Here is a 72,089-nt window from a genome sequence, read left to right as displayed (position 1 = left end):
CTGCAAAGCTTTAACTAAGATCATTCGTAGGTGCCGAGAAAGTTAGTTGAAGTCGAGCAAATTCTTAGTAGAAGTTGAGTAAAAGACATTTCTAGTGTGTGCCGAGTGATCTTCAAGTGCTGAGTAAAGATTAGGTGCCGAGTATTAGAAAATTTTCAATTGGTGCCAAGTGATCTTTAGGTGTTGAGCATCAAAAAAAACATAGTTGATGTCGAGTAACATAGTATGTGCCAAGCACTAGTATTTCACTATTTCCGAGTTGTTGTAGTATTTCAAATGATGAAGATACACTAAATCTAAACCAACATAGTGGTTGGATTGAATTTTGTGAACAAGTTGGAAGATAATGATGATAATTTGTTGGCATAGAATCTTATATAAACTATTTTTAGGTGAATTCTAAAGGATTATTCAAGAAGTTTCTAGAGGAAAAAGAATATGGGTTAGATACAGTGAATCCTACCTAATCCATGTGAATTGAAATTGAAAAATAGAAGAATCAAGTGGGAAAAGGAACTCCAAGACTTCTTTTTCAGAAGTCATAAACCAAGAAGTAAAGAGTTGATGATACTATTGTTGCTGAAGTGCCAAATCTATGAAGTGGTTGAAAGGGTGTCAAGAAGGAGACATCTAGGAGAAGGAAGAGCATAGAGGCTCTGCTTCTACGAATGGTAATGAAGAGATGATTGCATCGGTACATTGAGTATGGAGACTCAAGGAGACAAAGCTTGAAAGAAAAGGCAAGCTATTAAGAGTTGCAGAGATTGAAGGCCAAGCAAGGGTATGAGCTGAGAAGTGATCTGAGATCTGCAAGATAAGTTGTATGTTGTAGTTAGGTCAAGATTTTCTAATACTCTCTAGCAATTGTATTTGATCTAAAAATCCTATGGACTTCAGTTGGCCTAATAGCCAATTTTAAATCCTTTAATAGGGTGGCATTCCAAGTGAATGTTCTAAAGTCCTCTAACTAAGCCCACTTCTATCAGGGTGGTTAAATCCTCTAACAAGGTCACATTTAATAGTGTGTTGTAAGTCTTTAATAAGGTAGGCCTTTCACAAGGCATAACTTCAAGAAAATTAAGTAGCATGTTACTAGTGGTTTTTCCTAGATTGGGTTTCCACGTAAATCAATGTGTCATGTGTTGATTTATAGTAACTTGTTGATTAGATAAGTTAAAGCTTGGATGGATGAATGGTTGAATGATTTCACTATACTTAGGAAAAAGTTTGAATAGGACATTTGGACCTTGAATAACTGATTTGCCCCCCCATCCCCCCCCCCCCCCCCCAACCTCTCAATTACTCTAAAGAAATTCTAACAAGAAGATGTAATAAGTTGTAAAAGCAATGGGGGAAAAATATATGTATAGTAAGTATATGTTGTATATAGTAGGAAGATGTATAATATACTATATGAAAGAACCTTATCATGTATAGATATATATCTTACAAAACCAATTTTGAAAAATCTCAAAAATAGTAAACTCTATTGAGCTAGTATCACATGGTTATGGATAAAAGGTATTCAGGAAAAATTTTGAATTTAGTTTTCGATGATCAGTGTTTTTGTCACTAATGCCAAAGGGGGAGATTGTTGACATATCAATCAAGTTTTTTATTAGTGACACACACTGATTCAAATTATAAATAGCTACTAAGCTTATTGCATAGTGAACAATGTTTACCAAGCATTTCTATTGTCATTGAGTTCTATAGTTTCTATCGAGTCCTTTGCAAAAATTGTAGTGTTTAACAAGAAATAATAGTTACAGTGAAGATCAACAGTATAAACCATGCATCTCAGTGTATGCCAAGTTTACTAGTGCAAACTGAGCTATGCAATGTTTACCGAGTTCATAGTTTATGTGATGCAAGTCTAATGTTAACCAAGCTACTCAGTGATAACCAAGTGACTTGGTTTATACTGAGCTTGAGGTGATAGTGTTTACTAAGCTATGCTGAGGTAAACAAGTGATTCAATTTATATGATGAGTTTTGTAGTAGTCACCAAGTCACCAAGGCAGACTAACTTTAAGACTACTTGGAAGTGATCAGTATGGACCTAGCTTCTACGTCTATCAAGTGCATGATGATGTTGAGTATTGACAGTGGATGTTGAGTACTAGAACCTCATTGAGTCAATCATAAGAGCCCGAGTGTCTACATTTGAGTTGACTTGGTAATATTTGTGTAAACTTTTTTAGTGGCCAACTTTGTAATTTGTATAATTGGATTAGTATATATATAATATATTGTATCATATCCAATGTGTGTATGTGAATGAAATTTAATTGAATATAATTAGAGAAGAGCAAAAAAGAGTGACTTACAATGGCTACAATAGTATAAGGAGCAGCAAAGAAATATCTATCAAAGCAAAGTGATTAGTACATAAAGGAATCTCATTCAACAAATCATGTTGTAGATCATACATTGGCTACTATTTCATCCTAATAGGTGGATCAATCAAATCCTTTAACAAGGTAGACCTAACCATCTTTTGTAAATTCTCTTTACTGAGTGCATACTTCATTGTATGTTTGTAAATCCTTTCACAAGGTGAACCTAGCAGTCCTTATTGCTCCTAATAGACCAGATCATTAGACATGATTAATGTAAGCCTTAACAGGCCAATTTTATACTTTAGTACTAAAGCTTGTGGGTATCATCCCCACCCTAGTTTTAGTTTCTATTTGGAAGGTTTCTTGGTCACCAAATCTATGTGTCAAAGTGTTATGAATGCTTTCATATTTTTAGTTTCTTATGCATGTAATTAGATCAAAGTATATGAGAAGGATTAAATGCTAATTGGGTAATTGAAGTTAAAAGTTTTGTACGGTTACTGATTCAATCCTCCCCTCTTAGTAACCTAGAGTTTCTAAATATTTCCAACATGGGTATATTGAAGATGCTAACAAAGTATAAATGAGATTGATGAATCTTTTAGAGGTGGATGAAAAATAGACATCTACTTTGGAACATATGACAAAATATCAAGCTATTGTCAAGAGGTGGTTCAAAAATATTGCCACAATAAAGTCTTTTAGAATATTTGACCTTGTTCTACTCTTGGACAAGGTGAAGGAAAAGCTGAGTAACCACACTAAGTTTCAATGATTATGGATTGATCCTTATCGGATCATGAAAATTTTTGGAGAAAACACTTTTAGGCTAAGTTCCTTACAAGGGGAATAGGTTCCATTTGTAGTCAATGGGAAATTTCCAAAGCATTACTTTGAAGCCTAAAAGACAAAAAAAAAAAAAAAAAAAAAAAAAAAAACTTTCTTTTCTGCAACTGTGTTTCTTTTTGGTTGCGTGTTTTCTTTGTTTGTGTGTTTATGTTTAAAGTTGCATTAGTCCAGGGGGTAGGTGCACTCAAGATTTTATCTTAACGTATCTTACTAACCATTCTTTTGGTTCCAATTTTTGGGAAGAGGTATTTCTTTGTTAAAATTTTTTAATGATTTTGTTTCTTATACCAACTAAGAAATGGATGTTACTTGCGGTAATAGGGGACTTTCATTCTTGGATTCATAATTGTAGATTCACAAGTTCTCAACATTTTGAAAATTTAAAGATCAATTATCTTAAGTGTTTTTGAACCAAGTTGGAAGGTAGCAATGGATAGTCCAAACCACACTAGTTCAAATGGAAGGGTTTTCTTGAAGGAATTGCTAAGATCATTGTTTGGCGTGAGAGTTTCTAAGAAGTTGTTGACAGAGGAATGCAACGGATGTTCACAAAGGATAGAATCTAAGAAATGACACCAATGTCTTGGCCACACAATGTAAGAAAGGTCAGGATATAGAAAAAAAATAAAAAGAAAGAAAGGTGTTAAGAATGAAAGATTTTGTAAAGTTTGAGAAAGGTAATCTGACTATAGGGATATGCACTCTAAATAAGTTATCTAGTATTAGAAATATTTGATAAGTAGGAGATAATTTCCATACCAAGTCAAATTGTGATATTGCTATTAGGATTTAGCTATGTGATTTTGATTCAAACTCATTGATCCACTTTTCATGAGTAGTGATTCAACATTAATCCATCTCTCATGAGAATAAATGGAACACTTAGCACTCATTGGATCTAGGTGATGCTCATAGGGGTCAATGAATTTGACTCAAAATCACACAGTTAAATCCTGATAGCAATATCACAATTTGACTTGATGTGGAAATTATCTCCTACTTATCAATTGATGAACTTAAGGGACTTTCTAATGAATGGTTCATAAGGCACAACACTTGGTGAAGGTTTTACAAATGGAGTTGCTAGCTTTTGGTTTAACCATGGAGGAAACTCTATAGTTACTCACACTCAGGCTGGAGTAGTACAAGGATGGGTGACCTCCCAAGAAGTCTCAATGCTTAACCCCTGTGAGCATCACCTAGATCTAATAAGTGCTAAGTGTTCCATTTATTCTCATGAGAGATGGAACATGGGTTAACGAGTTTGACTCAAAATTACACAGTTAAATCCTGATAGCAATATCACAAATCAAAGCCATTGTTTCCATTAAGAATCAAATGGTGACATTATGATCTATGTAAAGCAAGTCTTCAGAAGATTTCCCAGGACTTCAAATGATAAAGTGATAACCTACTAAGAGCCCTTAGAACTAATTCTCTCACCTGGTTAGATGAAGGATTGATAAACAACTTTCATGAAGATTCCTAACGAATGGATTAGATGGGGTGGAAGATTGTTTCCAAATTATTTTAAATTTTTGATAGACTACATTTTGAAGATGTTGAAGAAAATGGATACACTAAATAGACATTGAACTTGGAGATTTGAGATTCTAATGTTTTGACTATAAAAGGAACTTGAAATACATCGAAAATGTTTAGGATTCAGTTAGTGTTTGATATATACAAAAGGAATGCTTGCTGATGAAGATATGCCTTTATCATTTCTTCCTTTTTTTGGGGGCTATTTGTTGTGGTTTCAAAATGCATGCCCCATTTTTCCTAGAAATCGGAACCCCTTACTTTATTTATTGGCTTTCTAGATCCCTAGTTTGGGGTCTAAGTTTTTCTAAGGGTTAAATCTAGTGTTTTGGGTCAAATCCAGGTCCTAATTCAGAAAACTAGATCCTAAAAATTATCATTGGAGAGATAATTTATTATTCCAAAGAAAAAATGGTGCACCAAAGAACCACTCTAGGTGTGCTAATGCACCAAAGCACATGGAGAAAGCATCACCACTTGGTGATGCACAACAGTTCAACTACATAGCACCAAGTGGTGCACTAGGTCCTTGAGTCTATAAAACTTAGGACCCCAACCTCTCTTCCCACTTGTTTTATTCAGTTTGAGCTTCAGTAGACTACAACATTGCACCTCCTAAGGTGCACCTTCTTTCCTTGTCCTCCACCTACACTCACAAATAATCACAAACTTTTTTTTAAACATAAAAAATTCAAAACTAAAAACTCATAAAATGCCTAAGTCTTGCTATTGTGCACCCTGTACTATCCATTCCTCACAAAAAAAAGGTATGCATTTAGTGCTCCCACACCCTATGAGGTGCACTAAATGTGCACCTTTTTGGCACTAAGTATATCATAGGGTGCACATCAACACACCCTATGGGGTGCACTGTTGCGCACCCAATCTTAAAATCTTGTGTAAAGCAAAAAAAGATGCACCAAGTACACCCTTTTTTCTTAAAAGGGTTACAATTAGCCTTTTTAGGTATCTTCAAGAAATTAGGGTTTATAGGTTTTTTTTGTGTCTATATTAGGGCTTAAATTAATCAATTTTTATTTGACCCTAGACTAATACACATTCTATTTATGCAGATTCAATGGCCTCTTTATCATCTTCCCTTGCTACAAAGATGGTTCTAAAACCTATGGTATTCAAGTTTTAGGGTGTTCTTATGAAGTTGCAATTTTAGGATGATTATTCAAAGATTTGGGACAACAAATTGGGTCACATAGACTTAAGTGTGTTCCTAGCACTATGCAACAAACTAATAGAAAGTTCTCCATTGATATCTACTTTGATTTTCTCACAACTTGTTAATGTAACATCCCATCTAGTTTTAGTGTAGTCCTTAGAATTAATCATGACACTAGTGGAAAAATATGTTCCTAAAGAAAGGGTTGTGAAGAGCATAACTAGAGAGGTCATCCTAGATCTTTGACCCAATAACATAGAGAAGGTATTCCATCTTCCAAGTGAAGATCACTTTATCTGATTAGCCTATCATCAAGCAAAAAGATGGTATAGGGAACATGCTTATTAAGCTTCCAAAATCATTTAGTCCTCAGGTACCTCATTAACAAGACTTCTCTGGGCTATAAAGTAGGAAAAGTTGACATGACAAGAGGATATATGAAGGAGGATATTGGATATTTGATCATAATCTTGAGTAGAGTCATGGGCTTGCTAGCATAGGGGCATCTGAACATATGGATGGTTCATTTCATTAAGACTATCAAGATGGTGAAGATGCTAATTGATTAGGCTTCCATTCTCAATAAGAAATTGGGTGAGTAGCTAGTGGCAATTAGGAATAACTAAGAATTTTACATGACATCATATTTGGTATACTTGTTAGCTACAAGTGAAACTGATTATCTAGGGCTTTATGAGAAGGGTAGCATACAAGATGCAAATGCATGGCCATGTATATTATATGCTTAGTCAATGAAGAAGAAGCTTCCAAAGCACAAAAAGGAATACAAAATAGTGAATGATGCATTTGTATTCACAAAAATCTAATTTAATGAAGAGGATTATAGGAAGAGGATGTTAGAGGAGGAAATAGCTAATATATCAGAGGTTGGATCCTATGACATCTAGTTTTGAACATTCACATATCTGAGGGTAGCGAGTACAACTATCAACCCTAAGAAGCTCCCTAGGTAGCTTAGTGATAGACTCTTTCTACTAGAGATCGCTCAACAACTCTTCTCTACATATGATAGAGTTAGGAAGCAACAAAAAATATGTTGGGTATGGCCTATTACTATGGGACCTTTTAATGTGGTTCAAAGACAAGACATTCCATCTTTCAAGCCTAAATTTTAAAAGTATCCCTTAGAAGAATATAATTCTCCTCAGCCCTATTTTGATAAAATCAGAAGAGTGTAATATCTAGTTGGCAAGACATTTCAACATGAAGATGCAATCAAAGATCATTGGATGAACACAATAGAAAACTATGATGTTTGTATAAGGGATTACTATAGGATGACCTTCTATCTGGAAGGAAATGATTTAAAGATAAAGATTACTTTGAAGGTAGTGTAACAAGATACAGAGGATCTTCTTGATCCATTATTAAATAGGGACAAGATTGGTGATAGACCTATCATGAATGTCAAGATTGATAAAGAAGAGAACTTAGACATTAATCACAAGGCCAAGCATGTCATAAAATTGACAAAGGATTGGATCATGAGACCTTTCAAACTTGATCCAATTCCTCAAGTAGTGGTCTTTCATACTTAAGCTTGCCTAGCTAAAGGTCAAGGAGCTAAGGTCATAGTGCCAAAATTTACAACTCAGTCACCAGTGAGACCAGAAATGGTGCACCAACTTGATATACCTATTCAGTATTATCATGCTCAAAAGGGTAAAGGTAAGAGGAAGAGAGCTTCTCCTCAACAAGTTGAGCTAGAAGAGGAAGGAACTCAGGTACCTCTATAGCAAGGAGAAGAAAATGTGCAAGGGTCAGAAGATGTGGAATCCACACAAGCCCAAGACAATCCTCGAGTGCTGCCAACTTAACAAGGCCAAGTAGAAGCTAAACTAGAAGTACAAGAGATGTCCCTACCTCAACAAGAGGTACAAGCTTCCCCTTCCACTCCTAAGAGAAGATAGATTAAGACTCTAGTCAGGAGGAGGCAAAAGATCATTAGGAGAGTGATTCCCTTCCAATTAGTCCTAGAAGCTATCCCAGAAGAATATGAAGAAAAGGATGTAATACCCCAAAATTGGCTTATTTCCATGATACCAATTCTGGTCTATTGTAATAGGGAATTCTCATTCTGCTATTCGCTACTTGACTTAATTGTTAGATGTAGAAGACCCTAATCTGCATTCATCACATTTCTTATTTAATTTCTATACTACGTACTCATGTTAGTCGCATTAAACCTATTGATTAATATTTAATTTAATTACTAAGTATTTATACTTTAATTAAATTAAATTATATCCTAAAGGCTAATGTACTATGGAATTAAATTTATTTAATTTAATAAATGTGCCTATTTTAATTAATTAAATGAAATTATTTAATTAAACGGAGAACTTACTTCTAATTAATTAAACAAAATTATTTAATTAAATGGGAAGCCATTCCTAATTAATTAAATGGAGTTATTTAATTAAATTAGAAAAGTGCCTCTAAATTAATTAAAAGATTATTTAATTAAATAGAAAAGGTAATTATGAGAGCATATCTCATTTTATTAAATTAAATATTTCACCAAAATCTCTCTTCAATTCAAAAAGGGAAATTTCCAGTTCACTATTGATAAAAAATAAATTAATTCAGTTAACTCCTTTTTCTACTCAAATTGAATCAGTTAACTCCTTATTTTACTCAAACCAAATCTGTTAACTCCCTTTAATTTGAGAATCTCCCTTTATGATTGAACTTCACCTTTAATCTTGACCGTTGATTGAAATCGATCTCAATTGTTGATGGATTCTAGGAAAGTCTATTTAAGAGACCCTCATCTCTTCATTTTGGAGGAGGTTGAATGAGAATTTGCATTGAATTGCTACTGGATTGTGCATTCATTTGAGCTCCCTACTTTCATACTCATTTTCTAGATTTGATATGTATACATTTAGTATAATTTCTTTTACATGTTCTTAGATTAAACTTGCATACTCCATTCTAGATTAATCTGCATTCTCATATAGATTAGTCACATTTTCTTTCAAATCCTTCATTCTTACAGGGTCTTCTTACTTAAACACCTCAAATTTGAGGATATCTGACAAGCAATTCCCTTTAGATAGAAGGCAACAGGTCGCTTTGCAGGCTGATTTTTGGATGAACAATCCAATGTTCATTCCAGGATGAATCTGCATATAATGATCATGTTGAAGTATATGTGTGTTAGCAAAGGCCACATATTCACGCATACATTTTTTTCGCCCACTGTTGGGCTCGAAAATCAATTTTTTTGGCCTCTTTTCGTATTTTTTAATCATTTTTTTGTTCTCTGTCCGTACTGTTTCATACAGATTCGAGAATCTTCACGCGAGACTATTCATTTTTGTGTAAGGATCTTGAATCTTCGCGTGAAGATTCTTTCTGCATCGCACGAGAAAGTTCCTTGGCACGCAAAACTTTGCATGGAACCTATTTCTTCATGCGAGCAGAGTATAATTTTGTGTGAGCCGTAAAACTTCTTTGCGCGAGCCATAAAACTTCTTCTCGCAGACTGCCAAGAATTTCACGCGAAAGTTTGCTGACAGAGGCAATTTTTTGTATTGATTTTTTGTGTTTTCTGGTTTTTCGGCTGACTATTCACGGTTTCTAGTTTTTCTATGTTTTCTAATTTTTTTGGAACAACATAATAGCGGTTTGTGGGACAATTGGAAAAACATGATAAAGTTGCTAAAAATAGGTAAAATCTACTGAGCACATTGCAAGGATCACCAGGTAACCTTCCTCAACTAATAACACTTCATTTGGATCTAAAACAAACATCTCTCATGTCAAGCTTGTGTGTGTTTCCTTCCATATTTTCATTTTACAACACATGCATAATTTGATACTAGGGTGTGATCTCCGTTAGTATTCATTTAGTAGGCTTAGGTACTAGTGATAGATTTAGATAGCTATTTTGGGTTATTAGACTCGCTAATCTGTCGGCCCCTTGTTCCACCCTATGGTTGCAAGATCAGCACCACGTTAAAGGGGAGGGGTCTACAGGACAGAAGCGTTAAAGGCTCCACTAGGCAACCCTTTTGTACTTTCTAGAACTCACTAGTTTTTGAGTTGTGGACTCATGTTAGCTTGTATGAGGGGTTAAATGTTCCACATCTTTGGACTCACCTCACATTAGTTAAATCATTAAGTGTACCACCTTGTGCTTTTTTGATTGCTTTTGGATAGATTTGCTTTCAAAAATTGACATCTGTACACACATAGTAATTAAGCCCCCATAAACACTATTCGTGGATCTTGAGGGAGTGGGTTCCTAGTGAAACTCCTCTCTAAGACGGATTCCTTGTAGGTCGGGAGGATACTTTGAGCATCTCGCAAATAGATGAATCTTCAACTTGTTGATTAAGGCATCCTTTCTCCAGAGAGGTTGATAGATCACTGGGAGATGATATCATAGATCTTTAAGAGATAATCTTAGTTTAGCATGTCAAATTAATCTGTCTGCTTTGATTGGGCTAAAGTTGAAAAGGTGTCAAAACCTTGAATCTGGAAGCTAAGTCCCTTTGTGGTATACTATTGTGAGTCGGTCACCTTTAGAGAGGGTTAATCATAGTAGACAATCCCTTTATAGGGAAAACTGTGATGACAGAACCTCAAGCGGTAATAGCCATTTTCGCCATGGTAGTGACAACCACTATATAAATGTCCTTGTGGAAGAAATCTCCACAAGTGTGGTTCATTATGGGTTGTCAGATCTCCCTAGTAGGTCTTGAAGATTAAGTTCTCAGACTATGTCAAAACCTCAATGCACCGGGAGTGGAGGTCACTCCTGTGAGTCATAAAAGTTGCAGAGTCAAGCCATTACTAAAAACCTTAGAGAGGCCAACTTTATTTTCTAGGGATGTATGTGTGATTGCAAAAAAACTTTTGAAAACATACACAAATAGCTCTCCTAGGGATTAGCACAAAACTAAGTCACTTGATTGTTCATGCGCAAGGTTGCTTTTTCCCTTGGTCATTGTTTTTAGACGTGCTTGAAATCACTTGCTTGCTGTTCTATGTGCCTGTTTATCTACCTGGTTACTAAAACAATCAAAAAATTTGTCAAAATCAGTCACTGTTGTAAAACTAGTCTGCCTTTTCACGCGAAATCATTTTGGTCTCACATGAAATTATATGCTCCTCACGCGAAATCAATTTCTTCTTGCATGAAATTAAATTGCTATTGTGCATCTTCAGACGATCCTAAAAATTGCTTCGTGTGAAATTAAACTATTGTCACTGACCTTTGCGTGAGACAAAAACTTCTTCGTGCAAGCCATAAAACTTCTTCACATGACCCGTAAAGGTTTTTTGCATGAGACTTTGTATCAGCATTACCAATTTGGATTTGTTTTAGCTATCTGTGGCCTACACAATGTCCTTTTTTGCATCTGTTTATCGCTCTCTATTTGCAAACAGTCCTAAAATAGTGACACTTCGCTTAGCTAAAGGCTTGTGTCTTACACCTTGACTAGTCTCATCTCATTAGTATTTTTTTGGTCTTTGTCTTAATGCTTGTCCTACTTTTTGTGACAGTGGTCATAATCTCTAGCTGTTCTATAGCCTTTAAATCAAACCATTTGTGCCTTAGTGAACAACATTCTTGCTATTATCTTGTCCTTTTTGAGACTCGGTCTTAGTGTAGTCCTTGTCCAGGTTCTAGCTTCTTGTCCTTTCCTATGACTATCACAACCAGAAGCGGCAATGTGTTTTATCCTGATAACCTTAGACGTGGTCATGCTAGGGGTCATAATCGTGGCAGAGGTCACTTACCTTTCGTTATGCAATCTGTATCCAGTTTGGCTAGTGAGGCATCTTCACGATCTTCCTCACCTGCCAGAACATCTCAAATTCAATTAACATTTTCCAATTTGTAACAAATTAGGAATCCTTTTTACCAAGAGGATACTGAGACAAGTAGAGGCCCTACATTCCCAAATACTATGTATGATCCTTTCTCCATAGACCCTTTTGAAACACAACATACAAAAACTGAACATGTTCCTATAATGACTAATCGTGAACCTAAACAGGGTAGTCATAGTCGATATCAAGAACCACCTAGGGATGACAAAGAGAGAGAGAAAAAATATGACACCGATGAGGAATAGGAAGAGGTGGAAATCCTTCCTGAACACATAGAAAAATGTCGAAGAGACAAAAACTTTTAGAAGGTCATGGGAATCCTACTCAATGAAGAGAAAGAAAAGTACTTTCTCAAACTTGCCCAAGAGGGAGCTAAACTGCCCACACATTTCAATGTGGAGACCATTATCACACATGAAGAAGAAATTGAGACTACCAAACTCCAAAAACAACTAAAAATTATGCAAGACCAATTGGCTCAGATGATGCATGAGAAGGAGAAACCCACAAAGACATACACATTGGACGCTCTTTGTTCATTCCCATTTGACAAAAATATAAACATGCCACCTTTCCCATGAGGTGTAGAACTACCCAAATATGACAAGTACCTTGGTACTACTGATCCCCAAGATCACTTGCAAGAATTTGGTGCTTTTTTTATGGAGTTTATACACAATCAAACACACCTCATGCATTTATTCCCTAGAAGCCTAGGTGGTCAAGCTTTGGAGTGGTTCTCACATTTACCTCCTGGTATCAAGATGTTTGACGAAATTGCTAATTCATTTGTTTAGCAATATTCTCATAACATTCAACATCCTGTAAATATTCGAGATCTATGTAACCTTAAACAGAAGGTTGGTGAGCCTTTTCTCACTTTCCTCCAATGGTGGAGACAACTATACACTAAGTATTCTTGTAAAATCCCAGAAACGAAGAAGCTCGACATTTTCACTAATAACCTCTTCCTTGATTTCAGGTATAGAGTCTAACTACAAGGTCCACGTACCTTTGAAGACATGATTACACATGCTATCTGTATCAAAGAATTTATGGTCAAGAAAGGTGGGGTCACTCTTCAGAGAGACACAAAACAAGGTTCCACTTCCAACAAGGATAAAACCAAACATGTCAACAAGAACTGAGAAATTGTACATGATGGGGTTGTTGACAATGTCACACCCAAACCTGCTAAAGCAAAATTTAATCTCACAAACTACCTCAAAGTGGCCAAAAATGTTGAGAAGCCTCCTCCTAACAATAAGATGTCTAGAAACAAACCGATAAACTCATGGGCAACATGACCCAAGCAAGAGTATACGCATTTGGGAGAACCTTTGGATGTGGTTTACAGAACATTGCTACAACACAAGCTTATCTCACTAATGGATAACCCTTGTCCCTATGATCCACAACCACGTCCACCATGGTGGAATGAGACCTCATTTGTGAGTATTACCAAGACAAGGGACACAAAACCAGTAACTATATAAACTTGTGTCATAAAGCCCAGGACATGATTGATACTGGTGAACTTTTGGTAGATGGATATAACAAAAACTCAGACCACGAGGCATTCAAAGAGCCTTTCCCAGCTTATGAAAAAGGAGAGACTTCGAAACCAAAACCCTACAATAAGGTCAACTATATATATTCCAATGATGACAATGTCATTCACATGGTTGAACCTATAGATTTTGAATACTACAACATTATTACCATAAAGGGGAAGCAAGATAACAACAAACCCAAGACACCATTTGTCTTGAGAGGCCCTACTTCCAATAACATGGATAATGCATCTTCGCAACATTGTGCTAACATTGTTACTCGCTCTCACATGAAGTTGGTGCTCAAAGGCCCTACACCTCCTATTTCAAATCTTGAACAATACAAGGAAAAAGCCCTTACTGGTCCATCCGATAAAGGTGCAAAACACATGATGAACTTGATTGCAGCCAATTATAGTGTTCTAGATTAGCTGAAATGAACTAATGCTCACATTTCCATATTTGAGCTGCTTAAAATCTCGCCTGCTCACAGGCAAATTTTGGACAAAGCCCTCACTGAGGCAAACATTCCTTAAGATCTTGATCTTGAGTGATTTCAATCCATGGTAGGTCACCTGACCTCACCTCATCTTATGAACTTCTCCGAGGATGATGACAACTCACTGAATCACCCACACAATCAACCTCTACACATTGAGGTTATGATCCACTAGACACATGTTCGTCGGGTACTCATTGACAATGGTGTTGGCTTAAATATTGTTTTTGCTGCTTTGCTTAGACAATTGGATTGTTCTAAGGACTCTATTGATCCTCAACAAAAGATCACTATTAAAGCATACGATGAAGTAGAATGAAAGTCACTAGGTCTTGTGACTTTACCAATTCGCGTTTGTCTTGTCGAAAGGGATGTCACCTATCAGGTGCTTTACATTCCTTTAGCCTACAAAATTCTGTTGGGATGGCCATGGATACATGAGATGTGTGCTGTGCCATCCACATACCACCAATGCATTAAATTCCCATTTCATGGCTCCAAAGTTACTATTCCTGCCACTACTAGCTACACCTACAATACGCTCAAAGCTGTTGATTCTTTCATCCCTGCTAACCATGAATCTATTGATTGTCATGACAATAAGCTGAAACAAATTGAGAAGTCATTTAAACTGAAAGAAATTGGTGTGGGAGAGTACCACATGGAACTAGTGTTATCATTAACATCTATTCCAGAGTACCCTCAACATTATGGGAGGCCCTCAAAAGCAAAGAAGCCATTTGTGCTGACACCTCAGACCAAGTTTAATGGCTCTTTTGTCAAGGCTATAGTTCCCTTAGAAGACAAAAGTGAAAATAGAGCCATTGCTACATGGCTTTACAAAGAAGAAGCTCTAGTGGACCTAACAGAACAAGCTTGAGAAATCAATCCTAAGAAATATGGACCTGGTCTTAAGCTTATGAAGAATTTTGGTTACAAGGGAACTGCCCCTATTGGGTGTAATAACAATGGTCTAATAGATCCTATTAAAGCAACAACTTGAAGCAACAATGACACGATTGGCCTAGGGTTTAAGAAGGTCCCTTTCCATTTGGGATCCAATAAATTCATACCCGTAACTAAAAGTTCATCTAAAAATGAGTCACAATCTGAGTCAGGTACTTGAGAAGAAGAATCTGATGATGAGGATTCCTACCCTCATCCTATTCCTTATGATCTTGCTAAATTCTTTGCTGAGCCAGATGACTTTGTGCCATCTGTTAGCACTATGGATGATATTAGTGATTCTTCTAAGGACAATATTGAGCATCTCAAATATCATTCAGAAAATGGAGAATCTAGTCAGTCATGCCATATTGAGTATTTGTGTAAGAATCTAGAGGCTGAAGGAGATTATGTTGTTATCATTGTTGGGGAGTTCTATAGTCTCTCACCATGTAGCACCGATTCTCATGAATATGAGTTTGACAATCTTTCAGAAGTGACTACTGATAAAGACATTGACCAAGTGCATGTCTATGAAAATCAAATCAAAGTGGGTGAAATGTCTAGGGTTAGGTCATAGGTTCTAATCCAACTAGTGTCCTAGAGTTGTTAATTACTAATGTTGGTACTTCAACGCATTTGAATACACCTATGGATGAAGTCACCATAGGTCTCAAATTTTTGGTCCATGCACTTAATGACTATAATGTGAACACCATTGAACCAGCCACTACTCTCTCACTCACACATCCTAAGCTTATAGACTGGAACCCCAATGCATCTAATGAAGTCCCCACATTCCAGAATGACTATGCTCTTGCTTGTTACCTAAACGCTATTGAACCTATAACATCTTCCACCAATGAGCAGAGTATCAACATGACTAAGGTTGACATCAAATATCTTAGTCACATAATTAAAAGAAAAAAATACAAGAGGTCTGATGGTGAAAACCACATTGTGGCAGTGTCAGATCCCAAAAAAGTAAAAACAAAAGATGTATCCAAGGGTGAAAACCTCTTTGAGGTGCCGACAGATGAGATATTTGATGTCCTTCCCAGTCACTTTCAGGAGATATCTTCAGTGTTAATAGAGCTGATGTAGCCAATTAACCTGGGCACAGAAGAACATCCTCATGTGGTACATCTTTCTCAGTAATTGTCAACTGAAGAGAAGGAACAATTCATTTCCTATTTCAAGGAAAAGAAAATAAATTTTTCCTAGACATATTCTGACATGCCAGGATTGGATCCTGATATTATCATGCATCACTTGTCCATAGCACCAGGCATCAAACCAGTTAAATAGAAGCTTCAAAAAATGCATCCTCATGTTGCATTGCTAGTCAAAGTAGAATTGGAGAAACTTCTAAAGGCTAGTTTCATCTGTGCAATTGATTAAGATGAATGGATATCCAATATTGTTCCTATTTCCAAGCACAATAAATCTATCAGAGTTTGTACAGACTTCCGTGATCTTAACTTGGCATGTCCTAGAGATGACTTTTCGCTCCCTAATATACATATGATCATGGACATGATGACTGGCTATGAGGTGTACTCACTTATGGATGGTTTTTCTCAATACAATCAGATAAAAATTGCACCAAAAGATCAAGAGAAAATGGCTTTCACATGTGCATGGGGAACCTTTTGCTGGAATGTGATGCCATTTGGTTTAAAGAATGTTTGAGCTACATATCAGTGGGTTGTTACTACAATTTTCCATGACATGATGCATAGAACCATGGAGGACTACGTTGATGATACCTTGGTCAAAAGAACCAAATGCAATACTCATCTACAAGATTTGGGTCCCATCCTAGATCGTATGGAAAAATTCAATCTTCAGCTCAATCCTAAGACATGTGCATTTGGTGTCACATCAGGAAAATTGTTAGGATATATTGTTTCTGCAAAGGGAATTGAAGTAGATCCAAAAAAAGTACAAGCACTAATAGACATCCCACCACCTTCGAACATCAGTCAGATGAGAGAACTATAGGGAAGGCTTCAATCTATTCATTGGTTTATTTCACAATATGCAGATAAATCACAACCCTTCACAAAGACCTTACATAAGGGTGTGAAATTCAATTGGAGCAAGGATTGTGAGCAAAGCTTAACAAAGATCAAATAATATCTTGTCAATCCACCAATCTTGATGCCTCATATGCATGGAAAGCCTTTTCTTTTATACATTTCAGCCACTGAAACATCTTTGGGAATCCTGTTGGCTTAGGAAGACAATGACAACAAAGAAAGAGCTATTTATTACTTGAGCTAAATATTGGTCTCTTATGAGAAAAACTATAGCATTATTGAAAAAGCTTGCTTGGCAGTTGTCTTTACTTCCCAAAAATTGAGACACTACATGCTTGCCCACACTACACGGCTTGTGGCTAAAATAGATCCATTAAAGTACTTGCTCAGTAAGGCAGCTTTCACAGGAAGATTGGCTAAATGAGTCATGATACTAAGTGAGTTTGACATCCAATATGTTGAACGCAAAGCTATAAAGGGACAGGCAATTGTAGACCAGCTGGCCGAGGCACCCATGCAAAGTCTTCTACCAATAAACATTGATTTCCCAGATGAGTTAATTCTAACACTCACTCACCATACATGGGTTATGTTCTTTGATGGGTCCTTCACACAACAAGGATTAGGTGCTAGATTACTCTTCATTCCACCACAAAGATACTCATTGCCCAAAGCATAAAAGATTCTATTTCCTTGTACAAATAACATAGCTAAATATGAAGCTTTGATCAATGGTATGAAAATTGCAGCTGAATGGAGAGTAGATCATTTGGACATCTTCGATAACTCTCATCTTGTCATCAACCAAGTAAATGATGTGTATCAAACAAAGGATGAAAAATTAATTCCTTACAAATGCATGGTTGATGACTTGACAAAATATTTTGCACACATCACCTTCCAACAAGTTCCATGAGTAGATAATAAAGCAGTTGACGCCATGGCCACTCTGGCCTCCCTTCTACAAATGCCAAAAAATGATCTCTAACATGAGTTCTTGGTGGAAGTGTTACACATCTGATTCCAAGATGATATGTTCTATTATAAGACAAGAATCATCTCGCTACCATCACATCTATTCCTACCTTCATAATCAAACCATTCCAGAAGGTCTGACCTGAAATGAGAAACATTACCTAATTTGTAATGCTTCACATTATGTCATTATTGCTGACGATCTGTATAGGAGAGGTCTTGATGGAACACTCCTTAAGTGTTTAGAACCTGACGAGTCCAAATGTGCACTAATTGATGTTCACAAAGGCATTTGCGGATCTCATTCCAATGGCCTGACACTAGCTCGCAAACTTCTTCGTGCTGGTTACTACTAGCCTAAAATGGAGCAAGAAGGTGCTAAGTATGCTAGTTCCTACAAGCAGTGTCAATTACATAGGAATCTCATTCACGCTCTAGCCAGAGAGCTGATTCCCTCTACTAAAATATGGCCATTTCAACAATGGGCCTTCGACTTGGTGGGGAAGATTCACCCAACCTCTTCCAATGGACATAAGTTCATTATCACGGCTATAGACTATTTCATGAAATGGGTAGAGGCAGTCCCTCTCACAATTGCTAATGGAAAAACTGCAGTGATTTTTATCACAAACTATATCATCTATAAATATGGTATACCATCCTCAATCATTATTGACAATGGAGGATAGTTCAAAAATAAAGACCTTAAGGAACTGTGCAAGAAATTCAAGATCACACAACATTGGTCTTCCATTTATTACCCCCAGGGTAATGGCCAAGCTGAGGCATCCAATAAGGTGATCCTCAAAAGTCTTCATCGCACAGTCAGTAAGTCAGGGAGAGACTAGCATCTCTAGATCAACCTAGCCCTATGGGCATATAGGACAAGCATTAGAACTTCAACAGGCACAACTCCTTTTGCGTTGGTGTATGGGGTGGATGTTGTGCTTCATATATAGGTCAAGATTCCTACCTTGAGAATCTCCATGAAAGGCCTTATCACTGATGATGACTACAGGATAGCTCAGCTTCAAGAGCTTGTGTTATAGGATGAATAAAGATAAGTGGCATGTGATCATCTATGAGCATATCAAAAAAGAATGGCACGAAGCTACAATCGGAGGATCAGGCCACGGGACATCTAGCTGGGTGGCCTTGTCCTAAGAGAGAACCCTAAGAATCAACAAACATGAATGCAAAAAGGAAAGTTCGAACCAAACTGGCTAGGTTGGTACATCATCACTATAGTATATCGATCTGGCACTTATCATCTTTCCACAACCAAAGGAGAAGTGCTTAAAGAGCCTATAACCACTCTCCACTTGAAGCGGTTTTATAGTTGATTTAATCTCAGCAAGCTCTTTGTACATATTTGTGTGTCTTGAAAAAAATCTAAAAATCAGAAAAAGACGTGAAAATATTGTTACCCTAGTGTAAACCTAGCAATAGGTGCCTTGGTAACACCAAAAAAAAAAAAAACAAAAAAGGGGAGATCTTGCCAAGAAGGTGAAAACTTGGTAAACAGGTGCCTTTTGTTCCCAATGCTCCATCTTGTAGCGCATCTTTTGGCTATTCTATATAGTCACTTTCATGCTTTTACTTTCCTACTTTTCACTCATGTATCCATGGATTGAGTCTTGTCACAGCTCAGGGACATTCCCCCTTAGTGTCTCTCTTTTTGAGATTCTCCTCATAGAATCTCCTTCGCGACAGTAACCAGTGGTCCTCACTGTGTCTGCCTACTATCGCCATTGTCTCTCTTTTGGAGATTCTCCTCATAAAATATCCTTCATGACAGTCACTAGTGGTACTCACTACATTTTCCTACTATCACTGGTGTCACTCTCTTTTCGAGATTCTCCTCATAGAATCTCTTTCGCAACAATCACTAGTTGTTTCAACTGTGTCTGTCTACTGTTGCTAAGTCATGTCTCCAAAATTTTTTATGGAAAATCTCTTGTGTCAGTCACCAGTTGTCTTAGCTATGTCTATCTACTATCACTCAGTCCATCTTAGGTTCTTCATCATGAAGATTCCTCTTTGACCTCAGTCACCAGTCATTTTGACTGTGTCTTCCTACTGTCATCACCTTACTAAAGAGATTTCTTTCAAACTTGTTCTGGACATTGACACTTGACATCAATCTCGAAAACATTGAATTCAAAAAATGATATACTTGTTTTGATATGCTGAGCATTTTCTTTGTTTTCTTTGTTTTTATTTATCATATCTCCTCGAGCAAGTCGATGATGTCATCTTCGACTAGAGAAGCAATGACTGGGGGGCATGATCTTTTCCTTTGCTTTCTATTTGCGATTTAGTTCCAATCAGTTGATTTATTCCTATAAGAGGGGTGTCTACTATAAGAGCCTCCATCTCATATTGGATGGCCATGTGTACCTCGACTCCTTTGATAAGAATACGTCAATAACGTTGGTGCTTCTCCTTGTTTGTTGGAGTGAATTCTTCATGCTATAGTAAATACTGATACTCGTCCTACTAAGTGAACGTACGAGTCACTGTGAGTATATTTAGCACACTTCTATCTCAGGTTACAAACACAAGGGTCATTGCGGACAGAATGAATACTGAGTACTTAGCATAAGAGGGATCTCATGTGTGTTTGGTGTGCCTATTATGCAAGCAACATTCAGGTCATCCTAGCATTTATGCTCTGATGCTTATGTTAACTTGCTACATTAAAAGGGACAAATGTTCTCGTCATTTTGGCTTCTTGTGCCTCGAATGCTTACATTTAATCCTGACACCCCAATAACATATGTTATATTCATATTTTCATGATTGCGATGTTAGTGGGAATTGTATAACATACGAGCTTTATTTTATATCCAATGATGATAAATCGTCGAGGCTTGGTAACCAGGCCTAGGGTTGCATTTAACATAGTCTTGCATTACATACTTCATTTGCATTAGCACGCAATTTGATGGTCATTCTATTTATTGTTCGCATGCATCAGATTTCTCTATGGCTGCACAAGTTTTTGGTTCATCGATTTACGCTCCTTAATGGAATACCTGTGACTATCAAGCAAAAACACGCAACACTACGTGAGACGTCAATTCATACATATGCATTCTATCTAAGTACAACATACATCTCATGTACAACATAGTAAAACAAAATAGACAATGACATTTACACAGAAATACTCAGCTCAAAATCTTGTATATATATATCAAAGAATGGGTCAGTACAAAAATGGGGACTACTCGAGCGCAATCGATCAAAAATGATACATGTGGTGCTAGCACACCAATCGATACATAGCCAGGGATCATTATCAAAAATTAGGCACAGAGCATCTAACTTTGTCTCAAACTCTCACCTCCAAGAGGAGCAGGAGGAGCAGGGGTAGCAGGTGGCAGAGGCGGTGGTTGCATATCTGGCTTGATAGGAGGTCGTGCACCTCTAGACTCTCACACGTATTGAGAGAATCGCTAAACTTGCAATGTCTCATCCAGTATCGCTATGCCTGCTACTGCTGGGGCACCTGTCTCTGTGCCTACCCTACCATCCCTAGTGGATTTGTGAAGCATGGGAATGAATGGCTGATCAAAAATGCCTAATATGCAGGCGTCATCCCTGCATCTACTACCTCTGGTAGGTAGTCCCACTGAAAAACAACTAGATTATAGATATCTATCATGGATCACCTTGGATCCATCCGTGGAGACCATCTCTACTCAATATCCTTCTGGAACCTAGCATAGGTAGAGTACTCATGTGAAATATCCTGTGGTTGGCCATACTGCCGCCACACTCGTGAGATCAAGAATCTCTCTATGAAAGATGTAGTCCTGCCCACCAGAGGTCGAGAACTAAAAATCCATGGCACCTCTCTAGGGGCATCATCCCAGTCCTCTGCCTCTCTCTAGGGTTGCCATACAATGGACACTAGGTCATCAAGATGCATCTGCCAGTGCTCAATCTTACCTAGGTAGGCCTAGGTAATATGCCCTCGATATCGGCATATGTAGGGCTCCATAGGATCTTGAGCATCCTCAAAAATTGGCCCACATATGGGAAGATGCTCCCAGGCCTAGATCTGCAATACATAAACTCTCGCTGCCATGGTCTTCTTCTTATGGAAGAAGACCTCGTGCATCTCATGAAAAAAGTGAGCCAGCATGCACTAAACCCACCCAAAGATCTCAGGTGCCTCAACCATCCTACGGAGCATGGCACCCCACCCACACTCCAAACCATGTTGTCCTCTATCAGGACATAAGAAACAACTCAAGAATATAGCTAGCACAGATGCTAGCCTATGTGTCGGTCCATATGTGTGCATGAGCTCATCCCAGCTGATGGCCCTACCCCTCAGTAGCTATTTCTCAAACACAACTGATAGCGCCTCTGTCCCTACTCGGGGCACTGTGTCATAGATGACTCAAGCATTGTTAAAGGGAATCCACAAGATCCTCCAAATGTCCTTCGGAGTGATGGTCATCTCACCCATCGACAAGTGGAAGGTGTTTGTTTCTGAATGGAAATGATCCACCAAAGCTGTGAGTAAGCTGTGATTCACCATCACAGCTGGAATTCGACATAGAGAGGATAGTCCCAATCGAGCAATGTACACCCGATCTAGGTCATCAAGACTTCACAATAGCTCTCCATATGGTAGATAGTGTGATCTGAATGACACATCTCCAAAGACCTCCTGCACGCACAAACAAAAAAATGATAAATGAATGATCAGTATCAAGTCAGAACGAAGCATCAAAATGAACTAAAATCCAATTTTTAAGTGCAAAAATCAAAACTGTGATGGAATTTCAAGTGAAATTCATGAAATCTCGCGCGAAATTCTACCAGTTTCACGTGAAGACATTCTTTATTTGTGCGAAGAATCACGTATTCGTGCAAAAAAAGAGTTGCTCACACGAAGAAACCAATGTTTGCACGAGAAAAGAGGACTTCATGCGAAAATCAAATCGCCTCGCATGAAGAATCTCTTTCTTCGGCGAAACCCAATGCCCCCAGTGTGAAGATCCTCACATCGCACGCGAAGAAACAAACAACCCTGAATCTTCACATGAAGAAAGAAGATCTTCGTGCAAGAAGAGATCGGTCTCGCGCGAAGAAAGATTAAAAAATCCTAAAACATGCTACAACATGCAATAAATGACCTCGAAATGCATGAAAACAATAGTACAAAGATGGGAAATTGATGACTCACCGGTGGTCTGTAGTCTGCTGGCCGATTGAGTCATCTGGAGCATTCAAAACGATGATATCTCATGTTTACTGCCATGTCTCTATCAGAGCTCAAATCACTACAAGACAAAAGCACAAATGAATTGAAAATGACCCCTCAAGCCCTTATATAGGTATTGACCAAATTTTTCAAAGTGCTTAGATTTGCGTGAAAATCACACCACTGGCTAATTGAATTGTTCTGGATCCATTTTCGGGATTGCATTCAAAATCTAACACACCTAAGAGCGTCAAAAAAGTGTTTTAAAATTTTAGGGATCGATGCAATCGAACACTTGTGTAGCCCAAATCTTTCTGATACTTTGTGATTCTTTGAATCCTTTCAACTTTACATTCTCCATATTTTCAAAATTCATTTTGAAAATAGTCAACTCAAGTCAATTATGGCTACATCTAGTCAACTTTTGGTCAAACTTGGTCTTCGCAACTTCACAATCATTTCAAATCAACCCTGAATCTTCTTTAAATCGTTCTAATCTCTTCTAGATTCTGTTGAATCTCAGAATTCTTCTACATCTCATGATATACTGCTTCAAATCATAATTTTGGTGTGTCATCTTTCAATTTCACTCCCGAGCGAGTAGGATGATTACATCATTAAATAATTATTGCTCGAGGCATCTAGTTCCCATCTCATGTCCTTATCATTTGGGGCATCTCATCGCTCGGGGCATCTTGTCCCCTTCTATCAGGCATCTTTGCTATCTATCTTATCTTTTCATCGATTGATCAACCTTATAACAACTCTTCTCAAAGTTCAATGGATAGGTATTGGGACAGTCTAAAGCCTGACTCCTAAGGATCAAGCTCCATTCTGGGGATGATTCTATGACTCATGATTGGACCTTCTTACCTTTTATCAATCTTAGGTGTCTAGGTGTTCTATTTGGATCCTTGAAGGTCAAGCTCTGTTCTGGAGATAATCTTCTAAATGCTATCAATCTTAGGTATCTAGGTGTTCTATCTAGATCCTTGAAGGTAAAACTCCATTCTAGAGATAATCTTCTAAATGCTATCAATATCAGGTATCAAGGTGTTCTATATGGATCCTTGAAGGTTAAGCTCCATTCTAGAGATAATCTTCTAAATGCTATCAATCTCAGGTATCTAGGTGTTCTATTTGGATCCTTGAAGGTTAAGCTCGATTCTGGAGATAATCTTCTAAATGCTATCAATCTTACGTATCTAAGTGCTCTGCTTGGATCTCTTGGGATTAAGCTTTGTTCTAGAGATAGTCCTTAAAAGCTTATCAATTGGTCTCCGTGTAATCAACTTCGGAACCAATCTCATGGTCGCATCATGCTTTCTGATTATCTTTGAATTGAATGTGCTACTTGCACATTCATTCAAAGAGGGCCAAAATATAATACCCCAAAGTTGGCTCATTGCCATGATACCAATTCTGGTCTATTTTTAGCCAATCCTAAAGACCTATTCTAATAGGCAATTCTCATTTTTCTATTCACTACTTGACTTAATTGTCAGATGCAGAAGACCCTAATCTGCATTCATCATATTTCTTATTTAATTTCTATAGTATGTACTCATGTTAGTCGCATTAAACCTATTGATTAATATTTAATTTAATTACTAAGTATTTATACTTTAATTAAATTAAATTATATCCTAAAGGCTAATGTACTATGGAATTAAATTTATTTAATTTAATAAATCTACCTATTTTAATTAATTAAATGAAATTAGTTAATTAAATGGAGAACTTACTTCTAATTAATTAAACAAAATTATTTAATTAAATGGGAAGCCATTCCTAATTAATTAAATGAAGTTATTTAATTAAATAAGAAAAGTGCCTCTAAATTAATTAAAAGATTATTTAATTAAATAGAAAAGGTAATTATGAGAGCATATATCATTTTATTAAATTAAATATTTCACCAAAATCTCTCTTCAGTTCAAAAAGGGAAATTTCCAGTTCACTATTGATCAAAAATAAATTAAATCAGTTAACTCCTTTTTCTACTCAAATTGAATCAGTTTACTCCTTATTTTACTCAAATCAAATCTGTTAACTCTCTTTAATTTGGGAATCTCCCTTTATGACTGAACTTCACCTTTAATCCTGACCATTGATTGAAATCGATCTCAACCGTTGATGGATTCTAGGAAAGTCTATTTAAGAGACCCTTGTCTCTTCATTTTGGAGGAGGTTGAATGAGAATTTGCATCGAATTGCTACTGGATTGTGCATTCATTTGAGCTCCCTACTTTCATATTCATTTTCTAGATTTGATATGCCTACATTTAGTATAATTTCTTTTACATGTTCTTAGATTAAACGTGCATACTCCATTCTAGATTAATCTGCATTCTCATATAGATTAGTCACATTTTCTTTCAAATCCTTCATTCTTATAGGGTCTGGTTGCTTAAACACCTCAAATCTAAGGATATCTGACAAGCAATTCCCTTTAGATAGAAGGCAATAGGTCAATTTGCAGGCTGATTTTTGGATGAACAATCCAATGTTCATTTTAGGATGAATCCACATACAATGACCATGTTGAAGTGTGTGTGTTAGCAGAGGCCACATATTCATGCATACAGAGGATGATGAGGACAAAGAGGATAACTTTCTATTGAATGGAAGAAACCATCTCACTAGAGCCACAGAGTTGGAATAGAGAAGACGTTCCACAATCACACTACCATCTATTCCTGAGCAACCCATTTGATCTACAACCTCTGAGGATGAAATGCAATAATGGATAGATGAGCAAGATGTGGAGAGAACTAATGTCTTTCAGATGTTAGATGTTGATTTTATGTTGGTCAACATTGAATTGGTTAGTGATAAAATCAAAGATACTCTAACCAATCAACATCAATAGGACGATTGGAGTCAGTTACAACCCAAGCCACAAGGACTTCAAGTAGCCCTACCATCACATGTTCATGTTACATTTTGTGTAGACAGGGAATTGTCTACCCCTTTTCCTCCACACACTGAAGGAGAATAGGTTTAGGTAGAACAAGAGGAAGAGCCACAACAAGCATCTATCGAGGAAGTGTTAGAAGAAGGGAAGATAAGTGAACAACCTTAGAAAACTTCCAAAGACACAGAGGTAAGGACTACGGGCTCTATGGATATAGAGACTCTATTGTGGATCTTGCACAAAAGGAGAGGACTCCAAGAAGGGGAGATAAGGTAAAGAACATAGCTTAGCAAACTCCTTCATCCTCAAAAGGGAAATACCTAATAGATCATGTACCAAGATGGTTGAAGAAAGAGGTCATAAGAAACAAAAGGCAATAATTAACCACTAAGGAAGAAGATAAGATGGAATTAATTGAATTCCTAAGGAAACTTGAGTCACCACCAAAGGATGCATGAGCATTAGTCTTCATCATGAGTGATCAAAACCAAGACTTGTTTTCTCACATAGCTATCCCTCCTCTAAATATAGATGTTGAAGAATTGACTCCAAGAGATTATTAAATTGGGTATGTCATGCTAGGAAATATGACATTGGATACTACTAAATTGATGGTAACAAAAGGGATCAAAGAAGTGTTTAGATACTTAGAACAGGATGGGATAGGATTGATAACACTTTGGAAACAAAATGAGATCCTAAAGAGATATCAAGTGAAGTTGTTGGTCCCTTAGATCTTGCAAAAGCTGAAGAGACTTTGAATATGAAACTAGAGAGAAGGGATAGGGGTACAAGCCAATTAGATCCATTTTTGAAAGCTTTTTAGCAATGGTGAGAAGGTTTTGAGGAGAAAGGTTTACAAATGATACAAGGAAATCTCAAGTTTCTACACTATATGTAAGATAATGTGGATAGGCTTGTGGCCATTTTGAATCAAGATTTTGGTTTGATGGATGAAATATATACCTAGAGAAAAGATTTGAAAGCACTTTAGTTGATCAAAGGAAAAAGTTATCGGATGTTGATGGAAGTATATGCAGCAAAGGAATTAGATAAAATCAATGATTGGATAGAAAAAATTGTGAATGGAAATAAAGTAATGGAAACATTACATGAGAAGATTCAGAAGCTCAAGGATCAAACCCAAGAGTGAATTTTGGAGGCATAGAGGCATTATAGTGATATGTGTTTTGACATTTTTGAGGATGATTTCAGGGAGAAGTTAGTAGCTATAGAGGTAGTACTTGGAAAATTTTGAAAAACTTTTGAAGAGGCTGCTAATGATGATGACATTAAGCAAGCATTTAGATTAGAGGAAGCATTATTAGAATTGGATGCAAAACTCAGGGATTTTATAGAGACTCACATTGAGGTGAGCAACTAGTAGTAGAAAGTCAAGGAAAAGTATGAAGCCTTAGATTTTTTAGATGTAGCTCAAGTCACCAAGATCACTAAGAAATTCAAGGGAAAATACCTAGACATAGCTCTAGTATAAAGGGGAACAAACCCCAGAAGCTAGAATTTCAATTTTTGACACTTAGTGAAATTTTGCATTTTTTGATCTTGCTTCCAAGGTGCACAGGTGTGCTAGGTGCTCTAGTTGCATAGGTGTACTTTTTTAGTAGTGTTCTAGAAGTTTTTGAAGAAGTTAGAGATGTGACGATAGTTAACTGGTAGTTCTAAATTTAGAGCTTTCCATGCATCTAAAATCCATTCTGACAGTAGTTTAACTCCTATAGATGCCTAGTGAAGATGGAGCTTTTATTTTTGGCACTTCTAAACACTCCCACATCAACTAATGGCTCTCTCTTTATTATTTTCTCATGTTTTCTTTGTTTTAAGACATGTAAAGGATCATGCATCCAAATAATGATATAAATATGGATGGAGTCCTACTAATAATGATATTTATAGAATCATGCTTTTTTAATATCTTGTATGGACCAAACATCTTCATTTTCAACTTATTATATGCACCCATTGGAAATATTTCCTTCCTCAAAAGAACCATGACTTCATCTCAAATCTAAAATTTCTTTTACCTCCTTTTCTCATCTTCCTTAGCCTTGTACTATGTATTCATCCTTGGAATGTTCTTCCTCACCTCCTCGTGGATGTTTAGTTGGATATTTATTTAGCACCCACCTTGGGATTCGTGATAAGGGTTTAACTACCTCTTGTGCACTATAAGTTGATTGGTTTTATTTAGCATTGAAAGATCAATCTTTTGGTGTAATGGAAACTCCACTCTAACAAGTGGTATCTAAGCTTGATCACAAGTTTTAATCCTTAGACCCTTGGGTAACGCTTGGGGGAAGATTGTTGGAAATTTATTTATCTCTCCCCTTGGAATTTGTGACAAGGGATTAACCACCTCCTATGTACTATAAGTTGAGTGGCTATATTAGGCATTTATAGATTAGTCTTTTGGTGTTCTAGAAACCACACTCTAACATGTTCTTCATATATTTTGTAAAATCCTCCACTTTAGTACTACGTATCCCTCCCTTATCCAAATTCCTCAATTAGAAAAAATTTATGGGACTCCTCCCATATACAACATGGAATGGTTAATTTGTAGTACTTCTATACAAGAATTATTGTACAAAAATTCTCCATGTGGTATAATTGAATCCAACCATTTATCTCATCTCCAACCAAACATCTTAGCAAGTTCCTCAAACTCCTCTTCATAAATTTTGTGTTTCCATAAATCTTTGGATAATGTGATGAGTTGAACTTCAAATATATCTTCAATTTATTCCATAATGTATGCTAGAAATACCCAACACACTTGTTATCTCAATTTGAACCTATACTCTTTGGAAGACCATATAGTCTCATCATTTTCTTGAAAAACAACTCCACCACATGAATAGCATCATTAGTCTTCTTACAAGGCATAAAATGTGTCATCTTTATTAACCACTAGAAAAATTGAATCATTCCCTCATTGAGTCCTTGGTAATCCAAGAACAAAATCCATGTTGACTTCCTTCCATGACTTCTCTAGTATAGGCAATGGTTCATACAACCCTGCATTTTTCTTCACTCATTTATCCATCTAAAATTCAATGCAACTCTATACAAACTTCTTGACATATTTCTGCAACTATGGTGAGTAATAATTCTTAGAAACCAAAGAAATGGTTTTATCTCTACCAAAGTGTTCATCCAATCCTCCACTATGCTTCTCCCCGATGATATTCTTGCTCATAGAACTTCTTCAAATGCACAACTAACTTCCTTTTGAAAAACATATTATTCTATATTATGAAATCCAACCACTTTTTTCTATCAAGTGTAATAGGTTACATGAAATATTTCCAAGCTTCGCCAAAATTGGGATCCTCCATATACAAATTATTGAATTCCTTGAATCCAACCACCTCAATCTACATCTCTTTTTAAAAAATTTGTCTTCTATGAAGAGCATATGCAACTCTATTAGACTTCCCACTTCTATCTTTTAAAATAAAAACATAATTCTATAAAAATTAAACACATTTGAAATTCCTTTGGTTCAACTTTCCTTGACTATTCCAATATTGCAAATCTTGATGATTAGTATTAAAAAAAATCCTTACAAATAAGAAAATGTCAAGACTTCTTCAATGCATGAAATATAACAAAAAATTCTTGAACATAAATAGAATACTTTCTTTTGGAATCATTCAACTTCTCACTAAAATAAGCAGAAGGTCAACCTTCTTGGCTCAAAACAACTCCTGTTGTAGTACCTCTAGCACCAAAAACTACTTGATATACCTTGTTAGAATCTAGAATTACCAAAATTGGTTGTAATGTAACTTTCTATTTCAATAAACTAAAACTCTTATTTTCTTCAACACTCCACTTAAATTTGTTCCTATCCCCTCTCATTATTTCAGTCTAGGGTCCACAAATACTGCTAAAGCCTCTGATAAAATTTCTATAAAAACCATCTAGTCCATGAAAATATATTACCTCTATAGCACTCCTTATCATAGTTCATTCAAGGATAGTATTCACTTTCCTAGGGTCCATCTTTAGACCTTATGTTGAAACTAAAAATCATAGGTCCACCAACTCCTTTACAAAAATACACTTCTTTAGATTTATCAACAACTTTTCTTCCCTCAACTTCTCAAACACCTTATAAATATGCATTATATCCTCCTCCAGTGTCTTACTAAAAATCAAAATATCATCTAAGTAAGCAATAACAAACTTACCTAGCAATTCCTACAATACCTCATTCATGAGTTGTATCAAAGGGCTCAATGCATTGGTTAGCCCAAAAGGCATGACTAACCACTCATAAAATCCATCCCTTGTATTGAAAGAAGTCTTCCATTCATCTCCTTCTTTTATTTGCATCTAATGGTACCCAATCTTTGGGTCTATCTTGGTGAAATATACAGCTCCACTAAAATAATTCATAATATCATCCTTCCATAGAAATAGAAATATGTACTTCATTATGATATTTTTATATCTTGAGAACTATTACACATCCTCCATTATGTATTCTTCTTTGGTGCTAATATTGTTGGTACAACACATGGACTCAAACTCTCTCAAATTAACTATTTCTGTAAAAATTGGTGTACTTGTCTGTTCAACTCTTCACCTTTTGTTGGTGTCATTTTGTGAACTACCTTATTTGGAAAACTGGCTTCTAGAATCAAGTCTATCTAATTATTAATCTTTCCCATTGGTAGTAATCTATCAAGAATATTATCATATATAATATCTAGAAACTCTTCCAACAAATCTACAAATTCAATAGGCACCTCTTCTACCTCTTTTTTACCATCTTTTGGAATTATATCAAAACACATATGCTCATGCTTTATGCCCACTAGGAACTTCTTTCCATCAACAAAACATATTTTGGAAATACTACATGCCTTTTCTTTTTATCCTTCAATGGATTTATCTTATGTTTCACTCCATCCTTTGGCAGAGTGTAGGTATTTACATGACCATCATGTACAACATGCCTATCAAACTACCATAGTCTATCCAACAATATATGGCATATCTTTATAGGTATGACATCATAAGGTACCTCAAATTGGTAGCCTCCAATATTGAGCTTTACTAGGTAATACTCATTAATCATGACCTTCTAGTCATCCTACACCCAAGAAATAAGTTATGGACATGAGTGTTTCTTCCTCTTGAGCTTTAACTTTGTGAAAATATTTTCAAATGCCATATTGTTAGTGCTTCCAGCATTAATGATCACATTATAATAGTTATCTTCACACTTGCACCTTATGCAAAATATGATCCTTCTTTGATCAAGTTCATTCTCACCAACCAATATGATTCTTTGATTAAGTAGTGTTAGCCAAAAATGCCCTCTCACTAGAAAATCAAATTCAAATGATAGGCCGCTCAATGACCACCTAGGGTTTTCAAATTCAAATATTAAAAGGATTCATGAAATAATTTAACTTTGGCTATATCTTTTTTATCTTAAGTCTACACAACCTCTTTAAGTTATACCTTTGAAATATCGTAAGTTACAATCACACAAATCACCCTTTGGGTCACAAAACACACTCGTGGTGGAGTAAGAACTAACTTGATTTCGAGAAATGGAAAGTTAATTGCACTATTTTTGATTCTTCATAGTTAGTTAAGGTTTGACTATGATTCAGACCCCAGCGGTGCAATTCTAATGTTTGTACATGGTTACAAGGATGGAGCAGTTAACCCAGGTTTAAGTGGCAATGTTTCAATTTTCCTTGTATCACATGGTCACATGGGTTAAATAGCAAACTACAGTAATAGTTGCAATCGAGGGATTCCCTTTATTTTTCTTAGTTGCAAGGTTAAGAGAGGAACCTTAGGTTAAAGCAATGAATGATGTGTGGCAATCAAGTTTCAATCTTCAAAGGATCATAGTGGTTAATGAGAAATTTCAAGGACAAGCTGCATAGTAGTGATAATAGTTTACTCACTCAGTCATAGGCATTTGATGTTAGGTGCAAGGAAAGGTGGTGAATCTATAATTGTGTTAGATGGTCAAAGCAAGAAGACTTCGTGGTGTGCAAAAATGGTAAAAGATGATTGGTCCATATGGCAAGGCCTAAAGTTTGATTCTATTTGACTAATAACTCAGCTGATTTGGCATACTTAAGATATAGGAACAAGCTCTTTGATGATATATCTGATCTTTTTTATCTCCTACAACCACTTTAATCATTCTATAGGTCTAATAAATGCAAAAGAGCACTCCATTGTCACCTATTGATCCATCTACTCCACCAAAAGTTAATGGTTGTCATCCCTGACCTCTCAAGGCTTTGTTTGGTGGACAAGTGAATTTCCAACATCTAGATTTGTGCCATGATTAGATATTTTCAAGAATTTTAGTAGTGGTTTCATGTAGTGGTTGTGAACTAACTCTCAGTGAAAAATTATGAGTTATGCTTAAGCTATAAATCACATTTTGTAATTTTTTGAAGGGTATGTTTTGGCATGTACATTGTAAATTCCCTTTGCCTCTAAACTATTCATGATATTTTTCCTTATCTCTTTCACTAATTGATGTATTGTGAAAGATTTGTTTTTCTCTCTTCATTATATTGTGGTTGTCTATCATTTTCATAATTGCATCTCTTTTGACCTATGAATGATATATAAGTGAACTCTCTTTTTCCTTATTTTATTTATTTTTTTGTCTAATCTACATGTGATTGATAGACTAAACAAGTCTGAATCTGTATATTTTTTGGTGTCATGATGGTTTAAATACACATGTATGGGTAGAGATAGGATTGAACACTCTATTTTGGTGCACCACCTCCTTAGAATAGATTAGGCAGTTTGCCTTTTTGTATTCCTTCTCCCCTTTTCCTCTCCAAGTATAGTTAGGTGCACCCTAATAGAAAAGGAAGCCCGCCTTCTCTAGAGACTCAACCTAATAGTTCAAGTCCCACAACTTGGAGATTTTTCTCATGTTTCAAAAGGTTTTCCTTAGGTAAAAACTTTGGACAAGGGTGCAATATTTTGTGACAATAGTTTTTGGCATGCCTAGCGGGACAATATTCAGAAGAATTTCCAAATTCATGCTAAGGAAATAGTGCTACTCTCTATATTTTAGGCCTTCAAGAGCTTCATATCCAAGCACTTGGTAACTCTACTCCATTCCACATATGGTTTCATACCAAAGTTTTATGATTCATGCCGAAAGCTAAAACAAGAGCATCTTCTAGAGGTAAGTTTCAATTCTAGGAGCTTTCATTTTGTAATCTAAGAAGATAGACTAGGTTTGTAACTCTACTCCATTCCACATATGGTTTCATACCAAAGTTGTTATGATCCATGCCAAAAGCTAAAACAAGAGCATCTTCTAGAGGTAAGTTTCAATTCCAAGAGCTTTCATTTTGTAATCCAAGAAGATAGACTAGGATATCTCTATCACTAGTTAGGAGTGCAGCAGTAACACACACCCCTACAAGATCCATCTCAACTCCTCCTATTGTTAGATCTGAACCTAGAATACCATTTTTTGATATGAATTGACCACTTGACTATATAGATAGAGCTCATGTTTTTCCCACTTTTAATGGTACAAGTCCTCTCTTTTTATCCTAAAGACATCACATACCAATATCATAAATCTATGGCTAATTGGGATGGGTTCCCTATGCATGAATTTTGAGGACAAAAGTGATCACCTATCACTTTTAGAGAATCTAAGAACTATCATGATGGAACCCCATGAATATATGATAGACTTTAATTATAGATTTTATAAGACATGGGATAGAATACCTACTGTATTAAAGCCCTACCTTAGTAATGCATTATTGTATTACCTCAGAGCCTTCAATGGTGATATTTCTACCACTCTACAATCTATGGGTGGGGACACTTTTCCAAATGCTTATGAGGTTGTCATAAGAGCATAAAATATCTTGATACAAGGGGGGATGTTAGCTCCAAGGCCTTCAATGCCTTTCTTTTTGGACATTCCCAACCATCAACCCATTGTAGCCCCTATTCCTCCTTCCTCTACAAGTCAACCCCTTGTTGTAGTCCCAATATCCTCCACATCTTGTAATGGAGTTGATAGGATTGAGGCTATGATGTAGAAACTGATACAAATATGGTTAATAATTTTTAGGACCAAGAAAGGAAGATCGAGGACAATAGTGTAGTGATGCAAAATATGAGCAATGAGTTGGTAACTATGAAGAGGAAACAAGCTCAAACTAATAAGCCTCCCCAACTTCAATATCAAGGTCCCATGCATAATAGATCCCTAAACTAGAGTCATGTTCCCTATAATAAAAATAGACCTATCAAAAACACCCAGACTACAAATACCAACCTAAATAAGGCTTTAGTTCCTTAGAAAAATCTTGCTCAAGATCAAGATTTCTTCCCTTCTTGTAACTACTCCTATGGATATTTCATTTGTCAAAAGGTAGAATCTTACTTGCCATTAATTGTACCAGAATAGGTAGTTGACTAGAAACACAATGCTAATAAACCTATTGATTCTTTTTAATAGGGTGGTTGCTCTTTCATGAATCATCAGGTGGAAGAGCATTGTAATGTAAACCAAGATTTCTATGCTTACAATACTAGGAGCACAAGAAGAGCTATTGAATATGCTTCCCCTCCTCCTAATCAGGCCTCAACATCAAGCTCAATACCTCATGTACAAGCAGTGGATTAGAAACATAGTGCTAATCAACTTGCTTACGCTCCTCAACAGCAAAGGAAAAATAATAGCAAAGAGATGTGAATGACCCTCAAGTTGTTCCATCTCAAACATCTACACATGTATCCCCAAGATCTCTACCAAAGTACCTAACACCTCATTTAGTGTGGTAGAGTAGATGAAGAATACAAATGATAATATTTCTATGTGGTATGTCGTTGCTACCATACCTATGCAAAAGAAGCCACTGTAGCACAAATTGGAAAACATTGAATTAAAGGATCAACCATTAAGAGAAGAAAGTGTCACAAGTGTAGTATAACCATCAAGGGAGATAGATTAAACTAAAAAGGTTAGAACTCCTCTATTTTATGTTTCTCTGATCATAGGAGATAAGATATTCCATAATTGTATGATTGATTTAGGGACTCGTAGTTCAATGATGCCTAAGTGTGTAGCTGATGTCTTAGAAATCAAATATGAGCCCATTGTTAGGGATATATTGCAATTGGATGGTAGTACTTTCAAAACTTTAGGAATGTTGAAGTGGCCCTACATGCATGTCCTAGTTGTACTATAGTTCAAGATATATTAGTTGTTGAGGTAAAACCACACTTTTCCATTTGTCTCTCAAGAGATTTCACTAGACAAATAGGTGGTTACATATCCTTTGATTGGTCATACATGTTTTTCAGAACAAGATATGGAAGTACAGCTTCAATCAAAGTAGAGCCCTTAGCCCTTAATCATATTGAGCCCTACAATCCTAATCTCATCAATATGAATTGTAATATCTTGGAGATAAATGAAAATGACATGCTAAATGAGCTCGCCACTTCTCTAATAGAGATACCTAATTTTCTCTTAGATGAATGGGCTAATGCATATTAGTTTGATTCAATACCAAAACCCTAGAGATAGGCCTTGGGACTTATTATATATCAGAAAAGGATGTTCTTGTCCCTAACCTTATGAAGACCAAAGAGGATACACGTGGGATATGGAGCATGTACTTTGATAGATCAAGCAATAAGAATGGATTAGGGGTTGGTATGATGTTGGTTTCTCCTACACTACAAAGATACTACTTCTCATTTAGGCTTCAATTATGTTGTACTAATAATATAGTAGAGTATGAGGCATTGATCCAAGGTCTCCTACTTGCTCAAAAAAGATGAATTCAAGCCTTGAGTGTATATGGAGATAGCAAGCTAGTGGTTAGTTAGGTAAGAAATCAAAATGTCACCAAGAATCATTTGCTCAAGTCTTATAAACATAGAATATGGGATTTGCTTGAAAGCTTTAATGCATTTAACATTCAAAGCATTCCTAGAAAAGAGAATATGCATGTTGATAGAATTGCAATGGTGGGTGTGTCTTATGATGTTCCAAGGGAACTTGAAGATGAAAATAAGAAATAGATTAGAGTGGTGGTTAGGCCTATGATTCCTGATAATAATATTAATTGAAAAGTCTTTCAATCTAATGCACAAATTATAAGTTTCTTGTAGAATGAGGTAGATTTTTCAAATAGAAATTAGTCAAGGCTATATGAATAGGATGGGTACTAGATCATCAATCTCAGTTCTAACAAGTTACCTAATAGTCTCATTACCTTAGAGAGTGCCTTCAATCCTGATGACCAAGTAAGAGATACAGGCATGAGCCTTTTTGCAAACAAATATGATCATATACTAATTGTAGTTGTTGATTGAAGATCCCAAAACATGTGGAAGGTATGTTATGAAACTGAGCAAGAAATTTTTGTTCATATATGTCAAGAGTTTAATGATGTATTTTCTTGGACATAGGATGATTTAAAGGGTTTAGACCCAATTTTGTTTCAACATTCCATAGACTTAGTTGATAATGTTAAACTTGTTAGGCAAAATTAGAGGCCGGTGAATCCCAAGATTGAGCCATTAATGAGAAAAGAGCTATCCAAATTGATTGAGGGAAATATTATTTTCCCTATCAAGAACTCATCATGGGCAGCTAACCTTGTCCCTATTAGGAAGAAGAGTGGAGAAATCAGACTACATGTAGACTTTAGGGATCTTAACTGAGCCTACCTTAGGGATCATCACCCTCTTCCATCCATGGAACAGATATTGTCTAAGGTTAGTTGTTTAGAGAGATTCTCTTTCTTGGATGGATTATCAAGTTATAACCAAGTGTTGGTCAAGGAAGATGATAGATATAAGAATACTTTCACCACCAAATGGGGCACCTATGCCTATAGTAAAATGTATTTCAGACTAACAAATACGAGTGCTACATTTTAAAAGGCAATGGAGATGGCCTTCAAGAAAATGATTGAAAGGTTTGTGTTGGTCTACCTTGATGATATCACAATATATTCAAAGAATGTAGTAGAGCATTTTGGCCATCTCAGACAAGTATTCAAATGTAGAGAGATTGGTGTGTCCTTAAATCCAAGTAAGTGTGTCTTTGCCACTAACCAAGGAAAGCTATTAGGACACATTGTATCCAAGGATGGTCTGACTATTGATCTAGAAAAAACTAAATTCATACTTGCTCTCTCCCTTCCTAGTCACAAGAAAGGGTTGCAAAGCTTCCTTGGAAGGATTAATTTTGTGAGGAGATTCATTCCTAATTTAGCTACCATGGTGAAGCCTCTTATAGATATGCTCAATAAGAACATGGTCTTTTCATGGACCAAGGAAGGAAAACAAATTTTTGAAGAGATCAAGGTAGTCATAGCCATAGCCCCTACTCTCACCAATCCAAATATTGAGAAATATTTCATTCTCTACATCTTGGGTGGTGAGTCAAGCATTTTTTACTATCTTGACTCAATCAAATGATAAGAATGAAGAGCAACCTATAGCCTTCTTTAGTGAAGGGTTTAAGGAATATGAAGACAAATACAACTATGTGGAGAAGCGAGCCCTTGCAGTCATAAGATCTTTTAAGAAATTTAGACATCTTCTATCCCATAATAAGATTCATTTGATAGTGCCTCATGAAAGTGCAAAGGACTTCCTTTTGAGCAAGGATATTAATGAGAAAAGGGCAAGTTGGATCACCAAAGTAATGGAGTATGATGTGGACATTTAGATCACCAAGTTGGTAAGAGGAAAAGGATTGTGCAAATAGATGGTCTCATCTCAAGAATGGGATGAAGAAGTTTCCTTGGTACTAATAGAATAGAAACAAGTAGGAGATGAGAATACAAAGAGTTGGGTAAACAACATAATGACCTTCTTGTTAGGAAATGTACATCCTCAAGGATTAGATAAAGCTAAAATAAGATAGTTTAGATTGTAGTCGATCCCATATGTCATAGTTGGTGGTATCTTGTTCAAAAGGGACTTTAATGGAGCTTTATTAAGGTGCATTGATATAGATCAAGCTAAAAAAATGGTTAAGGAGTTTCGTGATGGTCCTGATGGTGGCCACTTTTCAACAAGAACATCTACCATGAAGATAATAAGGGCAGGCTACTATTGGCCATCCTTGTTCTATGATTGCCATAGACATGTAAGAAAGTGTGGAAAATGTGGATTCTTTATAGATAAGAAAAGACTTGGAGCTCCCCCCCTTCATCCTATTCAAGTCAATCAACCCTTTTCTCAATGGGGATTATATTTCATAGGTCCCATTAATCCTCCTTCTAGCTCTAGTTATAAATGGATTCTAGCTGCTACAGATTACTTTACTAGGTGCATAGAGGCAATTGCCTTAAAAGATGCTACTAAGAATTTAGTTGTTGAGTTCTTAAATGGTATTATCATGAGGCTTGGTGCTACTTCAACCATTATTTTAGATAATGCAAAGTCATTTGTAGGAGCTTAGATATGTTCAGGGGTTGTAGATCATGACATTTACCTCAACACATCTTCCAATTACTACCCCCAAGGTAATGGCTTGGTTTAGTCCTCCAATAAGAATTTAGTTAGAATCATTAAGAGGACTACTGAAGATAATAGAAATTTTTGGCACTAGAAATTTAGAATTTCCCTTTGGGCTGATAGAATAACACCTAAAAGAACTATTGGAAACTCACCTTTCATGCTAGTAATATGACAGGGAAGCTAGGCTTCCTATTTCATTGGATTCTCCATCCCTGGAACTAGACAATCAATTGGAACTAATTGAAGATGATGCTATGATAGTGAGAATAGAAAAAATGATGGAGTTGGAGTAGAAGAGAAATCAGGCCATGTACACCTTGGAAGCACACCAACAATAGACCAAGAAGAGCTTTGATAAGAAGGCTAAGTTTAGAATTTTTAGTGAAGGTGATATTTTGTTAAAATGGGATGCAGATAGAAAAAAGGCAAGGAGGTGCTCAAAATTTGATGCATTAAGGAGTGGTCCCTATGTGATTAAAGCATGCCAATTCTTTCCAATTAAGTAGGTCTAATGGTGAAATCTTGCCTATTCTATTCAATGGAATATATATTGAAGCTTGCTTTTGATAGAGTTGTTTTTTCATGTATATAGTTAGAATAGTTTTCTTTTAGTTATTTCCTATTTTGTAAGAATTATAGGATGTACATTGGTTTTTCCTCTGGAGTTATAGTTTTGAAGGTTTCTGGTAGAGTTACAAAGGAAGAAGGGCATGTTTTTATGGCTCAAAATGTAGCAAAAGTGATGAAATGAATAGGCTTTCAAAGTTTAGAGATTTCATAGCCCAATGGATTTTTCAATGGTCACCAATCATATGCCAAGCAGACTTGCATACCCTCTAAGTCACTAGAAATGTTAGCCAAAAATGCTCTTCCAATAGAAAATCAAATTCAAATGATAGGCTTCTCAATGATCACCTAGGGTTTCTAAGATTCAAATATTAAAAGGTTTTATGAAATAATTTAACATTGGCTATATCTTTTTTATCATGATTCTATGTAGCCTCTTTATGTTATGCCTTTGAAATATCTTGAGTTGCAATCATGCCGGTCACCCTTTGCTTCACACAATCATGGTGGAGTAAGAGCTAACCTCAATTCAAGTGGCAACAAGGTGTTTGCACTATTTTTTCTTGGTCATAGTGGGTTAAGGTTTGACTAAGGTTCAGGCCCTGATGGTGCAATTCTAACAATCATGCATGGTCACAAGGATGGAGTGGTTAACATAGGTTTAAGTAGTGACATTATGATTTTCCTTGTATTGTATGATCACATGGGTTAAAGAGTAGACTGTAGTTAGAGTTGCAATCAAGAGATTCCCTTTTTCTTTCTCTATCACAAGCTTAAGAGAGGAACCTTGGGTCAAAGCAATGAATGGTATGTGGTAGTTAATTTTTAGTCTTTGCAGGATTGTAACAGTTAATGAGAAATGTCAAGGGAAAGTCGATAATAGTTTACTCACTCGGTCTTAAGCATTTGATGTTAGTTGAAACAAAAGGTGGTAAAGTTGTGATTGTGTTAGATGGTCAAAGAAGGAAGAATTCATGGGGTGGAAAAATGGTAAAAGATGATTGGTCCATGTGGCAAGGCCTTAGATTTGACTCTAGTTGACTAATGACATAGCTGATTTGGTGTACTTATGATAGAAGAAGTAGCTATTTGATGATAGATTTGATCTTTTTGATCTCCTACAACCAATTTCATCATTCCCCAGGTTTGATAAATATAAAAGAACACTCCATCTCTGCCTATTGATCCATCTACTCAACCAGAAGTTAATGGCCGCCATCCTTGACCTCTCAGAGCTTTGTTTGTGGACAAGTGAATTTCCAACATCTAGATTTGTACCATGATTAGATATTTTCCAAAATTGTAGTAGTGGTTCGATGTAGTGGTTGTGAAGTAACTCTTAGTCAAAAAAACTGAGTAATGCTTAAGCTATAAAAGAACATTTTGTAACCTTTTTGAAGAGTTGATTCTTCTCTATTTCCTTGGTATATTTTAGCATGTACATTATAAATTCCCTTTGCCTCTAAACTATTCATGATATTCTACATTATCTCTTTCAGCCATTGATGTACCATGCAAGATCTATCTGCGTCTCTTCAATGTATTGTAGTTGTCTATCATTTGCATAACTATATCTCTTTTGACCTATGAATGGTATAAAAGTGAACTCTCTTCTTCCTTGTGTTACTCATTTGTTTGTATGATATGCATGTGATTGATAGATTAAACAAGTCTAAATCTGTATATCTTTTGGTGTCACAATGGTTTAACCATACATGTATGGATAGAGATAGGATTTAACACTCTATTTTGGTGCATCACCTCCTTAAAATAGATTAGGTAGTTTTATTTTGTGTATGACTTCTCCCCTTTTCCTCTCCAAGTGTAGTTAGGTGCACCTTGATAGCAAAGGAAGCCAACCTTCTCGAAAGACTCAACCTCATAGTTTAAGTCCCACAAATTGGAGGTTGTTTCCATGTTTCACAAGGTTGTCCTTAGGTAAAAAATTTGGAAAAGGGTGCAAGCTTTTGTGACAACAAGTAGGACTTCTCTTTCAACATCTTTAGAATGTGATGATTTGGCTCTTCATCAATATGTGCAACTCTAGCCTAACATATTCTACTATTGGTCCTTCCTTCACACTGGAGACATTCAAAAGTGTTAGATTTAGTTTAGAAAAAATACTTAATAATGTAGAAAAGTCTATGAAGAAATTAGTATCATAGAATAGAAGGAAAATGGAACACTACTAGAATGAATATGATACTATCAGAGAAGTCTTATATGATAAGTATAAGTGAGATTATTAGATAATATTAAGAAGGAAGTTAGGAGTCAATCTAACCCTAGCATCTATGGTTAAGATTAAGTTTAGGGCAATCAAAAATGTAATGATATAAGGGAGTAAGAAAGGAATAGAAATAAGAGAGAGGATTAGAAAAAGTGAATAGAGAGAAGAGTGACAATAAGCATTATAGTGAAGGACAAAGGAACAAGAAAATATTACAATCTTAGGGAGAAGCAATAGATAGGCCAAGTTATCTTATATAATAGCTATTAAATTTTTACAAGATTTGAAGAGTCTTTTGTAGGATTGTTGAGTTTGTCTAATTGAACTTTTGTTAAAACGTCTAATAATGTGAATGCATAGATAGGAAGGATTAAATCTCTTAGTGGAGTGGTCATAATAGGATGAAGATACAATTAGCATTGTATTAGTCACTCTTGAAAAATTGAGTTTCTAGAAAGAAAACACCAATGTATGCCTAATTGGAAACCCTTTTTTACTGCAGTGAAAAAGTTTCAGGTTCCATCCCCATCATAGTTTCTCCCTCTAACTAGCATTTTTCTACAATACCAAAATCTTTGTGTTATGTATGTGAATTCTCTTTTATGAAATTCTGTTTAATTTTATGCATATAAAATTGTTAATGGTTAATTTCTTATGCAATTGGTTAGATTTGGATTATTCAAACAATCTTATCATAGACTATTAGTTAAATAATAATAATTCTTTTGTAGTGATTCACCCCCTCCCCCTCTGAGTACTTAACCTTTCCTACCTATAATTAATAAAATACCCTATTTTCTTCTTCTTCATAGTGAAAATAGGTTCCACAAATACCTCATCTACTAGATCCTTGTCCTCTTCCACTTCCTCTTTGAACTCTATTATTATGATCATGGAAACGATTGTAATTATTTCCCCTTTGGATCTAATTAGTATTTTTGGCCTCATCTTTCTTCTTTTGATGGCCATTGTTTCCTCCATATGATCATCTTCGAGATCTTCCACCATGACCTCTACCACTTTTCTTGTTCTTAAGCTTCTTATTCAACTTTTCCTCAACTTTTAGGGCAAACAACTATGCCTCCTCAATATTGTTCTTTTGAACTAGACTCAATTCCTCCTAAATGCTTGGCCTTAACCCATTAAGTTAATAGGAAACTTTCTCCTTGTCAGCTTCTACATGACCAATTTTTATGAGAACTTGATAGAACTCTTTTGAATACTCCTAAACAGATCTTGTCGCTTTCTTCAACCCTTGTATTTTCTTCAATAGATCAAGATCATAATTAATCATAATGAGTTTTAATTTTAATTTAGCTATCATCTAGTCCCATCTTGTAATTTTATCTTTTCTCTTCTATTCTTCTCTAATTGAATCTCATCCCACCAAATCTTCACATGACCCTTTAGTTTCACCTTCAAAAACTTGACCCTATTAGGATCCTCAATATCTTCATATTCCAAACATTCTTCTAATTCATTGATCCAATCGATCAATTCCTCCATGTTAATATTTTCCAAAATGTGGGATCCTAAAACTTAGGTCTTTTTCCAATCTTGGAAATGGCCCTAAAAATATTTTCCTCATTTAGGTTCAAAACTTAATCTTCTACTTTTGCGTCAATGTGTCCTTCTTCTTCTCTTTTATCCTCATTGTCATCTCTTTTGAAAAGATTCATCCCTATATGCATTTGTTCTTATAATCCTTGCATTTTTCTCTAGAGGGTTCTAAAGCCATTAGGTGTAACACCTCTAACTCTTCCACCATGCTCTATATGCCGAGGAATTTTTGTGCTTTCACTAAAACCCTAGTGAAAATTGCCTCACAATTAGAAATCTACCTACACACTTAGTGCAAACCATGGTCCTAGTGCAAAATGCCACATAGTCAGTGATTTATTTACATACTCAAGAACTTTCACTCTGATACCACTTTATGAAGGATGACCCCCTTAATACCACAAATACATAATAGAAATACAATAATAATAATAATTTTCAAGAACAAAATTGGGCTTTCTATTATCTCCAAAAATGTAGAATTACATAATTTAGAATTATAGTATGCAAATCCACATGGGTACCTTCCTTATAGTCATTTAAAAGACATAATTACAAACTATCACCCAAATTTTTCATAGATAATCTATAGGCCTTCCTTATAAAGGAAATTTTACATCACTCAAGAATGTTCTAGACATCAAACCCTAACCCTTGACGTTGACAAAACCTAAAATTACATATAGAGTCAGCTCAAAATCATTATGATATTTATTTTGAAAATTTTGGTTGGATAAACTTTAGAAGGCCATAACTTATGATTCATTGACCTGATAGGCTATTATAACCCCCTTCTACAATCCTTCACTTATTATCTCTAGGGTCTAATTCACACAAGCTCTAATTAGCCTCACTTTGGAGCTCATCTAGAGCCACTAAGGCCTTCAAAACTAAGGCTCAAGTTTTTATACCAAATTTTCACACCAAAAATATGCAATAACTTCACAAACACTAATGATATGGTAATGAACCTCAACTAGAAGATTGATATGCCCTACATGAACCTACACCTTTCAAATTAGGACATTCCAAGTTTGTATGACCAACTCACTAAGTAGAAAGCCTCCATAAATAATAAATTTGCACTTAGACAACCCTTATTCAAGAAACATAAATAATTTTTTGTTTCTTGATGCAACATAGCTCTTACACCCATGCTCTTGCATCAAAGTATTTGAAAAAAAATGTGATGCTTCACATAATGGAATAGGTGATGGTTTTAGTCAAGAATGTAAGCCTATATATTTCTTTAGTGAAAAATTGAATGAAGTGAGGAAGAACTATTCTACCTTTGGGTTGGAATTTTATGCAATTATTCAAGCATTGAGGCACTAGAGGTACTATCTAGTCCTCCAAGAGTTTGTGTTATTTATTGATCAAATTGCTCTAAAGTACCTCAACACATAACATAAGTTGAATAATAAACATGATACGTGGGTCTCTTTCTTATAGAAATACACCTTTTTTCTAAAGCATAAGTTTGGGAAACAAAACTAGGTTGTTGATTCCTTAAGCAAGCATACTACACTATAAACCATCATGGAAACTGAAGTCATTGGTTTTGCTACTATTAAGAATTTATATGATAGTGATGATGATTTTTGGGAAATTTTATAACACTGAAAGGATTCATCTTCTAGTAAGTCAAATCATGTGAAAGGTGAATCTTTTACAAATAATAATTATATTTTTACAACTATGTATACCAAATACCTTATGCAAGAAAATATTATTAGGCAATTTTACATAGGTGGACTAGTTGGGTGCTTTAGAAAGAAAAATACCATAAAATTAGTTGAAGATAAGTATTATTGGCAAATATTAAGAGGGATATCACTAAATATGTGGTGAAGTGTATAATATGTCAAGTGGCTAAAGGACATTCACAAAATACAAGCTTAAACATACTTTTTCTAGTACTCACTGAACCATGGACTTATTTCTCTATGGATTTTGTGTTGGACCTTCCACACACTCAATGAGATAATGATTCTATTTTTGTAGTTGTTGGTCAATTTTTAAAGATGGTTCATTTTATTGCCTAGAAAAATATGAATGATGAAACTAGGATAGAAGAACCATTCTTCTCATAAGTTGTCCATTTACATGGTCTTCCAAAGATCATTACATCAGATAGAGATACTAGGTTCTTGAGTCATTTTTAGAGGACCTGATGGAGGAAATTGGGGATCAAGTTAAAGTTTAGTAGTGCCTATCATCCTCAAATAGATGAGAAAATATAGGTAGTTAATGAAATTTTGGTAGTTTGTTTATGATGCATTGTTGTGAGAAGCCCACTCACCAAACAATAGGACTTGGCACTACTGCAAGTAGAGTTTACTTATAATAATTTTGTTAATAGATCATTCAGAATTTTATTATTATTTATTGTAGTAACCCTCAAGGTGTTCTAGATCTAATATCACTACCATTGGGAGACAAAATTAGTGACAATGTAGTAGCTTTTGTTGAACACCTTTGCAACCTCCAACAAGATGTCAGACATAAGTTACGATATAGTTTAAGGAGAGCTGCACAATTGCTACAGATGTTATAGAAGATAATAGATATTTATTCAAGGTAACTTGGTGATGATTTACTTAAGATGTGAGAGGATCCTTATTAGAACATATGATAATTCGAAGTACAAAAAGATTTACCCTTACAAAATCATCAAGAAGATTAATTATAATGCGTATGAGGATAGCTTACCAAATAATCTAGACATCTATCATATGTTTCATGTTTCTTATTTGTAAGAATTTCCTATATATTTTCATGAGATGGATGATGGACAAGTAGTGGATTGGAAACATCACCTTCCTAATAAGAAGAAGGAAAAGATTTCCATAATTCTACACAAACAAACTACATCCACAAGGCATGGTCTATACAACATATATTTGATAAAGTAGGATGGGATACTAGAAATAGAGAATATGTGGTTATCTAATCCAAGAGTGATGTAGTTGGATCTAACAAAATTTAACAATTCACAAATAATCACTTATAATAGATGTTTTTCTTTTAACAAGGGGAGAGTGATGCAAGGACTTTTGGGGGTCATAACTTTTGACCTGAATGTGGGTTTTTTCTGAATTTTTTATGATGGCTTCATTAGAAGGAGTTGATTGGTTTCAAATTGAGCTTTTCTCTATTGGTGTCCATTTGAATTTATTTTTGAGAGCCAAAAAATCCATTTAGATCCCTAAAACTAGCTTTCCATATTTTTCTATTTTTATTTCTATTTTCTATTTTTTTCTTGTAATAACTTTGATTGGGTATTTCCAAACTCTAACATTAGTTGGTAGTTTTATTTGTTATATTTTGAGGACATTTTAGTTTAATTTTCATATTTTTAGGATTTATTTTTGGAGGTTACCAAAAATGGAAAACTTTAAGATTTGTAAAAAAATGCCAAAACGTAATTTTTTATTTTTCTAGTCTTTTTAGTTATTTAAGAAGTTGTTGAACATTGTAGAAGGATGGTTGGTGAATGAAAAATTAGTGACTTTCAAAAACTTTGTATTTCATCTATGTTTTTACATCTAATTTCATTTATAATAATATGTTATTATGTATAGATACTTTGATAATGGATCAAGAACAGAACATTGTAGCAGGTATAGAGAAAATATGGAAAAACTATAAGATCTCTTGATGAACCTTTTTAACCTCCATCCTTAATTTAATAATTCACACTTTTTCTCTTTCTTATTTTATTATACATCTTCAATCCCCATATACTTTGCAATTACCTTATACAACCTCTTACTTATCTCACCAATTAACTCAAATATATACAATGACTTTCCATTAGAAACATCATCAAGATTGGCCTTGAGAAATATGATTGATACTAATACATTATTGACCATTATAAGTATACAGATTAAATGTGATCTACTCTAGAAGAAAAAGGGTACTTAAATGTATCATAATAAGTATTTCAATGATTATATAAATAATTTACATGCATCTCAACATTCTCAAAAGATAAACCCAAAGGTAATGTGTACTATTAAATCTTTTCATACCTTAGTGAACACATAAAACATTTTCATCATGCATGCATCCATAAGATTATACAATCACTTAAAACATGTAGGTTATTATCAAATCAAGTTGTAGAAATGTAAACATGAAATGTAATAGATTCAAAAACATGCTTGGCACAATGATTTATGTAGAAACTCAATTTGGGAAAAACCACCAATAACATGCTACTCATTCTCACTCATCTAAAGTGATGACATATGAAAGGCCAACCCTATTAAAGGTTACAATACACACTATTAAATGTGGCATGGTTAAAGGATTTCAATAACCTTATTAGGATTGAATCTTATTAGAAGACTTTAGACCATTCACTTGGAATATCACCTGGTTAAAGGATTTACAAATGACTGTTAGGTCAACCTTAATCCAAAGGATTTACCCTAGACTAATACAATTATTAGAGAGTAATAGTAAGGCTTGATCTGATAGCAACTTACAACTCCATTTGCAAATTACAAATCCCTATTTTAGTCCTCCATTCTACTTGCCTTTCATACACTTCAACTCTAATAGCTTGTTCACCCTTCTAGCATCCATACTCTTAAGCCTTCTTTCTTTGCTTGCCAATGTATACTCTTCTTTTAGGTCACTGAATGAAGCAATAACCTAGACTCCTTCTCTTCCTTAGATTCTTGCACATGAAAACCTTTGCTTCTGACTAGCCATCTCTATAAATAGAGAATTAAGATATTTTTCATTCATTCTCCATTATCGAATTCAAGGTTAAGATAGATTAGGTAGGATTCAATGAATCTACCCATTATTTCATTTCATTCCCTTCTAGAAACTTCTCCTTCAATCCTCTTTATTTTCACCTAAAAACTATTTACCATGAATTTTGTGCCACCAGCTCATCAATCTTATCTTCGACATGATTCATATAATCCAAGAAATCAACTTTGACAACTTAGATTCATCAAATTCATGATCTTTCTAACAATACTAACACTCAACTTTAACTAGCTTCTGGTGCTCTACACATACTGTGTTGCTTGGCATCCATTGCAAAATTCATTAGCACAAACTAAAGTTTACTAGTGCTTGGGATCAACTAAACTTTACTCGACATCAACTATTTCACTTAGCTTGCACTAGTATTGACTTTGCTCAACTCCAACTGATTTTTTGGTTGGCTTGCACTAACTTTTCTCAGCACCTACTATCCACTCGGTCAAGCTTGGTAGACTAACTTTATTTAACTTGTTCTTTTGAACTTTCTTAATGTAACCAACCTTTCCAACCATAATTTGATTATCAATGCACTATGATATCACTATCTTAGCTAATTATTGTACTCCCTTTTCATATCATAACTCAACATTTCCTCTAGATGCTATTGTTACATCATCTTTATCAAATCCTCTTTATCAATTAGACAAGTGATAGCACTTAAATCATATAAGTAGTTGTCTTACCAACAAATAACAGTTGACATTAGTGATAAAACAATGATTGAAACACATTTATCATACTTGTATCAATCTATTTTCAACAAAATGTGCTACCTATTGAATCCATAACATTATCTAAAGTTACATAATGCCATAAAAAGTGCACCCTACTATGGTACATCATTCTTAGCCACTTAGCTCTTTACCTATCCTATATCTGACTTAAAGATATTCATATTTAGTCATAATGAATAATTGAGCTATCCAAAATTCTATATAGACAATAATATCACACTTGTGGAAATAAATCTTCTCATATGGAACAATCATTAGAAAAAATTAAACTAAATAATTGCACAATTCATCTAACCATTTTCACCAAATTACACAACCTAAAATCCCTACGTAAAGTAATGTAGAACCTATTTCATTGTCCTCTAATAGTTAACCTTTATATCAACAAATAATTCATCATAACTTATTGAAAAATAGTTGGAAACTTGGAAGAATGATAGCGAAATGTTTATAGTCATTATTACTAGAACTACAAGTTGCTATAATCTAATATCTAGAAATGTAAACCATTTTCTCATAAGTTCTTCAAGTACTCTTTCCCTTACATTGTATATTAACATTTTTTTGTCTTTCAAATATACTTTATACTATATTAGAATTATCATCAAAACATTTAAAAACTTAATTCCAAACACTTATTATCCTTAAAGATATCATCTGAGTATATCAATCATTAAATATTTATTTCTACATAGTATTATTCAAATATTCTTCACAAATCAATCAATAAAATATCAATCATTGGTCAATAATCCTTTAAACATTCTCTGTCAATCAATACTTATATGAGACACCTTTTTCCAAACTTCATAATCTCAACATTTCTCAACTTCAACAAGCTAACATCAGTGACAACAAAAACCATATAATGTTAACAACTTTTCCCTTAATTATTAATGGAAAAACTAATAAAAATATGTTGAACTTCCTTCTTTCCCATTAACATCAAGGACAAATGGCACAAAATTGAACTTCCATCTACCCATTTCAAGCTACATCCAAAAAACTCAATTTTTACCTAAAATTGTCTTTTTTCCTTAAAATATCTCCTTATTAAGGAGATTAATTTTCTACAATTCCTTCCTACAACCTAGCACCTACATTTGTTCCTCTAAGAGTAGTTAATTACAATGTCAAACTAGGAGATAAATGACACTCAATAATTATTGCACTCATTTTATGTGTCTACTTTCAAAAAGAAGAGGTAATAATCCCTAATTTCTATCTAAGATTTTTACAAGCATCCTTAGCTATAGATTTAGTGAAAACATCTTTAAAAAATCCTGTATAGGAACGTACTCCAACATGAATTGCTTCTTAGTATATTCTTCTTCATTAATAAGTCATACTAGATAGACATGTGTTTTGTCTTTGATTATATTGTTGGATTTTTTGATACATTAATGAAATTTATATTATCATAGATTATCAAAATAAAATCATCAAAGCACCTTTACATCCTTAAGAGTTTGTTCCATCCACATTATCTAAAATCAAAATATGGTGTTACAATATGTTATGTTTTTTCAATAGATAATGAAACTAAATTATTTTTTATTACTTTTCCAAAAGAGAACTCTATCTCCCGAAAATATTGTACAACCACTTTTTCTTCTTTTATCATTTGTAAATTCATTCTAATTAGCATTAGTGAAAAATCACCTCATAAGATTGTCTTGGATTGGCTTGATATCTGGAGGCCAAAAAAATTGCATGCATAATGTTTAGTCTTAAAGAAGTTAGGTATATAAATATACCTACAATAGATCTATACATTTTATAATCATTTTGTGGAGATTCAACATCCTTTCTCATCAACAACTAGTAGCCATAGGGGTTGCAACTAGTTTGGATTCCTCCATTATGAACTTCTTGGAGATCTGTCTAATGCACTTGTATATAAAATAAAAATATTATCTTCTTTTTACATAACTTGAAGACCAAGAAAAAGTGTCATCTCACTAATAAAAGACATTTCAAATTATTTTACATTTCTTCAGCAAAAAATTTGTAAGTACTAATATCACCTCCAAATATAATCCTATCAACATATCCAATCAATGCATGTACTTATCTTCATTAATTTTAAAGTAAATATTCCTTTCTACCATACACTTATTAGAAGTAGGAAATAATGACTGGGGGGGGGGGGGGGGGGTGCGGTTAATCAAAATTTCACAAACTTTTGTCCAACTAAGGATATATTTTACAATATTAAAATATGCACATGTGATTAAACTAAAAATTAAACATAGAAAATAACACAATCTAATGCAATAACACCATTTTTTGTTAACTACGGAAACCCTAGCTAAGGGAAAATTCCAGTGGGGATGGTACCCAAAAAATGATTCACCAATCAAAAGTATCTTGTGAAAGATATTAACCATGTTAGGAGTCTATTATATATGTATAATTTATTAGGACTAGGCCTTGTTAGAATCCTATAAACCCTAGTAGGAGTTGTTATTACAATTACAAAATGTATGCAAGATGAGCCCACTACCTGAAAATGAAATTACAATGATATATGTTGTACTCAAAAGGTATAGATAAATAAACCTTTTGACAATGTTTATTTCTGCAATATTTTATTTGTCCTTTGTAGCTCTTTGCTCACAACATCTTATAATCTAAATTTTATTCAACTCTGTCATTAATTTCACATCATAATACAATATCATTTCAATGTCTAGGACATCACACAATTTTGCATATCCAAAATTTCAATTTGTAACAATTTATTATGTCATGTTGGCCTTGATGTCTTCACACATGTCCCAAAATAAAAAATGGACTTTTACTAAGTTGGGGTTAACATCTAGGATGTCATCTCTAATTATTTAATTAGTTATTTTGGCAAACAACATAATTCCTTAACATAAATTATCATTCCATTCAATATATCTTGCAACTGATAAAACATTAATAACTTTGTCTATATAGCTCATAATTACTTCCACTCTGACATTTAGTATCCATATATGTTTTTTTAATCTTCTCTCAAGTGTGCATGTGCCAATTCTCTTTCTATGAAATTCGAACACCAGAAAGGTGTCTCTGTTGATAATTAACCTTTATAATGCTTAGAAATTTTTTTGACTATTCAAACAAAACCTATGTCTCCATAATACACTAACCGAATATAAATGGTATGTTTCCATAAATGAGAACCTTAATACATTTCCATAATCATTCTTTATCAAATTTCCAACAATTTTTCCCTTTGGAATTGATGGCAACATATGGGAAAATTGGCTAAGTCCCAAAAATTGTAAAATCTCAAAATTGTGAAGTTCCTCAAATGGCCATACAATATTTTCAAAATTGTAGATCATTTATATTATAAACCATATTTAAATTATACATACTCCCCCTTAGTCTATATTCTACCCTATATCTCTTCATATACAATTTTAATACACTACACTAACCCTTCGACATTAATGACAAAGATGAGTCAAAAACTATTTAAAAATCAAAATTTTGAGTCTATGTTCTTTTCATATGTTGGATAGTTTGATATGTAGTTAATTAGACAAAAAAAATTTCAAGTTATTTGTCTCTTTATCCCATGTGTCTTGGACAACTTTTGATATACTCATTAAAAACCATAGTCTGCACTCTCAACTGCATTCAAGTCTAAATATACAAATTTCTCATAAGGTGTCTTATAGTTAAGACATTCATCCAATTGCTTCTAAATGTGACTAACTTTAAAAGTGAGATGATTTCTTAGAAATAAAAATCTCTTGATTTCTCTCTCTCTTCTTATCTCTATCAAACTAATATCATCACTTACTTTCCCAATTCTTCTCTTTAAATCTTTAATTTGTATATTGAGTAGTTGTAACTCAATTACAATGTTCTATACTTTTCTTGTTTTCCTTTTATCTCTTCAGTGATAGCTCTGATGTAGTTGTATAATAGAGAATATTTTCCATACAAGGTATTTCATTTAGTAAAACATCTTCTTAACTCTTTGATGCAAGAGTCAAGAGTCACTAAGTCTTATTTGATACTATTGCATACGTTATCAAAAAATTGTACATCATGACTTACTTGTACCTTGGTAGATGCAACTTCTAAATAGGTGTTGAACTAATTATCAAAAGCTTTAATTACCTCTTCATCTTTTATTTCTAGATCTAACTCAATAATATTTTCTAAAATAATATTTTGTAACTTGTTTTTTGATTTCTCAAGAATCTCTTGAGTCCTATTTATACCTTTTGTCTTTTCAACAATCCTGCTAGTTGCAAATTTTATTAATTGTCAAAACATATCAATCTCTAGATCTCTAGTAGTTGTCAAAGGTACATTTCTCATCATGTTAGCTATGATTGATTCCAATGGTGTCTTTAGTGTGCTAGTAATTTTTGTGTTCGGAGCCTTTATAGGAGTGACTACTTGAATTAGAAAATTCTGACTATCTTTTCTTTCTTCTTAGTCTTCTTTCTCACTAACTTCTATGATTCTTTCTCTTTCCCATTAACTTATTTCCCTGTCCCATCATGTTTCTCTATTTTTATCTCTTTCTCTATCTCTGTGTGATTAAGTTGTGGAGCGAATGGTGTTTCCTACACAATTATCCTCCAAAAATTATGTAATAAAGGGTTTAAAGTTTTAAGAACATTAGCCAATGAGGGTAGGTCTTCATCCTTCCTTTCTTCTACTTCTTTCTTCTGATCTCCTTTGTTTCATCACATGAACTTGGATAGCCAATAGAATTTTCAATAATGATGGCTTGGTCCTTAAAAGAATTCTCTATCTCATCAATTGCACTATGAGTACTATCAATATCCATTATATCAACAATAGTTAAATTTTTAGGAATCTCTAAAACTATCACCTCTAATGTCTTGCTAACCTCTACATATTTCATCATTTCATCTCACTTTACCTCTTTGTAGTAGTAGTCTACATTTCTACTACCCTCCTAGCATTTGGCTTCCTTCCTCACTAGGCTTAGGTTCATTTAGAATTATCTAGTCTTTTAAAGTATCTACAATCATAGTCTTTTCCTTCTATCACTACCTTCATAATGATTTTTTTTTTCTTTGTCCACTTTCTTATTGCCTCCCATGATCAAGATTGATCTTTTCTTGTTCCTTAGCAACAGTTCAATACTCTTAATATTCTTTCAAAAATTTCTTCATTTTTAACTTCACAAAGTTTTCTAATCATCCTTTCTCTTTTTTTTTATCCTCTTCCTTGACTCTCCTATTTCTATTTTGTATTCTTTCATCCAGATCATTTGGTATTTGACCAAGAATATTTTTGAACTTTTGTTTAAACAAAATAATATTTTGATTATGGCATTTTCTAACTATAACTTCTCAAAATTATCATACAAATTAAAAAATTTGTTAAACTTTGAAAAATTTCCTTGATTGATGATAAAATTATACACGTTGCATTCATGATTGGGTTTTTCATTGATGTCAACAGAGCAATAAATCTATGAAGACTAACAAAGTAGCTAATAGAGATCTTAGTTGTATGAACAAGGATTTGATTTTCTAGTGATGCACATTCATGGACATGTTCTATACTATACCATAATGTTAAGGTTCAATGCACGATAAAAAAAATTGAAGATGTATGGGAGTTATACCTGAATTATAGAGTAGTGCAAAGATAGAGTATGTAAGAAGTAGTTTTTGATGTTTGCATTATATCTTCTAATAAAGATTTAAGCTAGTGATGCACAGTTAGCTAGTGACATAAGATAGCTTGATGATGACATCAGTGGATGTGCACACCCTAGTGTCACACATGTGAGAATTTCTATAGACTATGCAGTGATAATGCAATTGTAAGTATGAATTAAATAATTATCTTATTATAATTAATTAGGAAAGCCTCAAAGCTGACTCAAAGAATTATTTTGAAGATATGGTATAAATTAAAGATGTTTTCCTTATTTTTAATGAGAAGTAAACATTTTTTATTGAATGCAAAGTATGAAAAGGAGAAAAATATTTAGAGAATATGAGTAAGCGATCCAAGGGATTATTGGATGTAATTTTAGTGATCTACTTACATGATCTAAAGGAGAAGAAGTCTGGTTAACAAGATAGAGAAAGAGGTAGGAGCAGTACTATTCATTTCTATTATTCTATATGGAATAATATAGAGGTCATTTAAATAGTGGGTTCATTGGTCTTTCTCCTGAAGTTGTTTGGATAGTGGGTTCATCTATCTTCTATAACTCCTAATAGTGTTGCCACAATTCTTAATAGGGGTTAGACTCTCCTAACAAGGATTCAAAGCCTCCTAATAGGGACTGATATGTATTGAATATTGTTATAGAAGCCTAATAGGGTCCATCCTCTAACAAGGAATATTTATATTAGTACATCATCTTGTGGGTGCCATCCCCATTGGGGTTTTACCTCTGATCAAGGTTTTCCCTTCTTAACATATTTGGTGTTATTATACATGATTATCTTGTTGTAGTTTCTAATTATATTACTCATATGGTTAACATTTAATAAGGTTGATAATTTTGATATTAGTTGGATAATTGATTCACCACCATAAGCTTAACATCTTTGGGAGATTGATGGAGAACCTTTTCAGAAAGGATAGTCCTAGATTTGATGGGGCCAACTATGAAAGTTGGAAGGAGAAGATGAAGAATCATTTTCTATGAATGGGTCCAGGTTATTGGCTCTTGAAAAAAAGTGAAAAGAAAATTATAAATGAAGAGAAGCTTGAACAAAGTAGCAAAGTGGAGAGAGATATATTCATGTGTAACATAAGAGCTAGAGGATCTTTACTATCAGCTCTTTTGTAAAATTAATACAGTTAGCTAAAGTCAATTCAAACATCTCATAAGATTTGGACAATATTAGAATCTATTTTTTAAGGTGATACACATATGAAAAGAGTAAGATTATAGAATTGGATATGTGCATCTCAAGATGCTAAAATGGTGGAAGATGAATCTATAAGAAGTTATATTGGTAGGATATAAAAAGTTTATGCAGGAATCAATTCATAAGGTCAAACCAAGGTTTCAAAGATTTTGAAAACTTTGACACCACCATTCGAGCAAGTAGCTCATAATATTGAACTATTGATCTCCTATACTAAGAAGTTTTCTGGTGAAATGTTTCTTGGAAGATTAGAAGCAATAGAAGTAGGTCTAAGAAAATATAGAGATCTTATAAGAGTGGAGATAGCTTTCAGTACCTTAAATGTTTGGCCAAGTCTATCTAGAAGTGCAAGTACACGAGGAGATTTTTCTAGTGGCTATAGAACTAGATCTAATTCAGATAAGAAGATTGAAGAAGGTATAGCCCTTCCTGTGAGAAGAGAAAATTATGGTAAGAATATCTTAAAATTTTGGACTTTTAATGAGTTTGGTCATTATGCTTCTAAATGTCCTAAAAGAGAGAAAAAAAATATAAGGGAAATTTTAATCCTAGGAGACCTAGGAACTATTTTTTATGCTAATGAAGAAGAGGAATCTAATGAAAAAGTTCAAATTGAAAGTGATGATGAGCTAGGATTTGTAACTATTAAGGAGGATGATCTTGACAAAGAAATTAGATAAGAAAAGGCTCTAGTTTCTCAAGTTGAAAATGATCTGATTGGATAATAGATAGTGGATATTCACATCACATGACTAGTGATATGAATAAGTTTATTAAATTTAGGAACTATGATGGAGTTATTATTAGAGTTGGTAATAATGAAACCTATCACATTATAGGAATTGGTTCCATTCCTTTAGATGGAAGGACTAACACTGATGATGTTTATATTGTTGATGGATTAAAGTATATTTTGTTGAGTGTTGGATAGTTGATGGACAAATGGTATCAATTGCAATTTACATAAAAGACTTGCACTATCATGTGCAAAGATGGTAAGATGATTGGAACTAGAACTAGGTCCAAAGGTAATGTATTCGATTTGAATCCCACTTAAATGAAATGTTTGGTCACTAAAGTAAATAACAGTTAGTTATGGCATATGAGATTTTGTCATATAAACTTTGATAATATTGTGAAAGTTAGTAGCACATTTATAGTCAGAGAGTTTCCTAAGATAATAAAGCCTACTAATCTTGTTTGCAAAGAATGTATTTTGGCTAAGTAGAAGAGGGTATCATTTCCAAACAAGAAATTCACTACAATAGAGAAGCTAGAAATTGTTCACATAGATTTGAGTGGTCCCACCAAAATAAGAGGATTCTATGGTGAAAGGTATTTCATGATTCTTATTGATGATTTCACTGGAATGATGTGGGTAGCATTTTTGAAAGAGAAATATAAAGATTTTGATAAGTTTAAGATATTTAAGAATAGGGTTGAGAATGATTGGTGTTAAGATAAAGTGTTTGAGATCGGATAGAGGAGGAGAATTCGCCTCTAGAGAGCTTAACATATTTTGTGAAGAGATTGGAATCAAGAGAAAAATTATCTTCACCCAAAACTCCTAAGAAAAATGGGATTGTAGAAAGAAGAAACATATCAGTTTCAGAGGCAGCAAGAGCAATGTTGTTCAAGAATCATGTATCCAAAACGTTTTCAAGAGAAGCAATTAATACAATAGTATGCACTGTGAACAAACTATAGATCAAAAAAGGTATGAGAAAGACCCCTTATGAATTATAGTTTGTACATTCAATATCAATTAAGTATTACAAAATATTTGGAAGAAATTTTTACATTAAGAGAAATGATGATATTGGTAAGTTTGATCCTAGAAGTGATGAAGGTATGTTTCTTGGTTATTTATTGAAAATATAGGCATACAAATGTTTTAATCATAGAGCCAAGATAATATTTGAATGCATAAATGTAAATATTGATGAAAATTTTGAAACTGAGGAAAATATGTTAAATTGCAATTCTAATGAAGAAGAATACAGTACTAGAATTATTAGGAAGAATATTGAAGTTTTCTTTGCGACTAATAATGAACTGTAGAATGATATACAAATTGTTGAGAAAAGAGGAGAATAGAGGTATGAACCAAGAGATGAGATGGAAAATCCTACCTCTAACAAGAACATGAAAATGAATCACCTTCTAGAGAAGATAATTGCAAGCAAAGACAAAGGTGTGATGACAAGAAATAGAGTTAATGAGGAATTATATTTAATTTCTCAAGTTGAACCTAAGATTTTAGATGAAGCATCTAAAGATAATCAAATTTTAAATAATGAAGGAAGAAATGGATTAGATTATGAATAATGAAACATGGGATTTAGTTCCCAGACCTAAAGACAAGAATGTCATAGGAACCAAATCGGTATTCAAAAATAAGATGAATGAACAAGGTGAAGTTGTGAGAAACAAGGCTACACTTTTGTGAAAGGGATCTTTACAGAAAGAAGGAATAGATTATGAGGAGACATATGCAACTATAAACAAAATTGAAGAATTAATAATGTTCTTAGCTTATGCAAAAAATAAGAAGTTTAAAGTATATCAAATGGATGTTAAATCAACTTTCCTAAATGGAGAACTTGAAGAAGAGGTATAAATTGAGTAGCCTAAAGGTTTCCCTCTAACAAAAGACAAAGATATTATATGCAGACTAAAGAAATCTCTATATGGATGAAGTAAACATCTAGAACCTAGTACGCAAGGTTGGATAAATATACAACACAGCTTGGATTTGTTAAAGTTTTGACAAATGGTAACTTGTATTTGAGAGAAACTGAGAATGGTTTGTTGATAATAGTAATATTTGTTGATGACATAATATTTGGAGGTAATGATGAAGCAAGTGAAAAGTTTTCTAAAAAGATGAAAAATGAGTTTGAAATGAGTATGATAGGAGAAACAAAAATTTTCCTAGGATTGCAGACTATACAAAATAGTGATGGAATTTTCATTTCATAAGCTAAGTACTTGAAAGATGTGTTGAATATATTTGCATTGGAAAGTTGTAAGAATCTTGGTACACCTATGAGAACTAGTCACAAGTTATCTAGCAAGGATGAGACACCTACAATTGAGCAGAAGAAGTACAAATCTATGATTGGAGGTTTGCAATATCTAGTCCACATCAAACTAGATAGACAAAATATAGTTGGGATTGTAGCTAGATTTCAAGCTCATCCTAAGGAGTATTATTATGCAGTAGTAAAAAGGATATTCAAGTATTAGAAGGAAACATCTAATTATGGAATATGGTATGATAGATCAAGCGATTTTACTTTATGTACTTATACTGATGCAGATTGGGCATGCAGTATGGATGATAGAAAGAGCACTAGTAGTGGACCATTTTTTCTAGGAGGAATATTGGTTTCATGGCTAAGCAAGAAACAAAACTACATTTCACAAAGTATTGTCAAGGTAGAGTATGTAGCAATAGAAAATTATTGTAATCAAGTTATGTGGATGAAGTAGATGTTGAAAGATATTGGGATTGAGTTCAAAGAACTAATTATCATATACTGTGACAATACAAGCATTGTAAATATGTCTAAAAATCATGTATTGCATTCTAAGATTAAGTATATATCTATTAAGTATCATGTCTTGAGAGAGAAAGTAGCAAAAAAAGAGATTAGATTGGAGTAGGTGAGTTCTAAAAATTAGATTTTAGATATCTTTACAAAACCCTTACCTAAAGATACATTTGAGTACTCGAGAGGTATGCTTGGGGTTATGCACATGCCTATTTCTAAGTATATGATGCAAAGAGTGCATTAGTCTAGTAACATAGAGCCCTATTGTTAGATTAGAGTATTTTTTATGCTTCTTGTATGGGGAGTATCTTGTTGGAAATATAAGAGGACTAATTGAGAGTGGAGGGATGAATTAGTTACTACTAAAATAAATCCCAGATCCCTTAGTTTTCAGTACAATATACAAACTAAAAACTGAATATTGTTGAAGCTTAGTAAACACACACTAATGTTGTAACTCAATAAGTGACTCGGTAAATACTTAACAGATAAAATTTAGATGTTATCTATGATTACCTTTACTTTAACTTAGTTTCAAACACATAAGAGAAAATAGCATGAACACATTTAACACCAGGATTTAACGTGGAAACCCAATTTGGGAAAAATCACCAATTACAACTAGTTGCTATTTTCACTCTTCTAAAGTGAGCCCTATCAGGAGCCAACCCTATTAAAGGTTACAAAACACACTATTAGGTGTGACCCTATTAGAGGCTTTAACCACCCTATTAGGATTTTCCTTGTTAGAGGTCTTTAGACAATTCAATAGAACTACCACCTTGTTAGAGGATTTGCAAATAGTTGTTATGCCAACTTTGCTAAGAGATTTAGTTCACCGCTATAATGGTTAGAGAGTAACAATGAGATGACCTGATTTAAATGTAACTTAATTGCTTATTATAGATATCTATTCTTGCTTGTACTTGATCCTTTCTAATTGAATATAACTTTTTTTCTCCACAAGGATATTATGCTTATCCTTCAGATTTGCTTCCTCTTCTCATCATTAAATCTTTAATAACATCTTCATACTTTACACATCCACTCATACTTTGAAATCACAACTTGACCTTATACTTATATCCTTCATATTGTCAAGTCAACTCAAATACAACTTAGAATAATTAATATTCATCACCTTAGTCAATTGGAATCAATAGATAAATCAATTGATCTTAATATGCCATAAAAAGAAAATCCTTCATTAGCCAACCTAGCTCGGGAGGAACGAAATAAAAAATGATTTCTTTTGTTACCCAATAGAAGCTTGGTTAACACTGCAAACTTATGAAAATCCTTTGGCAACCGAGTGAGCTTGGTTAGCACTGGTTCCATCCAACCTTCCTTCATTAACTAAATGAGCTTATTTAACACTCATATTTTGTATACTTTCCTTCAACACTTGAGTGAACTCAGTAGACACTACCTTTTGAACTAGGAAATCATAGGAATGCTTAGTAGACACATAAAACTATCTTCACTACTCAAGTCAACTCGACATATACTGACTAATAATGATATGACCTTGGTGTAAAATCAAAGAAAATACACAATTAATCAATTGTACACAACAATCTCCCTCTTTGACATTGATGGAAACACAACATGTCATAGCATAATAAAATTTTGGATTTAGAAATGATAACTCCCTCTTTCAATATGAGCTCTTCCTTTCACTGGATTCTTTCTCTATCTACAAAAACTTCTACCAAGTAGAACTTTCTCCCTTTTACAAAAAACTTCACCTTCTTTGAAAAACTTCCCCCTCTTTGGTTCCTTACTTTATTTTGGTTCCAAAAATTTATCATAGATATGATAGTAAACTTCTCCCTCTTTGAAAACACATGCCAAAGATAATAATTTTGTTAATACCAATGTACCTTAAGTATTGATTCATTTGCAATATGTTCTTCCCAATTCTGCACCAATTGATTGATCTTCAACCTAGCTCTTGTTGATGCATCACTAAAATTTATTTAGTGAGCTTCAGATAGGGGAACGACCCCTAGATTACCACTTAGATATAGAAATGCATCCTTAGGTAATGACTTGGTGAATATGTCTACAATCTATTCTTTTGTATTCACATATTCCAATCTGACTTCTTTGTCTTGTACTAACTCTCTTAAGAAGTGATATTTTATAGCAATGTGCTTTGTTTTGGTATGCATCACTGAATTCTTTGATATGTTGATTACACTAGTGTTATCACAATATATGACTATTGGATCCTTGATCTCTACCTTCATTCCTTCCAACAATTGTTTGAGCCAAAAAATATTAGAACAATTAACTACTGCTGCCACATATTCTACCTCTTTTATGGATTTAGATATACAATTATGCTTCTTGATTGTCCAACACACTATACTTTTACCAAGAAAGAATGCTTCACCACTAGTGCTTTTTCTATCATCAATACTCCCTACCCAATTAGCATTAGTAAATACTTTCAGGTCCAAATTGCCTCCAAGTTTGTACCATAAGCCATAGTCTTCAGTACCTTTTAGATATCTCATTATTCTCTTGATTTCTATCATGTGATTTTCCTTAGGATTTGCTGAGAATCTTGCCACTATTCCAATTTCTAGAGCAATATCAGGCCTTGTATGTACTACATACTACAATTTTCCAATCATTGATTTATATGTGGTTTGATCTACTTCTTTGAAATCATCATTTTTGAGAGCTTATTTCCAGTAGACATAGGGGTTCCAACTGGTCTTGAATATTCTATTTTAAACCTTTTTAGTATCTTCTCGATATACTCAGATTGAGTCATGTAGATATCATTTTTATTCTGCTATATCTACAATCCAACAAAGAATTTTATCTCAGCAAACAATGACATCTCAAATTCTTTACTCATTTCTTGTAAAAATACTTCGCACAAGTCATCATTTCCTATAAATAGAGTATCATCAATAAATATTTCTACCAACACAAACTTCTTATTTGGTCCTTCCTTGATATATAGACTACTGTTATCATTTGTCCTTTGAAAGCCAATCTATACCAAGAAATTATGAAGTCTTTCATCCCAAGCTTTATGAACTTGCTTCAGACCATATAATGCTTTGTGTAACTTGGAGATGATATTTTTTTTTAAAGATCTACAAAACCTTCTAGTTGTTCAATGCAAACTTCCTCATCAAGAATTTCATTCAAGAATGTAGATTTAACATCCATTTGATACACTTTAAATCCTCTATGTGTTGGATATGCTAGTAAAGTTTCAACACCTTCTAGTCTTGCTACAAGTGAAAAAGTCTAACCATAATCAGTGCCTTCTTCTTGAGAATAGCCTTTGCACATCAATCTTGCTTTGTTTCTTGAAACTTTTCTATCTTCATTTAGCTTATTTCTAAATACCCACTTTGTACCAATTAAATTTTTATCCTTGAGTCTAGGAAGAAGAGTCCATGTTTTGTTCTTTTCTATCTGTTCTATCTCTTCATTCATTGCTTCAATCCAAATTTCATTTTCCAAAAAATCTTTAACATTTCTAGGTTTAAATTTAGCAAGTAAACATGTACCTTTTAATTTTCTTCTTGTCATTATTCCATCATATTTGTCTCTAATGATCTGATTAGGTGCATGATGTGTTTTGAGATATCTTGTTAAAACAAGCTCTTTTGTATTTCAATGAGTTCCACCATCTTCATCATGAATTTTAGTTTCAAGCATAGGTCCTTCCATCTGTGACTTGGGTCGTTCAAACTTGATTTAAACTAGCTCAATAGCTTCTAACTATGACTCAAGTTGCACTATCTGACCCTCGGTAACCATTAGAGATTTTGGGGACTCAAAAGATGAAACTTCCTTTCTTTTAGATGGATTTGGAAAGGTATCAAGTTTATAATAAACAAATCTTTTGTAATCTTCTAGCTACTTGTTGCTTTCTTTTTCACTCTTTTCTGCAAACTCATCAATTCTAACATGTGCACTTTCTATAATTTTATGAGCAGAAAAATTCAAACATTTGTATCCTTTACTTCTATGGGAGTATCCTAGAAATATACCTTCATCACCTTTTACATCAAAATTTCCTTTTCTAGATTCTTTCAAGATATAACATTTTCTACCAAATACTTTTAAGTAACTTACATTAGGCCTATAGCAATTCCATATCTGATAAGAAGTTTTGTTTAAGTTTTTCTTCAACTGTACTTTGTTCAAGGTATGAACTATAGTGTTGATGGCTTCCTTCTAGTATTTGAGAGAAACATTCTTTTCAATCATCAAGGTTCTTGCACAATCCATGATAGATCTATTTCTTCTGTTAGCTATACCATTTTGGTATGGTTTACCAGGAGCTGATACTTATCTTTTGATTCCTCTTTCAACGCATAAATTATTGAATTCAATGGAGATGAACTCCACCTCTATCTAATCTTAAACATTTCAACTTCTTTCTAGTTTCTTTTTCTACTCTTGCTAGATACCATTTAATTTTTTTAAAGGCTTCTAATTTTTCTTTTAGATACATTATAGTTATCATTCTAGAATAGTCATCGACAAAAAGAATAAAAAACTTTTCTCAACTATAACTCTCTATTCCAATAGGCTACAAAAGTCTATATGAAAAATTTTCAAAACATCTTATGACTGATAGTTTTTTCTTTCGAAACTTGTCTTTCCCATCTTACTAATTTGGCAATTCTTGCAAAGTCCCATATCAAGTTTCTTTAAACTAGGAATACCCCTTAGTCTTTTATGTTTGCTTATCTTAATCAAGTTATCAAAGTTTGCATGACATAACTAGTTTTCTTCTATTTGAGAAATAAAACATGAAAAATCACTGAGATCAAGATAAAATAGATTACCTTTTTCTTGCTTGCCAGCTCCAACCAAATTTCCTTTTCCATCCAGTAGTTTGGCTTGTCCATTGATGAATTCTACCTTGAATCCAATATTATTCAACTATACCACACTCAGTGGATTATGCTTTAGTCCTTCAACCCAATAAGAATTCTCACATATAAGTTCTTTAGTCAATGAAATACATCCTTTTCCTTTTATGTTACAAGGTTCATTATTTCCAAATCTCACACTACCTCCATCATAATATTCCATGTGCTCAATTTTTTTTTGTCTCTAGTCATATGATGTGAACATCCACTATTAATAATCCATATATCATTTTTTCTAACATGAGATATAATTGCCATCATATCTCCTTCATCATCAAATTCATCTTTCACAACAATATATACCATTTCATCTTCACCATTATCAAAATCTTTAGCTATAAACAAAGATTTCTTACCTTTGTTCCTATAGTTCTTGTAGTTCTTGGAATCCTTCTTTCCTTTGTACTTATTTCATTTCTTTTCATTTTTTATTTCATTATTTGAACACCAAGTAGCAATGTGACCAACTTCTTCACAGGAAAACTAGATTAGAGGAAATTTACTTTTTTACTTTCCTCTACCTTTGGAATAATTCCTTGCAAGTAGGGTTTCAACAACTTTAAGATCACTATATGAAATTTCTTCTAATGTTCCTTTGTATTCACTCCCTACTTAACTGGACTTTGATTTCTTACCCTTTTCTTTGATTGAGAGTTTAGCTTTAAAATTATATTCAATAACCTTTGAACTAGGAACATAGTTATCAAAGTTATCTAATTCAAAAGATGTCAATCTTCCAACTAGAGCATCGAAGGATATTTTATCATTTGGATAAAATCTCATCTCTTGAATAGAAAATACTCTAATTGCATAAATAGTAAGAAGAGTTCTAAGTACCTTTCTTACAACTATTTTCTCTTCAATGTCTCCTCCAGATGCTTTGATTCTTTTCACATATTTTGCAATGTTCTCATCTTCTCTCATTTTCATCCAATCAAAATGACCTCTGAAACTTTTAGCCTTAGCTCTTCTTACATTGTCATCTCCTCCATATATTTATTTTAGCATGAACCACATTTCATGAGCTATCTTGTAGTCTTTGACTTCATCAAATTTAGCATAACTAAGAGCAGATGTAATATCAATCATCATTATGTTATGATTCTTCTTTTAAGAAATATCTTCAATTGATAATGTTCCAGTCAAAGTCTTGTATTCAATATCAAGATACTTGCATCTTGAGTCACTAATGGTAGCCAAGTGTAACCTCATAAGTCCTTGTCATGCTGCAAAATTGCCTCTATTCAGCTTGGGGGTCTCTCTTCTATAAGACATCCTGATTTTTAGCTTAGGTCCTTGAAACCTTCTCTGCAAGCACCAAAAGCTATGATACCAATTGTTGGAAATATAAGAGGAGTAACTAAGAGGGAGAGGGGTGAACTAGTTACTACTAAAATAAATCTTATATCCCTTAGATATCAGTGTTGAGATATGATTGAAAGGATCATTATTAAGAAGAGATTGTTAAGAGAGAGATTGTTGAAGAAGACTATGTGTTTCAATCATTATTTTTTTATTGATGTCAAACCTACTATTTTCTGGTATGACAACTACTTCTAAAATTCAAGTACTATTGCTTAGTTGATTGATGAAGAGGATTTGATCAATAAGAGGTAACAATAGCACCTAGAGAAAAGGTTGAGTTATGAGTATGTAATGAAGTACAAGGATAAGTTAAGATAGTGATGATATGATGTATTGATGATCTACTTAAGGTTACAAAATGGTTGAATACACTTAGAAAGTTTAGAAGAACAAGTTTTAAAAAAAAAAAATTCCAAGCTTGACCAAGTGGACAGTAGGTGTTTAGTAAAATCAGTGCAAGCCGAGTAGAAAGTCAGTTGGAGCCAAGTGAAAGAAAACTCTAGTGGATACTAATTAAAATAGTTGATGCTAAGTAAAGTTTAGTTGATGCTGAGCATCGGTAAACTTTAGTTAATGCTGAGTAATTTTATAGTTGATGCCAAGCAACACAATATGTGCTAAGCATTTGGAGATTGATAATGTCAAGTTGTTGTATTATGTTAAAGATTGAAGATTTGCCAAATCTAAGCTAAAAAGTTTGTTTTCTTGAAACTTGTGAATTAGGAGGAAGATAAGGTTGATGAGATAGTGACACAAAATTTGATGTAAACCATTTTAAGGAAAATACTAATGGATTATATGAGAAGTTTCTAGAAAAGACAAGATATGGGGTATATACATTGTATCATACCTAATCCATCCAAAAACCATAATTTGGATGATGGAAAATGAGTAGGAAAATATCCTAATTTCCTATTTATAGGAATGTTTGGTCATGAAGAAAAAGTGGTTGGTGTCATGTATGAGAACCTAAGGAGGAGAAGGAATTAAGGGTTTTTCTTCATCAAGTGACCCAACTAATGAGTCTACAATGACATGTTGAGAAAGAATGCTTAAGGAGATGAATTCTTGAAGGGTGAACAAGTTGTTAGGGCTACAAAGTATGAAGGCCAAGTCGAAGTAAGGATTGAATAGAGATCTATAATCTCAAGATAAGTTGTAATTTGCATTAGATCAAAGATCTACTATTACTCTCTAATAATTGTATTAGTCTAGGGTAGATCCGTTGGATTAAGGTTGACCTAATAGTCATTAGAAAATCCTTTAACTAGGTGGAATTCTAAGTAAATGGCCTAAAGCCCTCTAATAAGGCTCACTTCTAATAAGGCGATTGAAATCTCTTAAGTAGGTTACATTTACTAGTGTGTATTTTAACTTTAACAAGGTTGTCATTTCACAGGGCATCACTTCAAAAGAGTGAAAAGGAGTAGCATGTTACTGGTGGTTTTTCTCAAATTGGGTTTCCACGTAAATCGTTATGTCAAGTGTGTTGATGAATGTGTTGTGTTTCATGCTTTACATTTCTAAAAATTGACTTGTGAAATGTTTTATTTATACATCTAGACCTTGGATAATTGATTCAATCCCCCTATCAGAGTCATCTGCTTAAGAGTACTAGTTTTAAGGGACTTGACGCACAAAGATTGAGATGTCTAAAAGAGAAATACCCAAGCTCAATGGAGATAATTTTCCTACATGGAAAAGTTTGACAAAGATACACCTTGGAGGACTTGGAGATCATGCACAAGCCCTAACTACTTAAGATATGAAGAAGAAGAAAGAGCATAATCAAGTGATATTGGAGATTGCCTTAGCCCTAAGCTATTCTAAATTTGATGATATCAAAGGCTATGACACTATAAATAAAATGTGGGATGCTCTACACACCACCTATGGAGGAGACAAAAATGTTCAAAGAGCCAAATCTAAGAGCCTCACAGGTAAGTTTGATGATATGCAAATAGAAGAAGGTGAAAATATTGCTCAATATGTTGCTAGGATAAAAGAAGTTGTTAGTGCAATAAGAGGAGCTACTAGTCATATAGATGATGATATTATGTTAAGTAAAGTCTTGAGAACATTATTTCCTATTTATGTTATTAGTGTTTCTATAGTTCAAGAATTCAGATGTATTCCAAGGAATGATCTAACCCTTAAGGATCAGTAGCTAGACTCACTACTTTTGAGCTATATAACTTTGATAATTACAAACTTGAGAGTCTTGAATTTTCATTCAAAGCCAAGTTGTTATTCAAGGACTCTAATGATGTGAAGCAGAAGAAGAAGAAAAGAATGATAAGATATGTATCTAGTAACAGTGATATAGATGAGGAAGATGATGAAAAATTGGAAGTGCTACTAGCAAGAAGATTTCATAGAGGTAAAGGCAAGTTCAAAGGTAAGTTACCCATCATTTGTTTCAATTTCAATGAGGTTGGTCATATTTTTGCAAGATGTATATAGAAGAAGAACTATACAGATGGGAATAAATACAAAAAAGAGGAGAAGATGACAAAAGAGATTACAAAGACAAGGGCGAGAAGTCAAGCTACATTGGTGAAGAAGAAAGAAAGGATGATTCCAATGAATCTGATGATGAAGTGGTATAGGTTGCAATGGAGGACGAATCTGATGAAGATGAGATAACTACATTTGTGACTTGTCTTAAAAAAATTGATAGATGGATCATCAATAGTGTATGTTCACATCACATTATTAGAGATAGAAGTAAGTTCATTACGTTAACTTATTATGATGCAAATCGTGTAAGATTTGGTAATGATGCACCATGTTTGATAAAAGGAAAAGGTTTTATCAAACTCATAGACAAGATTTCATATGACAATTCTTACTATGTTGAAGGACTAAATTATAATTTGTTAAGTGTGCCACAATTGAATGAATAATCTAGGATGCGAGGTTGAATTTGGAAATAAAACTACCAAGATATATGACACAAATGGGAAATTGATTGGAAAATGTGATCAAACTAGAAGTAATCTATTCTATCTTGATATAAAGGATGTTGCTTTTTTTGTTGCAAAATTTGATGATGTATGGCTTTGGCACAAGAGATTATTTCATGTTAATTTTGATAACTTGATTAGTATCATTAACATGAAGAAAGTTAGAGGTTTTCCCAAGTTGAAGAAACCTACTAATGTAGAGTGCAAACAATGTCAGCTAGGCAAAATGAGCAAAGTCAAGCTTTGAGAGTAAAGTTTACACCTCTAAAGAAATACTAGAGATTGTTCATACTGACTTGTGTGGACCAATTAAAGTGAAAAGCTATAGAGGAGATAAGTACATAATGCTATTTGTTGATGATTACTTTAGGATGATGATAGTTATGTTTTTGAAATAGAAATTTGATGCTTTTTGAATGTTTAAGTGATACTTGGCCAGAGTTGAGAAAGAAACAAGTAAAAGTCTAAAATGCTTGGGATTAAATAGATGAGGTGAATTCACTTCAAATGAGTTTGAGATATTTTGTAATGATAGAGGAATCAAAAGACATACATCTGCTCTTAGGACCCCTCCACAAAATGGAATTGTTGAAAGGAGAAATAGGTCTATAATGGATTGTGCTAGAACACTTATGATGGAGAATAATGTTGCTCTATAATACTAGATAGAAGTTGTAAGTACTGCTATATATACCTTGAATCATGTGCAAATCAAGAAAGGTACTCATTCAACAACTTTTGAACTATGATATGGATATCCACCTAATGTAAGATACTTTAAGGTATTTAAGAGTGTTACATTCTTAAAGATGTTAGGAATGGAAATCTTGACACAAAAAGCGAAGAAGGTATATACTAAAACTAACAAAATTATGGAAAATGAAAATGTGAATTATGATGAATTTACAGAGGTAAATGAGATTGAACCTATGAAATAAGTAGAAGAATAAAAATCATTTGTATACTTTTATGAAGGAATGTTTGCTGAAGAAGATGCTACAAATCAAGTTGCATATCAATAGCAAGTATCAGTAACTGTCAATTCCGATCTTATAAATGTCAAGTTGTATTCAATAATTGAGCTGCATTAAGATGTTGAGTTATAGAATGAAGAAGATGCACATTCTAACTCTAAGATTAGTACACATGAAAGAGATATTGAGATACCTAAAATATGTACATAATGATTTTGAAGCTAAAAGACAAAATGTAGAAACAAGAGCTGAGCCAAGATTATCTAAATATGTCAGAAGACATCATCCTACTGATCAAATTGTTGGTGATAAAAATGTTAGGCCAATGACAAGAAATAGATTGAGAAGTGAATCATGTTTCCTAAGTATGAAGGAATGGAAAATAGTAAAAGATGCATTAGAAAATGAAGATTAGTACAAATCCATGGAAGAAAAGATTGAACAAATAGAGAATAACAAAACATGGAGTCTAGTTCCCAGACTAGAAGAAAAAAATGTGATTGGCACCAAGTGGGTATTCAGAAACAAGCTAGATGAAAATAGCAAAGTCACAAAAAAAAAAGCAAGATTAGTTTGCAAGGGATATGCACAAGAAGAGGGAATTGATTGTGGGGAGACATTTTCTCCTATTGCTAGATTAGGAGTAAGAACACGACTTTCTTATGATGCATACAAAGGTTTCAAAGTTTATCAGATGGATGTTAAATCTGCATTTTGAAATGGCATACTAGAAGAGGAAGTTTACATAGAATAGCCAAAAGGATTTTTTGATGATAACAATAAGAACATGGTATGTAGACTACACAAAGCCCTATGTGGATTGAAGCAAGCACCAAGAGCATGGTATGAGAGACTTCATACTTATCTTGTGAAGATTGGATTTGAAAGTATTGATGATGGCAACAATCTATACATCAAGAAAAAAAAAGGCAAAGGTGTTTTTTTATCTCAAATATTTGTTGATGATATCAAATTTGGAGGACAAGATGCTTTATGTAAGGATTTTGCAAATTAGATGAAGCAAGAATTTGAAATTTCTATGTTTGGAGAAATTAAATTTTTTGTAAGACTGCAAGTATATTAGATGAAGTATGGTATATACATCACTCAGTCAAAGTATGTCAAAGAAATATTAAAAACTTTTAGATTAGAAGATTCCAAACCTGTAAGTACACCTATGGTGATAGGACACAAGTTGCCAAAGAATGATGATTCAACTAAGGTGAATTAGACATTGTATAGGTCTATGATTGGCAAATTGCAATATGTAGTACATAGTAGACCTGCTATTGTATTATTTGTAGGGATAGTTGCAAGATTCTTTGCTAATCCTAGGGAGAATCACTTGATGGATGTGAAGAGGATATCTAAAAGAAATATAAGAATTTGGTCTATACTACAAGAAGAATGATAAGTTTTAATTGAGAGCCTACACTAATGTTGATTGGGCTAGAAACATTCATGATAGAAAGAGTGCCAGTGGAGGAGCATTTTTATTAGGCAACATACTAGTTACATGGACAAGTAAGAAATAGAGTTATACTTCACAATCTACTATTGAAGCTGAATATGTTGTTGCTACTGCAAATTACACAAATATTGTATGGATCAAATAGCTACTCAAAGAAATGAAGGAAGAAATCATAGAACTAGTAATACTCTATTGTGATAATACAAGTGCTATCAATATATAAAAGAATCTAGTGATGCACACAAAGATAACACACATTGCAATAAAATATCATTACTTAAGAGAGTTAGTTCAAGACAAGGAGGTGAAGATGGAATATGTCAACACAAAGGAGCAAATTGTTGATAGCTTCAAAAAACCATTACCTAAGGATGCTTATCAATATCTAAGAGGTAAACTAGGGGTGATAACCCTATCAAAGGCTATTTAAGAATGATGTTCATATAATACACATTAATGCAGAGGATCTTACTTTAAGATCTTCCTACAGTAATAATAGAGCTAAAATTTCAAATCAGTCACAAGCAAGGTGACAAAGAGAGAAACTAAAGAAATTGCAAAATCTTATAACTACATGTTTTAAGATGACAAAGTTTTGGTATGTCTTTGGCATTGGTGTTAAAGAGGGAGAGATTTTCTTATCAAGAGTTGCCAAAAAAAAGAGGGAGAAAGCAGATTGAAACTATCAAAGAGGGAGAGATGTGCTGATCAGAAAGAGAGAAAGTGTAATCATAGAGGGAGAAATCTTAATCTACCTAGTAAGAGGGAGATACAAGAAGGAACTCAAAGGGATTTATAAGAAAGGGTTTTGTAACCTAATTAGAAGATGGAATTTGTTGATAGAGGGAAAAAATTTAGTACAAGTTTTCTTTTTAGTATTGTCTTACTATTTTAACTCAGTCAGATTGGATTTTTTCTTGAACAAGATGTCCATCACTTGATTGACTTGGTTGATTAGTTTGGTTTGCCATCAATTCCAAATGGGAAAATTGTTGAGATATGATTGAAAAGATCATTGTTAAGAAGAGATTGTTAAGAGGGAGATTGTTGAAGAAGACTATGTGTTTCAATCATTATTTTGTCATTGATGTCAGATCTACTATTTTCTAGTATGACAACTACTTAAAAGATTCAAGTACTATCAATTAGTTGATTGATGAAGAGGATTTGTTCAATAAGAGGTAACAATAGCACCTAGAGGAAAGGTTGAGTTATGATTATGTAATGAAGTACAAGGATCAATTAAGATAGTGATGACATGATGTATTGATGATCTAATTAAGGTAACAAAATGGTTGGCTACACTTAGAAAGTTTAGAAGAAAGATTTAAACAAAGTTTTTCTACCAAGATTGACCAAATGGATAGTAGGTACCAAGAAAAGTCAGTGCAAGCTAAGCAGAAAGTCAATTGGAGTTGAGTGAAAGAAAATTCTAGTGGATGTAGAGAAAAATAGTTGATGTTGAATAAATTTTGGTTGATGCCAAGCATCAGTAAAATTTAGTTGATATTGAGTGATTTTATAGTTGATGTCAAGCAACATAGTATATGCTAAGCATCAGAAGAATTATAATGTTAAGCTGTTGCATTATGTTAAAG

The sequence above is a fragment of the Cupressus sempervirens genome, chromosome 4 (assembly GCF_028749045.1).
Source record: "Cupressus sempervirens isolate cs-2001-9-10 chromosome 4, ASM2874904v1, whole genome shotgun sequence".
Classification (NCBI taxonomy): Eukaryota; Viridiplantae; Streptophyta; class Pinopsida; order Cupressales; family Cupressaceae; genus Cupressus; species Cupressus sempervirens.
This window is presented reverse-complemented; position numbering follows the sequence as displayed.